At 41.9% G+C, this 67,117-nt stretch overlaps 1 protein-coding gene across 2 annotated transcripts; it reads right to left on the reverse strand.

Moving 5' to 3' along the window:
• Positions 1–25,761: 25,761 nt before the first annotated feature.
• LOC139370565 (DET1 partner of COP1 E3 ubiquitin ligase) lies at positions 25,762–50,547 on the reverse strand. Of its 2 annotated transcripts, XM_071110140.1 has the most exons (7): positions 50,338–50,539; positions 49,806–49,949; positions 47,680–48,470; positions 47,191–47,544; positions 31,055–31,245; positions 30,646–30,837; positions 25,762–29,689 (listed from the first exon to the last, which is right to left on the reverse strand). In XM_071110140.1, exons 3-7 carry the CDS (start codon positions 48,406–48,408, stop codon positions 29,500–29,502), a joined length of 1,656 nt encoding a protein of 551 aa, XP_070966241.1. In that variant the 5' UTR covers positions 48,409–48,470; positions 49,806–49,949; positions 50,338–50,539; the 3' UTR covers positions 25,762–29,499. The 2 variants fall into 2 exon arrangements, with proteins under 2 accessions (XP_070966241.1, XP_070966249.1); XM_071110148.1 differs by lacking the exon at positions 49,806–49,949 and having other exon boundaries at positions 50,338–50,547.
• Between the last annotated feature and the right edge of the window lie 16,570 nt (positions 50,548–67,117).

Here is a 67,117-nt window from a genome sequence, read left to right on the forward strand (position 1 = left end):
GTTGTCCACATCACTAACAAACTATCATGGTCCAAGCACACCAAGGCAGTTGTGAAGAGGGCACGACAATGTCTATTCCCCCTCAGGAGACAAAAAAATATTTGACATGGGTCCTCAGATCCTCAAAAGGTTCTACAGCTGCACCATCGAGAGCATCACAGCCTGGTATTGAAACTTCTCGGCCTCCAACCGCAAGGCACTACAGAGGGTAGTGTGTATGGCCCAGTACATCACTGGGGCCAAGCTTCTTGCCATCCAGGACCTCCATAACAGGCGGTGTCAGAGGAAGGCTCTAGAAATTGCCTAAGACACCAGCCACCCTAGTCATAGACTGTTCTCTCTGCTACAACATGGCAAGCGGTACCGGAGTGCCAAGTCTCGATCCAAAAGGCTTCTTAACAACTTCTACCCATAAGACTCCTGAACAGCTAATCAAATGGCTTCTTAACAACTTCTACCCATAAGACTCCAGAACAGCTAATCAAAAGGCTTCTTAACAACTTCTACCCATAAGACTCCTGAACAGCTAATCAAATGGCTTCTTAACAACTTCTACCCATAAGACTCCTGAACAGCTAATCAAATGGCTTCTTAACAACTTCTACCCATAAGACTCCTGAACAGCTAATCAAATGGCTTCTTAACAACTTCTACCCATAAGACTCCTGAACAGCTAATCAAAAGGCGTCTTAACAACTTCCACCCATAAGACTCCTGAACAGCTAATCAAATGGCTTCCGGGCTGTTTGCTTTGACACCCCCACCCCCATTTTTACACTGCTGCTACTCTCTGTTTATTATCTATGCAGTCATTTTACCTCTACCTACTTGTACTGTACATATTACCTCAATTACCTTAACTAACCTGTGTCCCCGCACATTGACTCTTTACCGGTACCCCCAGTATATAGCCTCGCTACTGTTATTTTATTGTTGCTCATTAATTATTTGTTATTTTTCTATTTGTTTTTGTTTTACTTCAGTTTATTTTAGTAAATACTTTCTTAAGACTTACTTTTCTTTAAAACTGCATTGTTGGTTATTGGCTTGTAAGTAAGTAAGATGACAAAACCTGTGACAAATACAATTAGATTCTGACATACTCTTATTTTCCATGTGTTCTTTTATAGCAGAGAATCACAGGAAACACTTGACAGTGGATGCAGTGTGCTATATTCTTTGACTGACAATCTACTGGAAAAATATAGAAAACATGTCACCTCTGTATTGGTCCACTTAACTCTGCAACAAATTGCAGTCATGATATTTACTTCAAAACATACAGTGGTGTTGTGGCTGAATATCAGTCTTTTGTTCCCAGATTGCAGGCAGCACTACCAATCCTGTGACTATCCCTCGGCTTCGGTGGGTTACAACTCCCCATACAATCTCCCAGATCATGTGGCTTCTATCTCCTTCCAGGCTGGAATCCCTCACCACCCAATCTAACCACACATTTCATCTTCCGTTTACCCATCTACTGTGGACCTCTATCATATGGAGGGCCCAGGCTATCAAACAAACACATTGCAACTGTCTGCAACAGTATCACGTTGACAGTGGGAGTAGCAGCAAAAAATAAAATAGGCTTGGTTTGTTGCCCAGTTATCCTGATAAAAAAAATGGTGGTTCAGTGCATTTTTTGTTGTTTGTTCGGTACAGTACATTTTTTGTTGTCCTGTGGTTCAGTACTCTGAAAATGCAGTTACATTCACCATTATATTCCTTCTGCGAAAACCCACAAGACAGATAAACAGATGTAGGATCTTAATTTGAGCCAGTTTGCTACAGCAGGAAAATAGTCTTGAGGCAACAGGAAATGGGAATTATAATGTGGATTATAATTCATGTACATTTTTGTAGGGGTTGATACATTTTTTGAAAGAGAAAATCCAGTCTTAAATTACAAACTTTAGATGCATTTTTTAAACCTCAAATACACCACACGTTTTACATTTTTCAAATTAAGATCCTTCATCTGTACACTTATATTATACAGGAAGATGTATCCAATGGGATTGCAGATCGCAACGCTAAAGTGGAAGATTCTACCAACCCTTATGCTATGGAGCGTGTGATAACACCACAGTTTAGAGAGGGAGATAAAACAGTCAATCTGTGCAGTGGCTATTTTGGGCAGCACATGTTTATGGTCAACGATTCTGGAGACAAATTGTGTGGGATGTGATGCTAACAAAGCGAATATTTTGGTGCTCCTCCATGAGGAGAGGAGGGGAGTAATCCGACAGGTGGACCAGAGGAAGGGCCTGCTGTGCTGCTATGGATGGGAGATGAACACTAGAGGCTTTCCCTGATAAAAGCCTGTCTGCCATCCTCACATAAAGAAAGGGGTTATACAAGCAGAGATTTTACAGGGGGAAAGCAGGGTAAATCCAAGGATTGTGATTTGCTAATGGGGCAATTACTTTCACAGATCTGTCATGAATATTATCAATTCATGTTGGTGGTAGGATTATGGTGTGATAATACCATAGTTGAGATCATCATGCTGGCGTACTTGTCTTATTATAGTGTGGTGACATAGTTTAATGGCTAATGTCAATGGATGCCAGATTGGGGTCCCATAATCCTATGACAAGCATCATAAGCGCCACTTTATTACACAATACACCACATTGCTTTCATACTATCCAATCTTATCAAGTCCTTTGGTGTATGTCAAAAATTCAACTGCCAATCTGCCTCTATTCCAGTGTAATGACCGTGTTTGCCATGGGAGGTGCATGACAGTCACTGTTTTAATAGAACCTCAGAGGGAGAAGACAATTATCTTGACAATACTCAGTCAGTTCTGCTGATCCGTTCATTTCCAGGCCCATCCCTGACCCAGCAGTCTTCCGTCCTAACCTCTGCAGCTGGGATAGTGTGTGGTCCATCACTCTAAGATAGCAGACTGCCAAACCGAGAAAATAAGCTAAAAATAACCGTGGCAACGAGACAGAGTGGGCCGAGACCTCTGACAGGAATCGCAGTCAACAACAGTCTGTCAAAGGCAATGAAATTGTCAGCTCACAAAGGGCTTCCTACAGGGAAGCGGATCAGGAATAGAAAAGGTGCTCAATATTGACATACGGAGCAAGAGACTGAAAAACCCCAAACAGTTGGAGGCAGTCAAGGATGATCTTCCTCATGCAAACCCTGAAACTCTCTCACCTGTCTGTCTTTGAAGACAGAAGGATTCAGCCATGGCCCAAGCTCACCAGAAGCAGGCAGGCGGAGTGAGTGGACCATTAATTATGTAACAGGGTGTGTAACTATTTCCAGAGTGTACATTTAGCCTGGTTCTCCTATTAGCTGATAGCAACCATGTACATAGCAAACAAAAAGTATGTTGGTTGGTTGTTGTGGCAGCCCAAACTCAAAAGCCTGGAACAATTGTTCATCCAAGCCTGATCAAATCTAAGAGGTTTGAGTGAGAATGTAAATACGTTCCACACATACTGTACACCTAACACAAACAAACAACGCTTAGAATATATTAGCTGAAGACAATGGTGTCAGCATGGAGAGGGACATTGATTCTCAGTGGGGGATGTTACACTTAATTGATTTTAATCTTTGGCTATAGTTCCTTACTTGATCATTCTTAATGTTGCTTATTCTCAGACTCTGGTCAAGTACAGAGGGCAGCTACAGAATGTCTTCAGATCAGCATCTATCTTCTGCCATCCAGTGGCACAGTGCAGTATTACCACATCTCCCAAGTGTAAAACAACCAGATTGTAAAAAAGAAAATGCATGTTTTTACAGTTTCTCTGTCGCGTACATGCACTTTTTTTTGGAACATTGTCCACAAGACACAGAATTCTGTGGCCTTCTGCAAAATAGAGAAAGGCGGCCGTGGGAGAGAAAATATCTGTAGAATTCAAAAAGTACTCGCACTCAAAACCCAAGGAGGCCGATATGCAAAAACAATATAAGTAATTTAATACATTCTCAAAATAATACAAAAAGTGAAAGCGCCAGGTTCTAATAAAAAAGAAACAAGGCATACGTTTGGGCCTTATGCTTTCATCAGTGCTGTACAAACAAATCAAGAAGACACGTACTTAAAACACCTGCTGTGCTTAACAGCCGCACCAGGTGCACGCAGATAGTTCATTAGAAACTGGCGAATAGGGAGTCAATGCATATTAACAAGGAATATATAGATGACTATCAAACATTTATAATTAATATGTCACATATAATTGGGAAGAGAACAGTCTGGGCTACGTAGCAATACCAGAAGCCATAGATATGAAATACTCAAGTAGGCTAAAAAGCTCAGAGAGTGGCGGGGACTGCTAGTGTGTGTACACAACACTACAAGAAATATACAATGTCCAATTCCTCATTAAGCCATTGGGGATGTAGAGTTTTTAAGTAGAAGATCCATTGGGCTTTGCACTGGAGAAGGCTCTCATCCGTATTTTGGGAATCTGCAGCTTGAAAGAACTCGGTCAATGGCAGAGAATTTAAGATCAGTCACAGCATGATTAGCCTCATGAAAATGTCTGGTGATTTTAGGTCATTTCTTCGGGTAGTACTGCAATGCTCGTTGATGCCTCAAAATGTAGTTGCCTTCTCAAAACATAAATACATTCATCAAAACTATATTATGCATTCACAATTAATTGAAAGAACCTGAAAAAAATGCAAAGGCAACGATACTTGTCTCTTGAGTTGCATCCAAGCAGACCAATCAGAACGTTTGCCTGTCTTTTAAACATCCAGTAGATCAATGCATCATTTTTTGCAAAAATTGGAAGCACAACTATCCAACGGCTCACGATTATGGGCAATAACTATTTTTATACCTATAAAAAAATAAGCACATTGTGTGCAGGATTCATTCATCGGTATCCCAATCCAATTCCATGTATTCAATACAAAAGCTGGTTTGCTCATAGTTTTGTACACATTCCATTGTTACAAAGAAACACAATCCGCAATAGAAATAAGGAACACAACTGATATGAATGTATAGGCCTGAATCCACACCCAAGCAAAGCTCTATAATGAAAGATCACAATGTTGAGGATGATGACTGAGGAGTAACTGAGAAGTAATGAACTGGGCTCACCATGTCATAGATAATTGTGTAATATTAGGTTGTGACATTGATCAATGAGATTAGCCTACAACATATATTCGCCAACTCCAAAAGTTAGTTGAATTTCCAATGTGTTATCACTATGCTTTCAACCATGTAAAAAGCACAACCAAAATCCAATGGAAAAACATTGGGCTGGATTCAATCGGAATCGCGAGGTATGGCGGAAGATCCGTGTTAAAATGTAAAGGTCATTTTCCGATTGAGCAGAAATACAGTCCTTTCATAAAGTATTCAGACCCATTGACTTTTTCCACATTTTGTTACGTTACAGACTTATTTTATAATGATTCAATCAGATTTGTTTCTCATCAATCGACACACAAAACCCCTTAAAAACGAAGCAAAACTGTTTTTCAGAAATGTTTGCTAATTTATAATATTTTTTAAACAGAAATAGCTTATTTACATCAGTCAAAAGGTTTGGATACACCTACTCATTCAAGGGTTTATCATTAATTTTACTATTTAATTTACTATTACAATAATAGTCAAAACTATGAAATAACATATGGAATCATGTAGTAACCAAAAAAAGTTTTAAATAAATCTAAATAAATGTTATATTTTAGATTCTTCAAAGTAGCGACCCTTTGCCTAGATAACAGCTTTGCACACTCTTGGCATTCTCTCAACCAGCTTCATGAGGTAGTCAGTCGCCTGTTAATTTGTGAAAGTTCTTCCATTCTTAATGTGTTTGAGCCAATCAGTTGAGTAGTGACAATGTAAGGGTGGTATATAGAGGATTTGGTAAAATACCAAGTCCATATTATAGCAAGAACAGCTTGGACACTGCATCTCAGTGCTAAAGGTATCACTACAAACACCCTGATTCGAATCCAGGCTATATCATAACCGGCCGTGGTTGATAGTCCCATAGGGAAGCGCACAATTGGTCCAGCGTAGTCCGGGTTTTGCCGGTGTAGGCCGTCATTATAAATAAGAATTTATTCTTAACTGACTTGCCTAGTTAAATGAAGGTTAAATAAAAAAAATAAAACAATAAGCAAAGAGAAACGACAGTCCATCATTACTTTAAGACATGAACTTTGAACGTTTATTCAAATGCAGGTGCAGAAACCATCAAGCTCTATGATGAAACTGGCTCGCATGAGGACTGCCAAAGGAATGGTAGACCCAGAGTTATCTCTGCTGCAGAGGATAAGTTCATTAGAGTTACCAGCCTCAGAAATTGCAGCCCAAATAAATGCTTCACAGAGTTCAAGTAACAGACACATCTCAGCATCAACTGTTCAGAAGAGACTGTGTGAATCAGACCTTCATGGTTGAATTGCTGCAAAGAAACCACTACTAAAGGACACCAATAAGAACAAGAGACTTGCTTGGGCCAAGAAACACAAGCAATGGACATTAGACCGGTGGAAATCTTTCCTTTGGTCTGATGAGTCCAAATTTGAGAATTTTGGTTCCAACCACCATGTCTTTGTGAGACGCAGAGTAGGTGAACGGAGAAGGTGCGATGGTGTGATGCTGAATGATGCTGGTGACACTGTCTGTGATATATTAAGAATTCAAGGCACACTTAACCAGCATGGCTACTACACAATTCTGCTGTAATACACCATCCCATCTGGTTTGCACTCAGTTTGACTATCATTTGTTTTTCAACAGGACATTGACTCAACACACCTCCAGGCTGTGTAAGGGCTATTTGACCAAGAAAGAGAGTGATGGAGTGCTGCATCAGATGACCTGGCCTCCACAATCACCCGGTGTCAACCCAATTGAAATGGTTTGGGATGAGTTGGACCGCAGAGTGAAGGAAAAGCAACCAACAAGTGCTCAGCATATGTTGGAACTGTCACGCCTGCTCCCGCTCCCCCCGGCGCCCAAAGGCGCCAGGCAACCCAGCATTACGAACTCCTGCCACCATCAGTACGCACACCTGCTTGCCCCCCGTCACGCGCATCAGCGATTATTGGACTGACGTGGACTCAATCACCTGTTTATGTCAGGTATATTTGTCAGTTCCCCAGCTCCGTTCCCCCGCTGCTGCATTAATGTTTGTTTGTCGTTGTTAAACATGTGCTGACACTGTTCCTGTCTTGTTACCTGTCTGTTCCGCATTAAAAACTCCCCATATCTGCTTCTCATCTCCGGCTTCGGTCCTTTCAGAAACTCCTTCGAGACTTTTGGAAAAGCATTCCAGTTAATGCTGGTTGAGAGAATGACAAGCACGTGCAAAGCTGTCACCAAGGCATTCTACTTTGAAGAATCGAAAATCAAAAATATATTTTGATTTGTTTAAAACTTTTTTAGTTACTACATGATTCCATATGTGTTACTTCATAGTTGTGATGTCTTCACTATTATTCTAAAATGTAGTAAATAGTAAAAATAACGAAAAAACCTTGAATTAGTGCATGTGTCCACAATTTTGACTGGCACTGTATGTATTTATTCATTCACAACTAGGATGGGTAACTCTTTCTTTTAAGGGTCCGTAATAAATAATATATAAAGCATTTATAAATTGTGTGTTCACCATTTATTAATCATTACACCCACATTAATAAACCATTTACTAATTGTTAGTAAAGTATTTTTGCTGTCCCTAATCTAAAGTGAGTGCTATTTATACTTTATAAATATTTTATAAATGTTTTGAGTGACCAGTTCAATTTCTCACAAAAACACGGGCAGTGTGGTCCCCTGGTACCAGTGCTGAGGGAAAGGATGCTAGTCTTAGCAGAGACAGATCAGAGGTGAGTGTAGTAGAGGTAGGAAGAAAACAGAGAGACAGGTGTACGTCCAGTTCCTTAATATGTTGGCAGTTGGCTCTATATGTAATAGTAATTCACACACACACACAAGACAGACAAGACAGACAAGACAGACAGACAGACAGACAGACAGACAGACAGACAGACAGACAGACAGAGAGACAGACAGACAGACAGACAGACAGACAGACAGACGGACACAGAGTGACAGCAGAGACAGACTGCACAACATGGAGGCAACAGAGGCACAGTTAGAGTAGTGAATTGTAACTCCAGTGGTGTTTTTACATGCTGTATAAGCTGGTTAAAATACTTAGTTAAAAAAGGAGGAGCACTATGTTTTACCGGTCACTGTTTTACCAGGCTGGTGTGGCTGAAATGACGGGGATTCATTTTTGTCCCAGTCCGCCCTTGAAACCATGGTAGATAAGACGCTCTATCTTTCTGTGTGTGTGTTTGTGTGTGTGTGTGTGTGTGTGTGTGTGTGTGTGTGTGTGTGTGTGTGTGTGTGTGTGTGTGTGTGTGTGTGTGTGTGTGTGTGTGTGATATTATTTACTGGAAAATGTCATGAGAGACTTACCATATCATGCTTACTAGTGATGGGTGCAAAAATTGATAGTTACATATCATTATATTATTTTGGACAATATTATATCTATACTTTAACTCCAAGTATCGATTTGTAAAAAATACAAAATACTTTTTGTATTTATTTGCTAGGTAGCGTTATCTTGCGCTCGTCAGCTGTACCGGTGCTAAAACGTTATTTTTCACCCTATAGCTTCTTCTCCGACTTATTTTTAAATAGTGAGCCAACATGTTTTCAGCACTTTAATTTCCATGACTGATCAAAACTAATTTTGTCATGCTCTCTCTTGTCTCTCTTCAGCAGACATACAGTATAGTGGACAATATGTTTGGAACATCAAATTGCAATAAAATTGCAGTATCGAATTACAATACATATACAAATTTGAGAATCGCAATACATACAGTGAGGAGAACAAGTATTTGATAACCTGCAAAATCGGCCGTGTCTCCTACTTACAAAGCATGTAGAGGTCTGTCATTTTTATCATAGTTTTTATCATATCATATATCATCTCTGTGAGAGACGGAATCTAAAACAAAAATCCAGAAAATCACATTGTATGATTTTTAAGTAATTCATTCGCATTTTATTGCATGACATAAGTATTTGATCACCTACCAACCAGTAAGAATTCCAGCTCTCACAGACCTGTTAGTTTTTCTTTAAGAAGCCCTCCTGTTCTCCACTCATTACCTGTATTAACTGCACCTGTTTGAACTTGTTACCGGTATAAAAGACACCTGTCCACACACTCAATCAAACAGACCCCAACCTCTCCACAATGGCCAAGACCAGAGAGATGTGTAAGGACATCAGAGATAAAATTGTAGACATGCACAAGGCTGGGATGGGCTACAGTACAATAGGCAAGCAGCTTGGTGAGAAGGCAACAACTGTTGGTGCAATTATTAGAAAATCGAAGAAGTTCAAGATGACGGTCAATCACCCTCGGTCTGGGGCTCCATGCAAGATCTCACCTCATGGGGCATCAATGATCATGAGGAAGGTGAGGGATCAGCCCAGAACTACACGGCAGGACCTGGTCAATGACCTGAAGAGAGCTGGGACCACAGTCTCAAAGAAAACCATTAGTAACGCACTACGCCGTCATGGATTAAAATCCTGCAGCGCACGCAAGGTCCCCCTGCTCAAGCCAGCGCATGTCTAGGCCCGTCTGAAGTTTGTCAATGACCATCTGGATGATCCAGAGGAGGAATGGGAAAAGGTCATGTGGTCTGATGAGACAAAAATAGAGCTTTTTGGTCTAAACTCTACTCGCCGTGTTTGGAGGAAGAAGAAGGATGAGTACAACCCCAAGAACACCATCCCAACCGTGAAGCATGGAGGAGGAAACAGAATTCTTTGGGGATGCTTTTCTGCAAAGGGGACAGGACGACTGCACCGTATTGAGGGGAGGATGGATGGGGCCATGTATCGCGAGATCTTGGCCAACAACCTCCTTCCCTCAGTAAGAGCATTGAAGATGGGTTGTGGCTGGGTCTTCCAGCATGACAACGACCCGAAACACACAGCCAGGGCAACTAAGGACTGGCTCCGTAAGAAGCATCTCAAGGTCCTGGAGTGGCCTAGCCAGTCTCCAGACCTGAACCCAGTAGAAAATCTTTGGAGGGAGCTGAAAGTCTGTATTGCCAAGCGAAAGCCCCGAAACCTGAAGGATCTGGAGAAGGTCTGTATGGATAAGTGGGCCAAAATCCCTGCTGCAGTGTGTGCAAACCTGGTCAAGAACTACAGGAAACAAAGGTTTCTGCACAAAATATTAAGTTCTGCTTTTCTGATGTATCAAATACAGTGCCTTGCGAAAGTATTCGGCCCCCTTGAACTTTGCGACCTTTTGCCACATTTCAGGCTTCAAACATAAAGATATAAAACTGTATTTTTTTGTGAAGAATCAACAACAAGTGGGACACAATCATGAAGTGGAACGACATTTATTGGATATTTCAAACTTTTTTAACAAATCAAAAACTGAAAAATTGGGCGTGCGAAATTATTCAGCCCCTTTACTTTCAGTGCAGCAAACTCTCTCCAGAAGTTCAGTGAGGATCTCTGAATGATCCAATGTTGACCTAAATGACTAATGATGATAAATACAATCCACCTGTGTGTAATCAAGTCTCCGTATAAATGCACCTGCACTGTGATAGTCTCAGAGGTCCGTTAAAAGCGCAGGGAGCATCATGAAGAACAAGGAACACACCAGGCAGGTCCGAGATACTGTTGTGAAGAAGTTTAAAGCCGGATTTGGATACAAAAAGATTTCCCAAGCTTTAAACATCCCAAGGGGCACTGTGCAAGCGATAATATTGAAATGGAAGGAGTATCAGACCACTGCAAATCTACCAAGACCTGGCCGTCCCTCTAAACTTTCAGCTCATACAAGGAGAAGACTGATCAGAGATGCAGCCAAGAGGCCCATGATCACTCTGGATGAACTGCAGAGATCTACAGCTGAGGTGGGAGACTCTGTCCATAGGACAACAATCAGTCGTATATTGCACAAATCTGGCCTTTATGGAAGAGTGGCAAGAAGAAAGCCATTTCTTAAAGATATCCATAAAAAGTGTTGGTTAAAGTTTGCCACAAGCCACCTGGGAGACACACCAAACATGTGGAAGAAGGTGCTCTGGTCAGATGAAACCAAAATTGAACTTTTTGGCAACAATGCAAAACGTTATGTTTGGCGTAAAAGCAACACAGCTGAACACACCATCCCCACCGTCAAACATGGTGGTGGCAGCATCATGGTTTGGGCCTGCTTTTCTTCAGCAGGGACAGGGAAGATGGTTAAAATTGATGGGAAGATGGATGGAGCCAAATACAGGACCATTCTGGAAGAAAACCTGATTGAGTCTGCAAAAGACCTGAGACTGGGACGGAGATTTGTCTTCCAACAAGACAATGATCCAAAACATAAAGCAAAATCTACAATGGAATGGTTAAAAAATAAACATATCCAGGTGTTAGAATGGCCAAGTCAAAGTCCAGACTTGAATCCAATCGAGAATCTGTGGAAAGAACTGAAAACTGCTGTTCACAAATGCTCTCCATCCAACCTCACTGAGCTCGAGCTGTTTTGCAAGGAGGAATGGGAAAACATTTCAGTCTCTCGATGTGCAAAACTGATAGAGACATACCCCAAGCGACTTACAGCTGTAATCGCAGCAAAAGGTGGCGCTACAAAGTATTAACTTAAGGGGGCTGAATAATTTTGCACGCCCAATTTTTCAGTTTTTGATTTGTTAAAAAAGTTTGAAATATCCAATAAATGTCGTTCCACTTCATGATTGTGTCCCACTTGTTGTTGATTCTTCACAAAAAAATACAGTTTTATATCTTTATGTTTGAAGCCTGAAATGTGGCAAAAGGTCGCAAAGTTCAAGGGGGCCGAATACTTTCGCAAGGCACTGTACTTACGTCATGCAATAAAATGCAAATTAATTACTTAAAAATCATACAATGTGATTTTCTGGATTTTTGTTTTAGATTCCGTCTCTCACAGTTGAAGTGTACCTGTGATAAAAACTACAGACCTCTACATGCTTTGTAAGTAGGAAAACCTGCAAAATCGGCAGTGAATCAAACACTTCTTCTCCCCACTGTACATAAGTATCATGGTAATATCGTATCGTGAAGTTCCTGGTAATTCCCAGCCCTAATGTGTGTTGTTTGCTACTGTCTGTGTGTCAGGATCATGAAGGATTTTAGGTGGTTGTCCATGAGCAGCTACAGTATATCTGGTCTGTGAGGATGAAGGATGGAACATTTGATTATGTGAACAATTACAAGGTGTCATCTAATAATGACAATCATTCAAGACAAGTTGATAGACACAGGTAGTCCTCGGTATCAAATCTATTCAGAGATCATGTAGGAGGAGTGTGAACAACTAGGCTGTGCTGTGCTCTCTGGCATGCTGGTCCTCACCTTTTTACTGTCATGTTCACAGTTATGTTCGCTTCACTGCTGGCTTGATTGGCAGATTCCAGGTGATGCTGGAATCTGCACAAATAATTTAAATGAAACCATTTCTCTTGAAGGAGACTTTCTTGTGGAGTAACAGGTAGAGAGGACTAATGAAAGGGTGGGGAATGAGGCACATCTTTAGCAACATCTGTCTATGGCACCAAAAAGAGACAAAGCAACTTTACTGTGATGTAAATACAGTGTTACAGAGTAGAGCTAGTATAGGGATAAAGCATCTGCTCTTGCAGTAGTCATCATATAGGGTTGTATTACTGCTAGTTTGGAAGCTGCCTTCACGTATGTGGTGTGCATGCTTTTTATGTATGATTGGCTGCCCCTAGTGGTTTGATTCTGTAATAAAAATAGAATCGTAACACTATGTTGATAATAATAGTTGCCTAATGATAATACCTCGTGAGAGCCTATGTGAGAAAAATACAAAAACTTGATACAGACAGTTCTAAAATTAGAGCTAAGATGGATGTCCTGTCTCAATGACACTGGAGCATATAAATAAAATGCTCAATATATTCCCTGTCACTGAATTCCTTCAACAGTTGTGCTTTAGGCTAGGTTAGATGAACTCTCGTCTGGCTGCAGATGTGTTTGTTTGTCATTCACTTTCATGCTGCGACACATGTTTGGCATGATAACAAACACACCCAGAGGTGTTGGCTAAAACACAAACAAACCTGCTACCAGTCCAGGATATGTGTGTTGAAAATAAAACTGAGACCTTGATGTGTCTGGTTCCTTGAGGGGCTGTTATTGGTTTGTAATTATATATTGAACATTGGATTTAGTATGCTAAAGCTTCCCCCACATTACTGCAAATCGTCATTCCCTTTCGTTCTCCATTAACAACGGTGTTTCATTAGGATTCCACAAGGTGGCAACATCATCCCAGCACTGACAATCTTTATACAATTCGATATCTGTGTTGAACCGCGGCTAGTTCTGAACCTCTGGTAGAGGTCGACAGGGTTTTTTGGGGTAGGCTAATACCCTTGGCACCCTCATGGTCTAAATGCTTATTGATACAGACAACGGAACACGTCCGTTCACCCATAATGGCGTGACCACGTCCTGTGGAGAGAAGCGATACCCCCCGTCCAGAGCTGTCAATATCAATCTCTCTGTGCTGATTGTTCTGCAGTGTGCTGCTCTCTCTTAGGTATGTTTATGCTCCCAGTTAGAATAGCTTTACTGAATACCTCTGATCCTGTCTCTCTCCATCGGTGCCGTTGTCTGCATCCCCATCGGCAACCTATTCTCTTCTTCGTGCACTACTTTTGACCAGGGCACGGCAACCTATTCCCTGTATAGTGCACTACTTCTGACCCATAGGGTTCTGGTCAAAAGTAGTGCACTATATAGGGAATAAGACACCATATGGGAGGCAGCCATTCATTAGAGAAGATTCATGGCTCACCAGATGATGCTGAATTATTCTGCTGGCTCACTGGTTGCATTCAAGTGTTGTTTTTTTTGTGTTGTGTTTCTCATTTTCTCTGTCTTTCATTCTAACCATTTTCCCTCTATCCTTATGTCTATCCTTTACTCCGTAACTCAAATATGCAGCACTCAAACAAAGTTAATGTCGATTGATTAGTTCTGTAATCTATTCTTTGGATTTCACAAACACGTCACATGTTACACTTATTGAGAAATCACAAATCAGACTGTTGCAGTATTTTCTGGAACAAAAGATGTTCATTATAGCCAACAGTGCCTTCAGAAGGTATTTTTACTCCCCCTGACGTTTTCAACATTTTGTTGTGTTACAGCCTGAATTTAAATTGGATTTAAGTTGGATTTCCGGTCACTGGCCTACACACAATACCCCATAATTATGTTTTTTGAAATGTTTACAAAATAATACAAAATTAAAAGCTGAAATGTCTGGCGTCAATGAGTATTCAACCCCTTTGTTATGGCAAACCTAAATACATTCAGGAATAAAAATGTGATTAACAAGTCACATAATAAGTTGCATGGACTAACTCTGTGTGCAATAACAGTGTGTAACATGATTTTTGAATGACTACCCCATCTCTCTACCCCACACATACAATTATCTGTAAGGTCCCTTCAGTCGAGTAGTGAATTTCAAGCACAGATTCAACCATAAAATCAGGAAGATTGTCCAATACCTCACAAAGAAGGGCACCTATTGGGAGAGAGTTTAAAAAAAAAGCAGATATTGAATATCCCTTTGAGCATGGCGAAGTTATTAATTACGCTTTGGATGGTGTATCAATACACCCAATCACAACAAAGATACAGGCGTCCTTCCTAACACAATTGCCAGAGAGGTATGAAACCGCTCAGTGATTTCACCATGAGAACAATGGTGATTTTAAAACAGTTACAGAGTTGAATTGCTGTGATAGGAGAAAACTGAAGATGGATCAACAACATTGTTGTTACTCCACAATATTAACCTAAATGACAGAGGGAACAGAAGGAAGTATTCCAAAACATGCATCCTGTCTGCAACAAGGCACTAAAGTACTATTGCAACAAATGTGGAAAAGAAAATAACTTTTTTGTCCTCAATACAAAGCATTATATTTGGGGCAAATCCTAAACAACACATCACTGAGTACCACTCTCAAGCATGGTGGTGGCTGCATCATATTGTCGGTATGCTCATCATCGGCAAGGCCTAGGGTGTTTTACTAGGATACAAATAAACAGAATAGAGCATCCTAGAAGAAAACCTGGTTCAGTCGGCTTTCCAACAGACACTGGGAGACAAATTCACCTGTCAGCAGGTCGATAACCTAAAACTCAAGGCCAAATAGTAGACTGGAGCTGCTTACCAAGACAACATTGAATGTTCCTGAGAGGCACAGTTACAGTTTTGACGTAAATCATCTTGAAAATCCATGGCAAGACTTGAAAATGGCTGTCTAGCAATGATCAACAACCATCTTGACAGAGCTTGAAGAGTTTAGAAAAACATAATCGGCAAATATTGTACAGGTGTGCAAAGCTCTTAGAGACTTACGCAAATAGACTGACAAATGTAATCACTGCCAAAGGTGATTCTAACATGTACTGACTCTGGGGGTTGAATACTTATCTAATCAAGATATACTGTATATATGAGTGTTTTATTTTTCATCATCTTAAAAAAATGTCTTCCACTTTGACATTACAGAGTATTCTGTGTAGATCATTGAAAAGAAAATGAAATCCATTTTAATCCCAATTTGTAACACAACAAAATGTGGAAGGGGTGTGGATACTTTCTGAAGGCACTGTATCTGCAGACAGGACTGACAATTGAATTAGTCAATAAAAGTAATTTGTTTCAGTTGAGTAAATCTCTTTTCCTGTTCTGAAGTACAGTACACGTACTGTATCATCGAATTTGAGTATTGCCTACATGTGAATGTTACGACTTGTTGCCATGTAGGGGATGGCATTTAGGTAGCTTATGCAAATCCTTTTTCTTATATTTATAGTGCAGACGTGCTACTGAGTTTGCTGCCTTGTGGCGGACTTACACCAGAAACCACCCGCTGAGGCCAAATCAGGTGTGTGGCTATGACGGAAATGAAGTCAACGCTGGTTACACAATGAGGCTTGTAGGCCTACGTCTCCTTCGCCATGTGGGGCTGTGTGGGGGGGGGGGGGGGGGGGGGGGGGGTCTCTGAGGACCTGTGGGAGTGTGTTTCCCACCACCCTCAATTTACAGACAGCTGGAAATTCTGATAAGACATGACAACCCGGGGGATGGCAAACCCAAGTCAAATATTTGCTGTCAATATTTAGTCTTGTTCGTCTTTCCACCAAAAACTCATTTAATAGAGTGTATTTTAGTTTTATAGTCAGAACCATCAACCCACTGTGGTGCTCAAATGAAATGAACTGCTACTCTCAATCTATTTTGACAGTCTCTGAAAACTAATAAGCTGGCTGATATTAAATGTTAGCACAGTATTCAAGAAATGCGCAACAAGAGCGGTGTGGAGGTAGAATGATTGATGCTTTGTGGGGGGGGTGAGTACATTGTATTGAGTAGATTGAATTATCTTTCCAACTTGCACTATGATACATTGCACACTTGTTATTGTAATAAGAACAGTAGCACATTATAATGTAGTGCTACAGGATCTAATTACTGTGTTATTGTAATAAGAACAGTAGCATATTATAATGTAGTGCTACAGGATCTAATTACTGTGTCATTGTAATAAGAACAGTAGCACATTATAATGTAGTGCTACAGGATCTAATTACTGTGTTATTGTAATAAGAACAGTAGCACATTATAATGTAGTGCTACAGGATCTAATTACTGTGTTATTGTAATAAGAACAGTAGCACATTATAATGTAGTGCTACAGGATCTAATTACTGTGTTATTGTAATAAGAACAGTAGCACATTATAATGTAGTGCTACAGGATCTAATTACTGTGTTATTGTAATAAGAACAGTAGCACATTATAATGTAGTGCTACAGGTTCTAATTACTGTGTTATTGTAATAAGAACAGTAGCACATTATAATGTAGTGCTACAGGATCTAATTACTGTGTTATTGTAATAAGAACAGTAGCACATTATAATGTAGTGCTACAGGTTCTAATTACTGTGTTATTGTAATAAGAACAGTAGCACATTATAATGTAGTGCTACAGGATCTAATTACTGTGTTATTGTAATAAGAACAGTAGCACATTATAATGTAGTGCTACAGGATCTAATTACTGTGTTATTGTAATAAGAACAGTAGCACATTATAATGTAGTGCTACAGGTTCTAATTACTGTGTTATTGTAATAAGAACAGTAGCACATTATAATGTAGTGCTACAGGTTCTAATTACTGTGTTATTGTAATAAGAACAGTAGCACATTATAATGTAGTGCTACAAGTTATTTTTGCATTGCTGGTCTCTTTCTTTCTACCTGTCTGTTTGTTTAAACTGAGAAACAATACAATCAGTATTCAATGAATATTTTTTTCTGTACATAAAAGGTTCAACTAGAGTACTATTTATGTCACATATTCCTTGTACAGTCCCCAGAACACAACCCTGTAAAAAGGAACTATGTTCTGGAAATGCACTTCACAAACCTTCCTTGTCACTGGCAATATAAAGTGCTTTTAGTTTTCCATCCAAAATATTTTTCCCGGTCACACAAAAAAAGCCTTCTTGCAGCAAAGTGCATCTGAGTAATTCTTGAAGAGGAAGAACCCTTTTTCCAAACTACCACTCCTGTTGATGGATATATTTTGAGGCGTTTTGTTTTTGTACAGTATGTACCCACAAACTCACAGGCAAAGTAGAGTGAGGCCTGATGAAGAGGATGTGTTAGTGTGCCAGTGAGTGTGTAGATGTTGTATAGTTGAAATGTGCTCTCAAAAGACATTTGGTCAATTTTCCCACAGGGTACTGCTTGGTCTCATGTACAGTGCAGGTGAATGAACCACAGTTATAAAGAACATACCAACCCACCATGTCCTAATCTATTCACTCCTCTGGTATGGATGATGTAACATGAGTAAGGTCTCTCGTCCATGCCTGGCATGGGGTCAGGTTGTCTTCATTATCATAGCACTGCTCATGCATGTCTTCCTAATGAGCTCACAGATGGAAGCGATTCCTGTGGCTGAAAGGCCCAGCTACTCTGACTGACTGACACACCCACTGGAGCGGCTTATTGGGGTAGTTAACTCTCTGGTCACTGGTCTACACGAGTAGATACTTGTCTGGCTATCAGAGGTTCTGCATTCTGCCATAGGACAGGTAACAGTTAGTGTGTTTTTCTGTGGTTACAGATGACATTGACCTAAGGAGGAAGGGATGATTGTGATATGCTAGCTTACACATTGTTACAGTGGTGCTATGTAAATGCTTCCATACAGCCGTTAAACATTAGCTAGTGTAAAGCATAGCAGTTCCGTTTTCAACTAACCTGTTCTTAGCGATAGTTTCTTCATTCTCGATTCAGGAGAAAAATGTATCTGATAAATGTCTGTGTCCAGTTGCAGTTGGTTCTCTAAAAGCCAGAGAATTTTCATAAAGATATTAAATCCACATTTTGTATTGAGTGAGAAACGCTTCTTGCATGTGTGTAGATCTTTGTTCTGGTCTCACTGTGTGATGCGCTCTCATCTACGTCTACACCTGGCGGTGGGTGCTTCGCATAGAAACGACTAGTTCCTGCAAAGACATTGGGAAATGCAAGATGTCTGGCAGCTAAAATGACAAAGGAACTCCTCACTCTGCAAAACGTGGATTTAATATCTTACTAAAACATTCTCTGGTTTTTGGAGAACCACCTGTAACTGTAAACTGACATTTATAGGATACACTTTTCTCCCGAATCGAAAATGAAAAAGTAGCACCAAGAACAGGTTAGTTTAAAATGTGCCTGCTATGCTTTACCCTGGCTAATGTGTAACGGCTGTATGGAAGCATTCACATAGCACCGCCATAAAAAGATTTAGCTAGTGATAATCTAGTATCCAGTAATCAATAGTTCTTAATGATCTGTTGTTTACAAGACTCTGGGACCATCTATATAGCATAGTTATGGCAAACTAAACATTTTAACAAATGTGTTACACTCTGTACTAGCACATTGACTGTATCACTGGTGCAGTTCATGTAGGTACATAATGACTTTCTCCATGCAGACTCAGTGTCTACACCTGTGTCTTGCCAGACCAAACCTGTAATGAAGTATAATCTCCTGACATAGCAGCAGACACTCTCAACACCTTCCATCCATCACCTACTCACAACTCACCTTATACAGTATCTGAACTAAAACACAAGATTGTCATATACTGTAGTTATACACCACTTCAGATTAGTGTCTTTCATTTCAATCAAAGTATAATTTCAAATTCATCCAATAAATAATGGCCTTCCATTTTACGTAGCAGACACTTTCTTAAAGGGTTGTACATTTGAGAAGATAATGAAACACTAAATTAAATAATTGAACAAAGGTTGTTGATTAGAAAAGTATAATATCATGTCACTTTCTTTTCAGATCATCTCTGAATGATGATAAAAAGGTTGTTGGGGCTGTTTTGTTAGACTTCAGTGTGGCTTTTTACATTATTGATCAAAGACTGTTGTTGGAAAAACATATCTGTTATGGCTTTACATCTCCTGCTATACTGTGGATAAAGAGATACCTGTCTAACAGAACACAGAGGGTGTTCTTTAATGGAAGCCTCTCCAACATAATCCAGGTAAAATCAGGAAATCCCCAGGGCACCTGTTTAGGCCCCTTACTTTTTAAAATCTTTACTAACAACTTTTGAGCAAAGCCAGTGTGTCTATGTATGCGGATGACTCAACACTATACATGTCAGCTACTACATAGACTGAAATGACTGCAACACTTAACAAAGAGCTGCAGTTAGTTTCAGAATGTGTGGCAAGGAATAAGTTAGTCCTAAATAGTTCAAAAACTAAAAACATTGTATTTGGGACAAATCATTCACTAAACCCTAAACTCAAATAAATCTTGTAATGAATAATGTGGAAATTGAGCAAGTTGAGGAAACTAAACTGCTTGCAGCAACCCTGGATTGTACACTGCCATGGTCAAAACATATTGATACAACAGTAGCTAAGGTGGGGAGAAGTCTATCCCTAATAAAGCGCTGCTCTGCCTTCTTTACAATACTATCAACAAGGAAGGTCCTACAGGCCCTAGTATTGTCACACCTTGACTACTGTTCAGGAGTGTGGTCAGGTGCCACAAAGAGGGACTTTAACGGCTGGCCCTTAAATGTACACAGAGAGCTAACATTAATAATATGCATGTCAATCTCTCCTGGCTCAAAATGGAGGAGAGATTGACTTCATCACTACTTGTTTTTGTAAGATTTGTTGACAAACTGAATGTACCGAGCTGTCAGACACCCATGCATACCCCACAGGACAGAGGTCTCTTCACAATCTCCAAGTCCAGAACAAGATATGGGAGGCACACAGCACTACATGGAACTCTATTCCAAATCAGATAACTGATGCAAGCAGTAGAATCAGATTTTTTTTAACCAGGTAAAAATACACCTTATGGAACAATGGGGACTGTGAAGATACACACACAAAGGTACAGACACACGCATACGCACAAAAGCGCTAGCAAACGCACTCTACACACGCACATTGTAATATTGTTGTATGGTGGTATTATGCATTTTCAATTGTAGATATGTAGAGGGGTAATAATGTTATATGATACTGTTTTATATTTTATTTTATATGTCATTTAAGTGCCTTAATGTGTTTGGACCTCAGGAAGAGTCTAATGGGGATCCCTAATAAATACAAATACAAAACGGAGTTATGGGTAACTGGTGAAAATCAGTGCAGTAGGCTCCCACTGTAATTACATTACAGTCTGAAAATGACCCTGCTAAAACAGGCTCTTTCCGGTTCATATTAGAAGTAGTTGAACAGGTGGCGGTGGCAGACACAGACAGCCTATTTGAAGCCACTGTGACACTGGGTGTAAACTGGGAGCATCTAATCCACTCTCCAACAATGTTCCTGGGGAGCTATACCACAGACAGAAGGAGACAGATATTTCAGCTGATGCATAAATGTGAAGCATCCGGTTGGCGTTTCCACAAGCTACCAAATATGGTGATGAGACGGAGCTCAGTGGCCAGCAGTGGGAGAAGATGGAACGAGATGGATTGTGGCAAACATTCTGCAAATTTTCTCATCGAAGAAACATTTTCTCTCCATACAGTTTTCTGTTTCCAAAACTAGAATCTGTAACAAACAGAGTGGACTGCATTTTGTAGACTTTACCCTTTGCCAAAGGTTGAAAAAATGGCGTTGTTTAGGAGGAGTGCAAAGGCGAATTGAGTTATTGCACACGCGCACTTCACAGAGTAGGCGTTCTCTAACGGAAATATGCAAATCAATGCTAGAATGCACCAATAGGATCTCACTAGCTCGTACTTGGCTCTGCCCACCTCCTTGCTTCTTCTGCCCACTTTGATTAATTTGCTCCCATTGGAAACGACAGGCTTTGATCTATCTGGAGTTAGTTATAAAAACCTATTTGGCTATACTCTTCTATAGGTTTTCACTCTAATCCCAGTTGTAACTAACCTGATTCATTTTATCAACCAGCTAATTATTAGAATCAGTTGTGCTAGTGGAGTGAAAGCCTACAGGATGATAGCTCTCCAGGAAGAGAGCCCTGATCTAATCAATGGTCTCGTGCTCTAGTCATAAACGCAAGAATGGCAACATCATCCTGCCAGTCTCCGATACATGACAAGCAAGCAGCCGATTACTATGAAAACGAGGACACATTTATGATTGTTGCCCTTTCCCAGGATTACATTGGTCACAGCGTTGCCAAGACAACAGCAATTAGCAGGGACTGGGTTACCAGGCAGACAGTGGCTATAACTCTATGCACCTCGTAGCCATAGCAACCAAGGTCAGGCCAACAGCTCGTCTGCTGGCTCCTTAGCTGTGCTACAGAACACACATATTCCACATGAAGGCCTTGCCTGATCATACAGTGTGACTAAACATACAGTAAATAAGCATGGGGTGTTTGAGTCCATTCATTAATAACAAAAACAAGTATTTTTATAGATATTAAATGTTCATGTATTTTTACAAGACCACACCTTTAACCTCTGCCAATAAGACCTACATTAGAATGTAATGCAGTGTGTTTGTCAATGAGATCATCTCCTGCACATTGTTCATACTTACTCATATTTTACTGTCACCCTTTCTTCCAAATGAGTAAATAAATCTCAAATTAAGTGCACCCCCTTACAGAAAAAAGATTGCAGTCAGAGTGCAGTATAACTCCAGTACAAAACAAGACGTAAGGATGGGTTTACTTCCAATGCAAAGAAGGGAAAAACAGCCTACCTTACGCTCCATCACTCAATCCAATGCTAGATTTCACTCTACTGTGAAACCTAATGAGCTCTGACTACAAGAGATTAAAATTATTCTACATGAGGAAATATGACAAATGAATCAACTGGCTTCTGGAACCCCTACCTATCCTCTCATCACCATCACCACTACCCCCTCCCGTCCCCCCCTCCTGTCGCCCATACCCATCCCAGCAGCAGAATCCTCCCCCAGCTGTCCAGCGGGTGTTTGAATGTGTTCAATTAGCCTGTGTAACCAGAGGCAGGGTGAACACTTAATCCCAGAGCACCTGCTGTCTGTTCACAGGTTAACCCCAGAGAGCTGGGCCTCTGACGGGGGCAGGCAGGATATCACTGCGCTTGACCATTTGTGCAGCTGCCCTGGACTTACTCCCACTATCTGATTCTAGATTATTTTAGAGCAGGGTGACAGGCAACCAGCTGGGCATCACCTTTATGACTAATGCATGTATTCTTACATTTGGTTAATAAGATATGTTTCAGGAATGATTTCTTACTGAAGTATGAGCTCGGACATTAAGGAGCACCATGCTATAGGTTTAGAAAGACGTCGAAGCCTACTGTAACGCTCACCTATCTACCAAATACACTGAGTTATTCAGATGTAGGCTTAAATATTTCAGCCCTGACTCAAGCTGAAATCGATCAGTGAATGAACCAATGCACCTGGACACACCTTTGTATTCTGGAATAAAGCCTGGCTGTTACCACAATATGCATTTTTTCCATTTGAGTCCATAGACCATCAACGCAGAGGCATTTAACCTTGAGATGTGCTTAAGTGAGAACAGTACAGAACAACATCTGATGAATGTTAGTGGACATGAATGTCATCACCTCTTTCACTTCACTGATAAATCTGTTGTAGAAAGAAGCCTTCTGTGATAGATGAGCTTGATAAAAAAAATCATCATAAAAAAAGGGGGAAATGGGTGAATAATGCAATCACACATAATCTCTGCCATTTCATGTTCTCAATCAAGTGCCCTGCAAATTTCACTTTTTCCCTGTTGTGAAAAACTGAGCTGATTGCATTTTTTTTTTGTCTTTTTGGTTCCGTTTTTCTGCAGTATCATTATGACTGAATTATATGAGAAAGGAGATACACTACATGGCCAAAAATATGTGGACACCTGCTCATCAAACATCTAATTCCAAAATCATGGGCATTAATATGGAGTTGGTCCCCCCTTTGCTGCTATAACAGCCTCCACTCTTCTGGGAAAAATGTCCACTAGATGTTGGAACATTGCTGCAGGGACTTGCTTCCGTTCAGCCACAACAGCATTAGTGAGGTTGGACATTAATGTTGGGCGATTAGCACTGGCTAATCGCTGAGGTCAGGGCTCTGTGCAGGCCAGTCAAGTTCTTCTGCAACGATCTCGACAAACCATTTCTGTATAGACCTCGCTTTGTGCATGGGGGCATTGTCATGCGTAAACAGGAAAGGGCCTTCCCCAAACTGTTGCCACAAAGTTGTAAATACAAAATTGTCTAGAATGTCATTGTATGCTGTAGCATTAAGATTTCCCTTCACTGGAACTAAGGGGCCTAGTCCGAACCATGAAAAACAGCCCCAGACCATTATTCCTCCTCCACCAAACTTTACAGTTGGCACTAGCATTCAGGCAGGTAGCATTCTCCTTTTACCCGTCAAAGCCAGATTCGTCCCTCGGACTGCTAGAGAGTGAAGCGTGAGAGAACTCATTTCTACTGCTCCAGAGTCCAATGGCAGCGAGCTTCACACCACTCCAGCCAACACTTTGCATTGCTCATGGTGATCTTATTCTTGTGTGTGGCTCCTCGGCCTTGGAACTCGGTAGTGAGTGTCGCAACCAAAGACAGACTATTGGCCGTAGCACTCGGTGGTCCTGTTCTGTGAGCTTGAGTGCCCTACCATTTTGCGGTCGAGCTGTTGTTGCTCCTAGACGTTTCCAATTCACATTTCCAATACAGTTGACCGGAGCTGCTCCAGCATGGCAGAAATGTGACGAACTGACTTGTTGGAAAGGTGGAATCCTATGACGATGCCAGGTTGATAGTCACTGAGCTCTTCAGTACGGGCTTTTCTACTGCTAATGTCTGTCTATGAAGATTGCATGGCTGTGTGCTCGATTTTATACACTTGTCAGCAACATGTGTGGCTAAAATAGCCGAATCCACTCATTTGAAGGGCTGTCCACATACTTTTGATTATGTAGTGTACATGTACACAGACATCCTCCCACTCCCACAGAAAGTTACAGTCAGATCACACCTCTTATTCCACTGCTCAGCCGAGACTGTTCACTCCACATTTCCTACAGGCAGAGAATCCCAAGAATGGCGAATCCAAGAATGCAGCCACCTCACAAGAGATGTTTTTTCCCCGTTTTTTTTTTCATTAACGAGCAAGATATGTTAGGTCAAATTCATACACCTTGGGGAAATTACTAGCATGGTTGCACACTCCCAATGGTGCCAACAGCAACCTGAGATAAAGCAGCACAAAAACTGTACCTAAAAATTGAATTTGTTCTTGGTAATACCATCTGCTGAACTGTAAATAGCATATTAAATGTATTCAATATACGGCTACAGCTATGAGTGCACTACAGTAGTACCCTCCTCTTAAAAGTATTCATACTTGGCTGTGAGCCATCATTGTAAATAAGAATTTGTTCTTAAACTGACTTGCCTAGTTAAATAAAGGTTCAATGTAAAAAATGAAAATAAAAGACTCTACTCTGTCTTGGCACCCCAATGTTGGAATGAGCTTCCGCTGACATTAGGACAGCAGAGTGCGTGCATCTTCTGAAAACATCAAACCCTACCTCTTCACTGAAAATGTCACTTACTATAACTGAGATATTGTGGTTGTCTCACCTAGCTATCTTAAGATGAATGCACGAATTGTAAGTCACTCTGGATAAGTGTCTTCTAAATGATTAAAGCATTTAAAGAAATGTTGACTTTTTGTCTGTGGTATTTTCTAAGAAAAAGGGCATTATACCTGTAGAAGACACATTATTTGGCGTATTTAAATTCTAATATGAACTAGGGTAGCTAACTAAGTGGTATGAATACAACCATCGTCTTAAATGTGTACTTCAAAAAGAGGGAAATACATTACAAATGGGTTAAAGCTAACTTAACATGACGTGGAGCCTCATTTATCAACTGTGCGTACCTGCAAATTATACCCCAAAACATGTGTGCGCCAGTTTTAATGCAAAAGTTGGCATTTATAAAAACTGAACTTGCCGTGAGAATCACCTTCCCGCAAACTTAGACCATGCATACGCAGTTTCTAGTGGTTAAAGTATTGCATTGCAACCAGACAAGTAGCCTAGTATTTTGTGCAAATGGGGGGTATGATGGACATAATAAGAAGATGGAATCATTTGCTGTTAGTTTATTTTTGCATTCTAAAATATACTGAACAAAAAGATAAACGCAACATTTAAAGTGTTGGTCCCACGCTTCATGAGCCATATAAAAGATCCCAGACATTTTCCATACAAACTAAAAGCTTATTTCTCTCAAATGTTGTACACAAATTTGTTTACATTCCCGTTAGTGGGCATTTCTCCTTTGCCAAGATAATCCATCCAACTGACCGGTGTGGCATATCAAGAAGCTGATTAAACAGCATGATTGTTACACAGGTGCACCTTGTGCTGAGGACAATAAGAGGCCACTCTAAAATGTGCAGTTCTGTCACACAACACAATACCACAGATGTCTCAGGTTTTTAGGGAGCGTGCAATTGGGATGCTGACTACAGAATGTCCACCAGAGCTGTTGCCAGAGAACTGAATGTTCATTCCTCTACCATAAGCCAACGTCATTTGAGAGAATTTGGCAGTATGTCCAAACAGCCTCACAACCGCAGACCACATGTAAGCACACCAGCCCAGGATCTCCGCATCTGGCTTCTCACCTGCGGTATCGTCTGAGACCAGCCACCACAACAGCTGATGAAACTGAGGAGTATTTCCATCGGTAATAAAGCCTTTTTGTGGGGGAAAAATAATTATGATTGGCTGGGCCTAGCTCCACAGTGGGTGGTCCTGGCTCCCAAGTGGGTGGGCCACCCATTGCTGCGCCAGCACCCAGTCATGTGAAATCCATATATTAGGGTCTGATTAATTTATTTCATTTGACTAATTTCCTTCTATGAACTGTAATTCAGTATAATCGTTGACATTTTGGCATGTTGCGTTTATATTCTTGTTCAGTATAATTAGAAATAGGCCTCTATTTGCTAGGCTATAATTTATTTAAACCCATGATCATTGCATAATAAATTCATCACCTTTTCTGTGATGGTTTCATACTCACGGGGTAGCCTATATGCCTACATCTAGGACACCATTCGTCCCATCTCTCGTTTAACTGAACCCACTTCACAGTAATATTTCGCTGTATGCCATCCGATCCAGAGCGCAGTTGTTTAACGGTGGAATAGACGAATGTAGGTAGGCTACTTCCTTAGCTTAAGTCTGAATACTCTAATATCATACTTCGCGAGTAGGCAATATTTCATTTATAAACATAATAGCCTACATATTATTTCCATACCATTGCAGAATAAATTCATCACCTTTTCTGGCTATGGGTGCATATTCCCGAAGTAGCCATTGCCTCAACAAATCACCATATGTATCTCTCTTTTAATTGGGCCAATTAGATAGGCTATTATTTCAAGTATTTTGCTTCCTGCATCAGAAAGGAATCGTGGATTAAAACATACAGTAGAATTTAACAGGTGAACAGACAATTTCTATGTTTCGTTGAAGTGTGTATGGCTAGCACTAAGTAGACAATGTTTCAGCATTCGCGGGCAGTGCAGCATATATGTTCGAGAAAAAGTACATGCCAACATTAGGCCCTATTAAATTCAAACGATCGATGTACAGGTCCACAGCAATTTGCAATTGTTTTTGTATTTCAGAAACGTTTTGTCTGTCAGATAGCCTAGGCCTACTGCAAATGTCACTGCAAGTGTCATTCTGCCATCAACTCCAAAAACACTCGATCAACTTAGCCATTGCTATTTCCTTTAGAAACGACTTTGGCCTAATTCCAATACGTCCAAAGTATACAGCAAATAATGGTGTTATTGTCGCTATAAAAAGGCGAATGGTGGGTGTTTTATAGGCCGTTTTAATGCTCGTTCACGCGCGCAGTTTACGAAGGGGTTTGATTTATAACTGGAAACTAACTTTGGGACAACAGCGGGAGTCTTGGTTGGACTCCCTGAAATGTCCATCGTTCTGGTGGTTGGCACAACATGTGAAAGTACTCGCAATGTTCAGTGTTCCACTGCATACTGTCATAAACAAATCAGACACCCCAAGTTCCCAGCTACTATCTAATCAACGCAACATTATCCCACCCCTGGTTAGCGACTATTGGCATATAAAGCTCAACCCAACTTATATCGGCCAATTAATTTCCAGCAATATTGCCCTGTCTTGTCTGTGTTGCGCGCGTTTGTCTATCACCCTGTGTGTAGCCAGTTGATGTGATAACCGTCTTGTGGGTTGACATTAATACTTTCCCCAAAACCGTCAATTAAATGTTATCCGCAGAATAGGCTTACCTGGCAGAAGTATATCACGAGTATGTATATCATTTGTATGTATTATTTGCTATTTGCTAACTTTGCCATGAAATGAGCAGCAGCAGTACAGAACCATTTCCAGACCAGCACACTCCTCATTTGCTAGATGCGTAATTAAAGGGCCAGATGCACAATTAAAGTAGAATTACTTCCAGACCTTAAAAAAAATGGTCTTCAGATGTGATTTAATCATTGACATTGACTCAGAACATCAAATGTCGTTGTTTCTCTATAAACAATTGCAATTTTGAGAGTACATTAAAACAATCTAAAACCAGGAAAAATACAACTCAGAAAACAACTTGAGAAAATATAAAAACAGAATTTGAGGGAAAAAATATTATTTTATAGGGCCCCACTCAGAGTTGTTTATTAACCATTATTTTACCAGGTATATTGACAAAAGAACATGCACTACTTTCTCTTGTACACCAAGGACCTGGGAAGAGTTGCGGGGGAGAGGAGAAGAGAAGAATGTGCTTATTTGAATGCTATAAAAAAATAAATAACTCATGACATGTTAAAAAAAATAATAATAATTTTTAAGTAGCTCTCATGTTAGAATAGGTTGGAGAACCCAGCTCCAGGAACTTTAAAGTGAATTGTGTCAAATAAACATCAGAATCCAAATTTTGTCCAAACCGCACCATATTCCTGCGAAATTAGACAGCGGGCTGCCATTAGACCTTCATGCGAGACTTCCTACCACAAAATCTAACACTGTTTACACAGCAGGAATATGGTGTGGTTTGAACAAAAGTTGTATTCAGATGTTTATTTGATAGCGAGTGACACATTTCACTTTACTTCTGGTAAGTAGAGTTTCTAGAGACTATACATATGGTTTTCTTTACAGGAAACGTAATGTTTTGCTGAAGCCAGCTAAATTGTGTTAGGGTTATTTTCCGTCACCACCCACCAGAACGATGCACAACTCAGGGAGTGCAACCAATATAAAGACTGTGTCTCACAATGTTGTGTCCCAAAGCTAACTGGAAACATACATATATTTTTGTATTTTATATTTTTATATTTATATATATTTTTTATATTTTTCGCAATCTTTTCAGAAATGCCGCACGCAGATATTTAGTGTAGAACGGTTATATAAATGAGGCCCCTGAGCTACAAGGGGGCAATCAGGCTAATAACTAGGTCCACTCCGCAAAGCATATTATGAAAAATAGCTTTTACTGTAGCAAAATATTCATAATAACCTTAAAGAATCACAATCAATGATTAAATCACTTATTGAAATAAAACACAAAATAAAAATACATGTGTAAGAATAAAATTTGACCAAAAACAAAGGTATGTGGTGATATGGAAAAGCAGATTTTGAGAGCAAGCCAAAACATATTTGGTCTTGAAAGGAATCCCCCCCCCAATCCCAAGCTCCCCATTTCAACTTCAACTGGATCCTCCCACAGTCCAGTCTTATTTTGTTCCTCACACTAGGGGGAGAGAAAAAGGCAGAATGGCCGCTGTTTGCTCTACACAGTTCTCCAGGTCTAGTCCACTGCTTTCCTCTCATACACAGACGTGCCGCATATGGAAATTCACCACATACTCAGCGTTGGTCCTCTGTACTGAGATGGCGAACGGCTCAAAGGGGTGGAATGTGAAGGCCACCAGCCGCCGGACGGCATGGTTAATGGGCCGGCCCAGCAGGCCTGCCTGGATCTTGAACTTCAGCAATCCAGAGTCTCGAGCATAAAATCTACAGAGTTAATAAGAAAAACACAGTCTAAGCTTTTTCAAATGCAAGGGATACAATGAGATTTCTATACTTACCCAGTCAGATGAAATAGTGGAAACCATTTTTATGTCTCTGCGTGCAGTCTAAATTAAGTGAGAGATAGTCTTGCGTGCCAATGCTAACTAGCATTAGCGCAATGACAAAGTCTACAGGTATGCTAGATTAAGCATTGGAGAATCCCAGAAATGCAGTCAACACAATAGATTCATTTTTTTTCAGTAACAAGCAAGATATCTTAGTTCTTAGATATTTTCATATTTTTGCATATGCTAGTGTACCTTTAAACTTCCAGTCATTGCGCTAATGCTAGTTAGCATTGGCTAGCGAAACTACCCAACTTTCTTCATACTTCACGCAGAGACAAAAAGGGTATCCACGAGTTCATCCAACTCTGTATAAGTAGAAGGGTTTAATTGCCAGAATCTCGCAGTATCTAAAAAAAAAAAGTCTGTATCTAAGAACACACAGGTATACCAAAAGTTGTCATATAATGTATGAGTTATTGTAGTTTACATTTCCAAACAAATGTAATACTTCCAATAACAAGAGAGTTTACCATAAAACTTCCATTAAACATTAAGTGCCCGGCCTCTTATAATGTCTGGGCATCGTTTCACAGTTTAGCTAATAATATCAATGAATTCTCTTGAATACACGCCTGGTCAAAAAAGTGGAATTACGCATTCACTCATTTTGCCAGTCTGCTTCGGTGGAATCCAAGAGAATCTCTATCTCGCTCTGAATGACTGATATCTTCAACACACACACACACAAGCAAATAAACACCTGTTCTATTAATTGACCGTTTTAGGGTAGAATTGATTGATTAAATGTAATATCTACCAGGGCAAAACACACACATGTTTACTTGACAGACAAACACATTTTAGAAATCAGCATTATCTTGCCAATATTACCGGATGGGGTGGTCTCCACATGTTTTGGGCCGCTCCATCACAGATACCCACTTGTCGTCGTAGCTGAACAGGGAAAGATCCAGGTAGGGACTGCTGCTGTAGGACTGAGCACTAATGGGCAGCTGTCCCAGCAGCCTCCTCACCGCCTCAGTGTGACCGCCATACTTTGCATTAACTATGGTGTCTTTGAACCTGACCAGGAGGGATAAACAGTAGGAATTCACATTGTCAATGGAACAAAAAAAAGGTGTAATTTCATAGTCACTTAGCAGAACAATTCGAAGGAATACTTTTTAGATGCTAATTCCTCTAAATCGGTTCAATTTACTAGCCTTTGGATTGTGCCACACAGTATGGAGTTATTTTCATGTTAGCCCTCTGGTAAGCCTCCCTCCCCGACCAACAATACCTTCTCTGAACCTGCCGTGCAAAGTTGTTGCTGGAGGCTGAGCAGGGGAACTGAACAGCTTCGCTGTGGAGCGAAGCGTTCCGAAACAGGTCACAGAAGTTCTCAAACAGCTCCAGAAGTTTGTCAGAAGTGTTCTCAAAGACCGCCAACACCTCTGTCGACACCATGTTGTACACCACAAAGAATGAGGGCTGAGAGAAGAGCAGGCAGATATGAAGTTAGGAATTAAAAGGATATGCACTTTCGCATTAGCAAGAAATCATATTTGAAATATGGCTGCACTCGGAGACAGAATCAATATTTCAAATCAGAATATGTTTTCTACGCAATAGAGACTGAGCATGAGCCCCGACCTACAGTATAGGAGGAAGGTGGAATCCTATTAACCCGGCTCAGACGCTCGTCGTATGTGGCAGGGCTTGCAGATAGAGGATTACAAAGGGATACCCAGCCATGAGTTGCCCAGCGATGCAGAACTCCCAAACGAGCCAAATGCCTTTTATGCTCGCTTCGAGGAATATAACATTGCCTTGCGTGCAAGCCCAGGTTTGTCCGGATAACTATGTCAACCAGCTCTCCATAGCCAATGTGAGCAAAACGCTTAAACAGATTAACAATCACAGACGGAATACCAGGGTGCGTTCACAAAGCATGCGCAGACCAGCCGGCAAGTGCCTTCAGAGACATTTTCAATCTCTCCTTGTCCCAGTCTGCAATCCCAACATGTTTCAAACTGACCACCATTGTCCCAGTTTCCCAAGTACTCCAAGGTAACCTTCCTAAATGACCATCGCCCTGTAGTACTCACATCTGTGGTTATGAATTGCTTTGAAAAGCTGGTCATGACACACATCAACACCATCATCCCAGACACCCTAGAACCACTCCAATTTGCATACCGCCCCAACAGACCCACAGATGATGCAATCTCAATTGCACTTCAAACTGCCCCTCTCCCACCTGGACAAGAGGGGAAATAACTATGTGAGAATGCTGTTCATAGACTACAGCTCAGCATTCAACACCATAGTCCCATCCAAGCTCTGGGACTGAACCACTCCCTCTGCAACTGGATCCTGGGACCTTATTAATCAATATTGTGTAGAAGCTATTCTAAGACTTCACATGACTGGATAGTGAAGTCTTAGAATAGCTTCTACACAATATTGATTAATAAGGTCCCAGGGCATAGGTCAACCCACTTGGGAGCCCGGCCCAGCCACGGGGGAGCCCGGCCCAGCCAATCAGAATTAGTTTTTCCCCACAAAAGGGCTTTATTACAGACAGAAATACTCCTCAGTCTCATCAGCTGTCAGGGTGATGAGCAAAATTGCACATTTTAAAGTGGCCTTTTATTGTCCCCAGCACAAGGTGCACCTGTGTAATGATCATGCTGTTTAATCAGCTTCTTGTTATGCCACACCTGTCAGGTGGACGGATTACTAACAGAGATGTAAACAAATTGACGGCCTAGGAACAGTGGGTTAACTGCCTGTTCAGGGGCAGAACGACAGATTTGTACCTTGTCAGCTCGGGGATTTGAACTTGCAACCTTTCAGTCCAACACTCTAACCACTAGGCTACCCTGCCGCCCCGATGTCAATGGCATATGTTGCATGAATTCATAAAGGGAATACAATGAAATTGGAAAATTATTTAATGATTACTCACAATTTCACACATATTTTCCCCACTCTACGCTTGACAAGCAGTTCCTTTTCCACCACTTGGCACTGTGCGTGCGCATGGTCAAGGCTGTACGTAAATTTACACACACTCAAGCCAACATTCATATTGATAAATCTCACACTTTGCATGGAAATGATCCCACAAATGGTTTACGCACAGATTTGCGCCTACCCATGATTGATAAATGAGGCTCCCTTGATTTCCAGACGGGCCGGCACCAGGTGGTGAGGGTAGGCAGACAACACCTCCGCCACTCTGACCCTCAACACGGGGGCCCCCTCAGGGGTGTGTACTTAGTAATCAAGTTTGCGGGCCTCCCGGGTGGCGCAGTAGTTAAGGGCGCTGTACTGCAGCGCCAGCTGTGCCATCAGAGTCCCTGGGTTCGCGCCCAGGTTCTGCCGTAACCGGACGCGACCAGGAGGTCCGTGGAGCGACGCACAATTGGCCTAGCGTCGCCCGGGTTAGGGAGGGCTTGGTCGGTAGGGGTGTCCTTGTCTCATCGCGCACCAGCGACTCCTGTGGCGGGCTGGGCGCAGTGTGCGCTAGCCAAGGTGGCCAGGTGCACGGTGTTTCCTCCGGCGCATTGGTGCGGCTGGCTTCCGGGGTTGGATGCGCGCTGTGTTAAGAAGCAGTGCAGCTTGGTTGGGTTGTGTATCGGAGGACGCATGACTTTCAACCTTCGTCTCTCCCGAGCCCGTACGGGAGTTGTAGCGATGAAACAAGATAGTAGCTACTACAACAATTGGATACCACGAAATTGGGGAGAAAAAGGGGTAAAAAAAAAAAAAAAAAGTAATCAAGTTTGCTGAAGACATGACTGTAGTAGGACTGATCACCGACAGCGAGGAGTTAGCCTACAGGGAGGAGGTCAGAAACTTAGCAGTGTGATGCCAGGAAAACAACCTAAACATGAGTAAGACCAAGGAGCTGATTGTGGACTATAGGAGAAAGAGGGTCTCCCCTCTTTCTCCTATAGTCCACGATCAGCTCCTTGGTACGCCCACATCGACAGGGCTGTTGTGGACTGGGTAGAGAGTGTCAAGCAATGTTCACCAAGCGCACATTTTCGCACATTTGAGTGTTTTGAAGATTCACATTTACTGTGAACACAGGCTGTACCCGCTTTAAGTTACAGTTTTACTGTGAACACAGGCTGTACCCGCTTTAAGTTACAGTTTTACTGTGAACACAGGCTGTACCCGCTTTAAGTTACAGTTTTACTGTGAACACAGGCTGTACCCGCTTTAAGTTACAGTTTTACTGTGAACACAGGCTGTACCCGCTTTAAGTTTAAAACTTTACAGTTTTATACGTGGCCAAGTAGGCTACTGTGGCAATTTGATCATCATGTAGGCCTACCATAGTGACCTACCATCAAAAACAATGGAGAAAATGTATCCCATTACATTTTAACATGGAAATAGCTGTTCTATCAATGGACTACATTCCATGAGACTTGTGAAAAAAACATGCAGGGCTTGACATTAACCTGCTTATCCACTTGTCCTTTAGACAAGGAGGTGACTGAAAATGGTGTTGTTTGATGCAAGACACCACTTTACAAAATAAAATGTATTATTATTCCCATACCATTATTACAGAGAATCAGACACATTATGCTCCCCTCTGGCTACTTAGTTTATTCAAGCCTGTCTCAAAATACAACACTGCCCCCTTAACACATAAAAAAAGGTCTTTACCTGACTCACTTTTCAAAGATGTCAAGAAATGTACACACATTTCGTGCTCTTGTAGGAAGCAATCACTCTCCTATTGCTGACAACAAATGATCTATAACTGAGCTAATAACTCACTAACTAGCAAAGGATATGAACAAAATGTGCACACGTGGCTACATGCAGCTGTCGCTTTGATCTCAAAACAAGCGCATCTACTCACGACCACAGCTGTAAAGACAGTCCAGATCAAAGTAAATGGCACAGATCCATATATGGCAATGGTCTATTTGCATATAGGCCTACTGCAGCTCTGATTGGTTATGCTGCACTGGTCTATGTAGAGTACGGTCTGAGTAGTGTGTGTCAATGCAATAGAATCCTATTCCGACATGTTCTGCCTACAACAGCCAGGTGGCTAAATAATCAATTAATGGTACCTGAACTATCAGCACTGACCCTACGCACACTCACTAGACTATATATACACACTCACTAGACTATACATACACACACACTATATACACACTCACTAGACTATATATACACACTACATACACACTCACTAGACTATATATACACACTCACTAAACCATATATATACATATATATATACATATACATACATATATATACATATATATATATATATATATATATATATATATATATATATATATATATATATATGTATACACACACACTCACTAGACTATATATACACACTACATACACACTCACTAGACTATATATACACACGCACTAGACTATATATACACACGCACTAGACTATATATACACACACTATATATACACACTCACTAAACTATATACAGTGGGGAGAACAAGTATTTGATACACTGCCGATTTTGCAGGTTTTCCTACTTACAAAGCATGTAGAGGTCTGTCATTTTTATCATAGGTACACTTCAACTGTGAGATGAACAAAAATCCAGAAAATCACATTGTATGATTTTAAAGTAAATCATTTGCATTTTATTGCATGTTGTTCTCCCCACTGTATACACACTCACTAGACTATATATACACACTACATACACACTCACTAGACTATATACACACACTCACTAAACCATATATATATATATACACACACTCACACACTTACTAGACTATATACAGTGCCTTGCGAAAGTATTCGGCCCCCTTGAACTTTGCGACCTTTTGCCACATTTCAGGCTTCAAACATAAAGATATAAAACTTTATTTTTTTGTGAAGAATCAACAACAAGTGGGACACAATCATGAAGTGGAACGACATTTATTGGATATTTCAAACTTTTTTAACAAATCAAAAACTGAAAAATTGGGCGTGCAAAATTATTCAGCCCCCTTAAGTTAATACTTTGTAGCGCCACCTTTTGCTGCGATTACAGCTGTAAGTCGCTTGGGGTATGTCTCTATCAGTTTTGCACATCGAGAGACTGAATTTTTTTCCCATTCCTCCTTGCAAAACAGCTCGAGCTCAGTGAGGTTGGATGGAGAGCATTTGTAAACAGCAGTTTTCAGTTCTTTCCACAGATTCTCGATTGGATTTAGGTCTGGACTTTGACTTGGCCATTCTAACACCTGGATATGTTTATTTTTTAACCATTCCATTGTAGATTTTGCTTTATGTTTTGGATCATTGTCTTGTTGGAAGACAAATCTCCGTCCCAGTCCTTTTACAGACTCCATCAGGGTTTCTTCCAGAATGGTCCTGTATTTGTCTCCATCTATCTTCCCATCAATTTTAACCATCTTCCCTGTCCCTGCTGAAGAAAAGCAGGCCCAAACCATGATGCTGCCACCACCATGTTTGACGGTGGGGATGGTGTGTTCAGCTGTGTTGCTTTTACGCCAAACATAACGTTTTGCATTGTTGCCAAAAAGTTCAATTTTGGTTTCATCTGACCAGAGCACCTTCTTCCACATGTTTGGTGTGTCTCCCAGGTGGCTTGTGGCAAACTTTAACCAACACTTTTTATGGATATCTTTAAGAAATGGCTTTCTTCTTGCCACTCTTCCATAAAGGCCAGATTTGTGCAATATACGACTGATTGTTGTCCTATGGACAGAGTCTCCCACCTCAGCTGTAGATCTCTGCAGTTCATCCAGAGTGATCATGGGCCTCTTGGCTGCATCTCTGATCAGTCTTCTCCTTGTATGAGCTGAAAGTTTAGAGGGACGGCCAGGTCTTGGTAGATTTGCAGTGGTCTGATACTCCTTCCATTTCAATATTATCGCTTGCACAGTGCCCCTTGGGATGTTTAAAGCTTGGGAAATCTTTTTGTATCCAAATCCAGCTTTAAACTTCTTCACAACAGTATCTCGGACCTGCCTGGTGTGTTCCTTGTTCTTCATGATGCTCTCTGCGCTTTTAACGGACCTCTGAGACTATCACAGTGCAGGTGCATTTATACGGAGACTTGATTACACACAGGTGGATTGTATTTATCATCATTAGTCATTTAGGTCAACATTGGATCATTCAGAGATCCTCACTGAACTTCTGGAGAGAGTTTGCTGCACTGAAAGTAAAGGGGCTGAATAATTTTGCACGCCCAATTTTTCATTTTTTGATTTGTTAAAAAAGTTTGAAATATCCAATAAATGTCGTTCCACTTCATGATTGTGTCCCACTTGTTGTTGATTCTTCACAAAAAAATACAGTTTTATATCTTTATGTTTGAAGCCTGAAATGTGGCAAAAGGTCGCAAAGTTCAAGGGGGCCGAATACTTTCGCAAGGCACTGTATATACACACTATATACTGTATACACACTCTCTAGACTATATATACACATACTATATATACACACTCACTAAACTACACTGCTCAAAAAATAAAGGGAACACTAAAATAACACATCCTAGATCTGAATGAATGAAATATTCTCATAAAATACTTTTTCTTTACATAGTTGAATGTGCTGACAACAAAATCACACAAAAAATTATCAATGGAAATAAAATGTATCAACCCATGGAGGTCTGGATTTGGAGTCACACTCAAAATAAAGTGGAAAACCACACTACAGGCTGGTCCAACTTTGATGTAATGTCCTTAAAACAAGTCAAAATGAGGCTCAGTAGTGTGTGTGGCCTCCACGTGCCTGTATGACCTCCCTACACCGCCTGGGCATGCTCCTGATGAGGTGGCGGATGGTCTCCTGAGGGATCTCCTCCCAGACCTGGACTAAAGCATATGCCAACTCCTGGACAGTCTGTGGTGCAACGTGGCGTTGGTGGATGGAGCGAGACATGATGTCCCAGATGTGCTCAATTGGATTCAGGTCTGGGGAACGGGCGGGCCAGTCCATAGCATCAATGCCTTCCTCTTGCAGGAACTGCTGACACACTCCAGCCACATGAGGTCTAGCATTGTCTTGCATTAGGAGGGGCCAACCGCCAACCCAGGGCCAACCGCACCAGCATATGGTCTCACAAGGGGTCTGAGGATCTCATCTCGGTACCTAATGGCAGTTAGGCTACCTCTGGCGAGCACATGGAGGGCTGTGCGGCCCCCCAAAGAAATGCCACCCCACACCATGACTGACCCACCGCCAAACCGGTCATGCTGGAGGATGTTGCAGGCAGCAGAACGTTCTCCACGGTGTCTCCAGACTGTCACGTGCTCAGTGTGAACCTGCTTTCATCCGTGAAGAGCACAGGGGGCCAGTGGCGAATTTGGCAATCTTGGTGTTCTCTGGCAAATGCCAAATGTCCTGCACGGTGTTGGGCTGTAAGCACAACCCCCACCTGGGGACGTCGGGCCCTCATACCACCCTCATGGAGTCTGTTTCTGACCGTTTGAGCAGACATGCACATTTGTGGCCTGCTGGAGGTCATTTTGCAAGGCTCTGGCAGTGCTCCTCCTGCTCCTCCTTGCACAAAGGCGGGGGTAGCGGTCCTGCTGCTGAGTTGTTGCCCTCCTACGGCCTCCTCCACGTCTCCTGATGTACTGGCCTGTCTCCTGGTAGCGCCTCCATGCTCTGGACACTACGCTGACAGACACAGCAAACCTTCTTGCCACAGCTCGCATTGATGTTCCATCCTGGATGAGCTGCACTACCTGAGCCACTTGTGTGGATTGTAAACTCATGCTACCACTAGAGTGAAAGCACCGCCAGCATTCAAAAGTGACCAAAACATCAGCCAGGAAGCATAGGAACTGAGAAGTGGTCTGTGGTCACCACCTGCAGAACCACTCCTTTATTGGGGGAGTCTTGCTAATTGCCTATAATTTCCACCTGTTGTATATTCCATTTGCACAGCAGCATGTGAAATTTATTGTCAATCAGTGTTGCTTCCTAAGTGGACAGTTTGATTTCACAGAAGTGTGATTGACTTGGAGTTACATTGCGTTGTTTAAGTGTTCCCTTTATTTTTTTGAGCAGACTATTTATACACACACACACTCACTAGACTATATATACACACTCACTAGACTATATATACACACTCACTAGACTATATATACACACTATATATTAGAGGTCGACCGATTAATCGGAATGGCCGATTTCAAGTTTTCATACCAATCAGAAATTGGTATATTTGGGCGCCGATTTGCCGAATTTTTTAAATATATTTTTTATACCTTTATTTAACTAGGCAAGTCAGTTAAGAATACATTCTTATTTTCAATGACATCCTAGGAAGGGTGGGTTAACTGCCTCGTTCAGGGGCAGAACGACAGATTTTCACCTTGTCGGCTCGGGGGATCCAATCTTGCAACCTTACAGTTAACTATTCCAACGCAATATAACGACCTTCCTCTCTCTCGTTGCACTCCACAAGGAGACTGCCTGTTACGCGAATGCAGTAAGCCAAGGTAAGTTGCTAGCTAGCTGTGGCAAAGAAGGGGGTCGAGTGATAAATGGCAGATGTGAGAGCAGAACTAATAAACGGGCTCTGCCCGATCACTAAAATGGCCACCCCGATCAGAACTACAGATCACAAAATGGCCGACTGCCAAAACTACAAGTCCCAGAAGCAAGGGGAACCCTCAGAAGGTGGAACCGACCCACAGATAAAGGGTCAAGAAAAAACAGGAAGAGAGAGCGGGCTGGAAGGATCTATGAACCATAGAGAAAGAGACAATAGATATTGGCTGGATTTACCGTGAATGAGCTGGACTGTTTTGGACTTACCTGTTGGCGTTTGGACCTGGACCTACCGAGAACCCGATTCGTGTACCGAACCCTGCTATCCTTGACCTTGCCTACAGCCTGGGTGGACCAGGACGGAGAAACAAACACACAGGTACTGTCCTGTTCGAAAGAACTTACATTCTGGGGTGAATTGGTGACAGTTTCCCACCTAATTTGTGACAAACGCTCATAACCTTGAAGAGGTTTGCCACACGTGGTGGAGAATGCGGGCAATGGACTAACCATACCGCTGGTTAGGTAGAAGAAAAATGTTCAGTTAGCACTCCAAAGGGGAGTCAGGTTTTTTTTGTGGCTTTGTTTTTTTTAGGACAGTTTCTCAGGAAAATGAGTATGGAGGGAGCCATACAGGCCCTGTTACAAGCAGAGGCCACCCAACAAGAGGCAACTAGAGCTAAAAAAAAAAGCTCATCAGGATGTAATGCGAATGTATCAGGACACGTTACAGGTCCAGCACCACACCAACCAGCTGCTCAGAGAAGAACAAGAGAGAAACACCCGGGAGTTAAGAGAAGGCCTAAAGGGGCTAGTGGGCCAAATTGGGGCTCAATTACCAGCTGCAAATACCCAGATGCGGGCCAATAATTTTCTTCAAAAAATGACAGCACAGGATGATGTGGAAGCATATCTTACCACCTTCGAAAGGACGGCAGAGAGGGCGAAGTGGCCGAAAGAAGAATGGGCAGGGCTTCTGGCACCATACCTGGCAGGGGACGCTCAAAACGTGTATTTCGACCTGGAGTTGAAAGATGTACAGGATTACGATAAACTAAAGGGAGAGCTTCTGACTAGACTGGGAGTGACCGATACGGTAAGAGCACACCGCTTCCACCCGTGGTCCGACCGACCTGGACAACCTCCCCAAACACAGATGTTCGACTTGATTCACCTGGCACGGAAATGGTTGCGACCGGAGACCCGTTCCTCCGCCGAGATCGTCGAGACCATCGTACTCAACCAGTTTCAGCGAGGTCTACCCCAAGAAGTGCGACGATGGGTTGGCCAGAACGAGGTACTTTCCGCCGACCATCTCGTGGGCCTGGTTGAAAGGTATTGTACGGCAGGAACAGCTGAGCAGGCACAGGAGGAAAGATTCCCATTCCCCAGGCCTGGGCGAACCAGCGGACAGGGTAAGACTGTCCCAACAGGTGGAGGGGGAAGAGAGCAGTGTGGGGCAATGAGGAAAGAATCAGAATCGGCCCGAGACACTAAGGAAAAAAACGGAAACCAGGACCGGGGGTCGAGGGGGTCTCCCCCCCGAACCCCTATTATCTGTTACAATTGTAATCGACCAGGACATATTGCAGCCTACTGCCCTATTAAAGAAGAGCCAATGCAATGTAACCTCTGTGAAAAAGAAGATGATATATGGTATGCATGTCCTGTTGTAACCACTGTACTTGAAAGATCAAGAAACAAACATACAGTGCCTTGCGAAAGTATTCGGCCCCCTTGAACTTTGCGACCTTTTGCCACATTTCAGGCTTCAAACATAAAGATATAAAACTGTATTATTTTGTGAAGAATCAACAACAAGTGGGACACAATCATGAAGTGGAACGACATTTATTGGATATTTCAAACTTTTTTAACAAATCAAATACTGAAAAATTGGGCGTGCAAAATTATTCAGCCCCTTTACTTTCAGTGCAGCAAACTCTCTCCAGAAGTTCAGTGAGGATCTCTGAATGATCCAATGTTGACCTAAATGACTAATGATGATAAATACAATCCACCTGTGTGTAATCAAGTCTCCGTATAAATGCACCTGCACTGTGATAGTCTCAGAGGTCCGTTAAAAGCGCAGAGAGTATCATGAAGAACAAGGAACACACCAGGCAGGTCCGAGATACTGTTGTGAAGACGTTTAAAGCCGGATTTGGATACAAAAATATTTCCCAAGCTTTAAACATCCCAAGGAGCACTGTGCAAGCGATAATATTGAAATGGAAGGAGTATCAGAACACTGCAAATCTACCAAGATCTGGCCGTCCCTCTAAACTTTCAGCTCATACAAGGAGAAGACTGATCAGAGATGCAGCCAAGAGGCCCATGATCACTCTGGATGAACTGCAGAGATCTACAGCTGAGGTGGGAGACTCTGTCCATAGGACAACAATCAGTCGTATATTGCACAAATCTGGCATTTATGGAAGAGTGGCAAGAAGAAAGCCATTTCTTAAAGATATCCATAAAAAGTGTTGTTTAAAGTTTGCCACAAGCCACCTGGGAGACACACCAAACATGTGGAAAAAGGTGCTCTGGTCAGATGAAACCAAAATTGAACTTTTTGGCAACAATGCAAGACGTTATGTTTGGCGTAAAAGCAACACAGCTCAACACCCTGAACACACCATCCCCACTGTCAAACATGGTGGTGGCAGCATCATGGTTTGGGCCTGCTTTTCTTCAGCAGGGACAGGGAAGATGGTTAAAATTGATGGGAAGATGGATGGAGCCAAATACAGGACCATTCTGGAAGAAAACCTGATGGAGTCTGCAAAAGACCTGAGACTGGGACAGAGATTTGTCTTCCAACAAGACAATGATCCAAAACATAAAGCAAAATCTACAATGGAATGGTTCAAAAATAAACATATCCAGGTGTTAGAATGGCCAAGGCAAAGTCCAGACCTGAATCCAATCGAGAATCTGTGGAAAGAACTGAAAACTGCTGTTCACAAATGCTCTCCATCCAACCTCACTGAGCTCGAGCTGTTTTGCAAGGAGGAATGGGAAAAAAATTCAGTCTCTCAATGTGCAAAACTGATAGAGACATACCCCAAGCGACTTACAGCTGTAATCGCAGCAAAAGGTGGCGCTACAAAGTATTAACTTAAGGGGGCTGAATCATTTTGCACGCCCAATTTTTCAGTTTTTGATTTGTTAAAAAAGTTTGAAATATTCAATAAATGTCGTTCCACTTCATGATTGTGTCCCACTTGTTGTTGATTCTTCACAAAAAAATACAGTTTTATATCTTTATGTTTGAAGCCTGAAATGTGGCAAAAGGTCGCAAAGTTCAAGGGGGCCGAATACTTTCGCAAGGCACTGTATGTGCAAGGTGAAGGTTGAAGGGAAAGAGGTTGAAGTACTGCTGGATTCTGGCAGTATGCTAACCCTGGTCGTTGCAAACCTAGTGCCAACTTATAAACTGGATGCAAGTCAGGATATCAGTGTTACATGCATTCATGGGGATACCCGTATGTACCCCACAGCCTTAGTGAGCATACAAACAGAGGACGGTCGGCTGGATTATGAGGTCGGCGTGGTCCCAAAGATGCCATAGGATGTAATATTGGGTAGATACTTTCCTAACTTTGCGAAGTTAGGCCAAAAGAATGGCATATTTGAGAAGCCAACAACCCTGACCAAGCAGGAAGAAGCATGGGGTCTTCAACCAAAGCCAAAAAAAGAGGTCTCCCAGGGGCCAACCTCACAGGTGCTAGTAGGGGAGGATGAGGATGAAGTGGCAAACCTTGTTGATAACGAACAGCCCGGTACTAGTGGGGCTGGGGTTGATCTGAATCCAGAGGACGACGATCTAGAGCCAGCAGACCTTGCAGGGTCCTTGACTAATTTCGGGACAGACCAAAACCAGGATCCAACCCTGCAGCAAGCCAGAGTAGAAGTGCAGGTCGTAGATGGTACTCCCATAAATGATGGGATGATGCCTAATAGTTTTCCCCACTTCATTATGAATAAGGGTTTGGTGTACAGAGTATCAAAAATAGGGGTTGATGTGGTTGAACAGTTGTTGGTCCCCACACGGTACCGGAGGACAGTACTGGATCTAGCTCACGGGCACATTCTGGGTGGACACCTTGGTATCGATAAAACCCGAGACCGGATTGTAAGGAGGTTTTACTGGCCAGGAATTCAGGCTGAAGTGGCTCGGCATTGTGGTGAGTGCCCGTAGTGCCAGTTAACATCTCCCCGACCAGCTGTTAGAAGCCCGTTAGTGCCACTCCCCATAATTGAAACGCCATTTGAGAGGATAGCAATGGATATAGTGGGCCCACTACCCAAATCTGCCAGAGGGCACCAATACATTCTGGTCATTCTAGATTATGCCACTCGCTACCCAGAAGCCATTATCCTTCGGACGATGGCTTACAAAAATATCGCTAAGGAATTAGTGCTCTTGTTCACCAGGGTAGGGGTTCCAAAGGAGAACCTTACTGACCAGGGGACCCCCTTTATGTCCTGCCTTCTGGCAGACCTTTGTAAATTGTGGCAGGTGAAACAGTTGAGGACATCGGTTTACCATCCTCAGACGGACGGGCTGGTTGAGAGATTCAACAGGACCCTGAAGTCAATGCTCAGGAAGGTAATCGATAAGGATGGGAAAAACTGGGATTGCATGTTGCCGTATCTGATGTTTGCCATTATAGAGGTTCCTCAAGCCTCGCTGGGGTTTTCTCCCTTTGAGCTGGTATATGGGAGGCACCCCCGGGGAATCTTAGACATCACCTGGGAAACCTGGGAGCACCAATCCACCCGTATACTAGTGTCATAGAGCACGTCACGGCAATGCAAGACAGGATAGCCACAGTCATGCCCATCGTCCGAGAGCACATGAGCCAAGCACAAGAGCACCAGCGGCACAATTATAACCGGCAGGCTACCCTGAGGGAATTTTAACCGGGAGATAAGGTGTTAGTGCTGATCCCCACGGTAGAGTGCAAACTACTAGCCTCATGGAAAGGACCATATGAAGTACTGGAGAGAATAGGAGACGTTAATTATCGGATCCGACAGCCAGGTCGACGGCCCCAGGAACAGATCGATCACATAAACCTGTTAAAAGCATGGAGAGAGAAACACTAATGGTCACATACCCCACACACACCCAGGAGACAGCCGAAGTAAATATTTCACCTACTCTGTCCCCAGCACAAGTACAGGAAATAAAGACCCTGATCGAGAAAAACCGAGATGTGTTTTCAGAGGTACCCGGCCAACCTGAGGTTACGGCTCATGATATTGTTTCCCTACCAGGGAGAAAAGTGAGCATAAGGCCATATCGGGTACCCGAGGCTCGACAGGCCGCGATTAGAGCAGAGACAGAGAAAATGTTGACAGCTGGAGTGATCGAGGAGTCACATAGTGAGAGGTCTAGCCCAATTGTGATGGTCTCCAAGCCCGATGGGTCTTTGCGGTTCTGTAACGACTTTCGGAAGGTAAATGAAATCTCCAAGTTTGATGCCTACCCCATGCCCCGAGTAGATGAACTACTGGAGAAAATTGGTAAAGCTCGGTACATTACGACCCTGGACCTGACAAAAGGGTACTGGCAAATTCTTCTGACCCCCAGGGCCAAAGAAAAGACAGCCTTCGCAACCCCTGACGGTTTGTTTCAATACACAGTCATGCCATTCGGCTTACACGGGGCCCCAGACACCTTTCAACGGCTCATGAACAACCGCACCAAGCATACGCCGCAGCTTATTTAGATGACGTGGGGATCTAAAGCCCAGATTGGGAATCCCACTTACCCTGGATACAGGCGGTGTTAGACGCCCTTAGAAAGGCAGGGCTTATGGCAAACCCTGCCAAGTGTTATGTGGGGTTAGAGGAAACAGAGTATTTGGGATATGCCGTGGGAAGAGGGTTAATCAAACCCCAACGTAAGAAGGTGGAGGCAATTAGAGGATGGCCGAAACCAGTAAATAATAAGCAGGTTCGAGCCTTCCTAGGGCTGACCGGTTACTACCGGAAGTTCATCCCAAGTTATGCCACAGTGGACGCCCCACTCACCGACATGACTAGAGCCAGAGGGCCAAACATGGTCAAATGGGATGAAAGGGCCACCAAAGCATTTAGGACATTACAGGAGACTCTCTGCTGTAATCCAGTGCTGGTGGTACCAGACTTTGAGAGAGAGTTTGTGCTTCAGACGGATGCCTCAGAGGTTGGCGTGGGAGCAGTGCTATCCCAAGAGGTAGAAGGGGTGGAACACCCCATCCTGTTTTTAAGCAGGAAGCTGGAACCTTGGGAAACCAACTACGCAGTCGTTGAGAAAGAGGCGCTGGCAGTAAAGTGGGCTCTAGAAAGCCTGAAATACTACCTGCTGGGGCGCCACTTCACCCTCATCAGTGACCATGCCCCACTCACCTGGATGCATAGGGCTAAAGAGAAGAACGCTTGGGTGATGCGGTAGTTTTTGAGTCTCCAACCGTTTTACTTTGACTTGAAACACAGGAAAATAAGTATTTGGTCACCTACTAACAAGCAAGATTTCTGGCTCTCACAGACCTGTAACTTCTATACAAAGGGTATATAACAAAGTATTGAGATAAACTTCTGTTATTGACCAAATACTTATTTTCCACCATAATTTGCAAATAAATTCATTAAAAATCATACAATGTGATTTTCTGGATTTTTTTTCTCATTTTGTCTGTCATAGTTGAAGTGTACCTATGATGAAAATTACAGGCCTCTCATCTTTTTAAGTGGGAGAACTTGCACAATTGGTGGCTGACTAAATACTTTTTTGCCCCACTGTATATACACACTCACTAGACTATATACACACACTATATACACACTCACTAGACTATATACACACAATCACTAGACTATATATACACACTCACTAGACTATATATACACACTCACTAGACTATATATACACACTATACTATATACACACACTCACTATACTATATACACACACTATACACACACTCACTAGACTATATACACACAATCACTAGACTATATACACACAATCACTAGACTATATATACACAATCACTAGACTATATTTACACAATCACTAGACTATATTACACACAATCACTAGACTATATATACACAATCACTAGAATATATATACACACACACCATGAACACACTCATTCACACACTACATTGACATAACACAAACGCATACCGACAACACACATCACACACACTTTTACACTCATAATTTGCTGCTGCTCTGCTGTTCTTTATTTTACTCTCATCTATCCTGATGCCTAGTCACTTTACCCTGCCTTCATGTACATATCTACCTCAAATACCTTGTACTTCTGCTTATTAATATGGTACTGGTACTTCCTGTATATAGCTCCATTCTTGTGTTTTTATTTTACTCTTCTTGTGTTCGTTTTTTCCCCCTCTGAATCGTTGGGAAGGACTCGTAAGCAAGCCTTTCACAGTAAAGTCTACACCAGTTGTATTAGGCATGTGACAAATAACATTTGCAACCGGAAGGTTGCAAGTTCAAACCCCCGAGCTGACAAGGTACAAATCTGTCGTTCTGCCCCTGAACAGGCAGTTAACCCACTGTTCTTAGGCCGTCATTGAAAATAAGAATTTGTTCTTAACTGACTTGCCTAGTTAAATAAAGGTAAAATAAAAGTAACATTTGATTTTGTTACTAATCAAGAGTCCCTTTATGTAGGATATAGAAGAACTAATTCAATCAATTGCAGACAGTGGATTTCCAGATAGAGGAAACAGTGTAAAGCACTACCATTATACAGGTGGGACAGGCCTAGCTCTGTTATCCCCTGCCTAGCTCTGTTATCCCCTGCCAAAAATAATTTGGTTGCAAATTACCACTAGAGATCCTTAATTAAGTGTACCTGGGAGGGGTCAGTGACTCGCAGGGTGACCACATCCTCGCTGGTGTATTTAATGAAGAGGTGGTGCTCATCCAGCAGCTGCATCTTCCACATCCTCAGCTGTCTCAGCTGGTCAAAGAACTGGAAGAAGCGTCGCTTGGCGGTGGCGCTGCCGTCCTTCTCAGCCCGTCTCCACAGGTAGACTAGTAGTCTGTGCTTCAGGGAGTTGATGGTCTTCTCCTTGTAGAGGCGGGAGAAGCCTGGCTGGCCCTCGGCCCGGGCCTCAGTGTACACCGCAGACAGAGTCAGGAGGTCGTCCTCGTAGCAGAAACGACCGATGGTCCGCACGTCCAGAAACAACCCCTCTGATGTCACCTACAGGATGACATCAGAACTATAAAAACATTCATTTAATTTCAGAAAAACATTCAATCAAGATGGTATAACGTTGTAATCTCACTACCAGGTAAGCATAGGGTACAGAGGATGAGGCAGGCTGAGATTATACACCTGAAAGACATGGATTGTCTGCTGCTGAACAGAAAGAACAGCCAGTATGTTACGGTAGAGGTAGAGTCCCTGGTTGTGCGAGAGGATGATCTTGTCACACCTAAAAGACCTGGTGTCACAAAGCCGGCCAGTGTGCAAGTCAATGACGTGCAGTGAGTAGTCCTCCAGAGGAGAGCGGGGGTTGGGAGTCACAGACTCGTTGTTGCGGTACACCTCAAAGAAGTGTGGAGATGGCTCCTCGGGCACGTAGACCGCTGAGCCCACGATCACATAGCGACAGTCATCAGTGAACAGGCTGCACTCTCGGTTCAGGTGCTCCCCATTGGAGGCCACGTTAGTGACGTGCAGGAGGGAAAAGAAGCGCTCAAAGAGGCGGCCGCGGATGTTGAGGGAGCGCTGGTCATTGCCGTTGGCCAGGGTCTCCCCATCCTGCCCCAGCAGCAGATCCTCCGCTGCATGGCAGCCCTGGTACTCATAGATCTCCAAAGAGGTCTGGTCAGAGGAGAAGGCTATGAAGCAGCGTCCATCTGGGGAGAACTTGCGTAGGAAGCAAGGAGGCTTCTCTACATTTACCACAGTGAAGTTTGGGAAAAGGTTCTGGTGGAAGCAGCGCCCGCGGTACCAGTGGGCTGCAGCCCGGCCAGAGAAGATCCGCCGCCGCTCCAGTCGATGGACCACATTCTGGTTCTGGATGCGCCTGGGTTTCAGAGTCGGGGAATCATCTTCCATTGTTTGATTGTTGCCAACTCCCACCAACTGGTAGCTACATCACAAATCTCTCTGTATGGCAACTAGTTAAAGAAGTAATACAAGACAATTAAATCAATACACAATTAATTTGAAAGTGCAACAGCTTATCAGCATTGTCATATCACACAGGTCATTTCTAGAATAGGTTTCCATTGCAAATCATCTTGTTTTGGTGCAAAATGTTTTGCAATAGTGTCCGACTAATGAATACACCCCTGGGCTGCCCTTAGTTCGATTTAACGCTATGTTTCGTGACAGTTTGTAGTACTGAATGACACATTTCCCCCAAACAGCGTGCACCGTTTTTTAACAGCCTTTGAAGTACATTTGCTCCCATTTGGTGGATGTGGCAAGATGTGGTCATTTGAAATTGCTAAACTCCTGGTCCTTCTGTATAGAACTGTTTCTGTTTAACTAAACTTTGAATATCGTTCTGTCGTACTGAACGCACCCCAGGTGTAATGTTGTTCACTAGCTACAGATTGTATGCCTGATAATGTGATATAACCAAAGATTTGTGGTGTCCATTATTGGCTGTTACAGGAAAGCCCCATACAAACCACCGCCATAGATTTTTATAACTAACCTGTTCTTGGCGATACTTTTTTCACCGAATCGAGAATGAAGTATCTTAGAAATGTCAGTTTCCAATTGCAGGTGGTTCTACAAAAACCATAGACAATTCAGAAAGATATTAAATCCAGGTTTTTATTGGGTGAGATATGTCTCTTGTATGTGTGTAGATATTTATTTTGGTCGCATTGTGACGAGCAGACATTTACTTCTACACATGGCTGTGACGCATAGAAACGACTACACCCTAGTTCCTGCAAAGATGCTGGGAAATGCTCTAGATGTGCAGCAGCTAAGATGGCGAGGAACCTCCTTGCACGGTACAAGACATAGATTTAATATCTTGAGTTATCGCTGTTTTTTTTAAAAAGCTATAGCGGCCATTTATAATAATAATTTGGTGGGTGCTTATATTTATCCAACTACACATGTACAAGTGTGTATTATACACGTGTGAATTGGAAATGTGTTTTTGCATATCCCAACTCTCCTTGAGACACCCTTGGAGTGGGGTCACAGCCAGGGTCTGCCATTGTCAATGGCAACTTTGGAGCAATTAGGGTGTGTTGCTCAAGGACACATCGACAAATGTATCACATTGTCAGTGAGGAGATTCGAACTAGGAACCGTTTGGTTACTGGCCTAACATTCTAACACACTAGGCTACCTGAGACCGAGTAATGGTCACCAAAAATATTTGGTTATATCACATTATCTAGCGTACAATCTGTAGCTAGTCATTCACTAGCCCAAAAACGAACTCCGACTGGGAAAATCGTTTTGATCCAACTCGACTTTCCAACCTGAAGTCTGTCTTCATGATTTTGATCTCGTTTTTTTCCGAGTTCCCAGTTGTGTTGAACGCGTCAGTAGAAGGTGTGTATTTCATGCCGAACCCCGACCTTGAGATGCCTCTACATCACGATTTCAATGGTAGAGTTGAACCACTAGAAAGAGCTAGGTTTACTCCTGAAATAACAAAATATATAACTTTTCCAAAACGAACTGTCCAAAATAATGACCCGAATTTACGTGTTTCACTATAACCAAACCTAAAACATCTCATGTTTGATTAAAAACGTTTTGAAATGCATAGTTATAAATATAATGACTAGAACGGACGAATCATTTATTTGAATGGGTAAACCCGTTCAATTCATTATATTTCTTTGCATTTAATCCTACCCGTTGGGCGAAACGTTACATACAAACTAACGTTAACTAAACAGTCAGAACTTGCTCGCTTGTGTTCGGGAAGCTAAACATTATTTTATTTGGAGTCATAGGCCGTTACAGAGCCAGCGGAGTTCATTTTCTAACAACAACGTTACTCACCTGTTGCTTGCTGTGAATTTGTCAAGCCAGTAACGTTATGCTATCTAGCCACAAAAACGATCAGATTATCAAATGCGGGAATAACGTTTGTTAGTTAGTCTTGGGGCAGGCAATAAAATGCGATTATGTGGCAAGCTTGGAACATTTGTTCTGAACAGGAATCGTGTTTTCGCAACACTGCTTCATGTTGTTAGCATTAGATAGATAACTAGATAACAAGCTAAGAGAGAGACACAAACAGCAAGAGATGCATCCTCTACGGTGGAACTGTTCCTCAATTCTCACAGCGCCATGGCAAACTCAGGGTGAAAATAGTATCGCATCACGTAGACGCCACACTTGACCAAAGGGGAGACTCAAAGGAAACTGACCTGCACAACGACTAATCAAAATCCAAAACGTACTTTATCCCTAACCTTAACCAAACCCTTAACCCTGACCCTAACCTAATATTCACAAATTCTGAAATTAAATATGGGTTTGCAGGTCAGGTGTCTGTATTAAAAATATGAACTGGTAGTAAGCCTGTAGCTATTTCATGAAACAACCTCACTCACATATTCCTGATTAATTATGTTTAGGAGTTTTCCTTGCCATGTGACCTGATCAATGACCTGATCAACGTTTTTCTTGGTCTTGGTGCATTCCTGTCCATACTAATAGGTCAAATCTTCTGAACCCATTATAAAGTAGTGTACAGGGAGAAATTAATTATTAAATTGTCCACGAAGCCCAAAAATGCATCTCGTTCTTAAGACTCCAATATTGGACAGAAGAAGCAGAATGAAGGACAACAGAAGAAAGCCCTCATGCCTTGCCTTGAGAGCATGATAATGGACCTATGTGTAATTATCCTTAACCCACGTGCCTCGTAGATTACAAGTCGTTCATTTCCATTAAGAGTGTGCGGTGAACACAGAAAGATAGTGCTAAAAACAGTGGCAAGAAAAATGAAATGGTCCACTTTTCAAAGTACTGCAGTTTTTACCATGTAATGCGATGTATGTAGGCCTTCTGTAGTATTTCTTTGAATAGCCAATAATAATAGCTGGTGCTCTACTACTCAGAGGGGATGTGTGTAGCCCATCAATAACTTCTTCAGGGAGAGTATCCTCTCCCACACTTTTCTTTTGAGTTTTTGTTTATCAACTCATTCATTTCTAATATCCCATACCCCTATCACCTCAGCTTTTAGCAGCTGTTTGCAAAGTATGATTTGGGTTGAGAAAAGGACATGGCAGAAGGGGTATTCAAACGCTCTTGGGCGACTCTGAAGGAATACAGGGATAGAGCATACATATGTAGGATCTTAATTTGAGCCAGTTTGCTACAGCAGGAAAATTATCCTGCAACAAACGGAAATGTGAATTATTATGAGGATTATAATTAATGGCCATTTTTGTAGGGATTGATATGTTTGTTGTTAGAGCAAATAAAGACTCTAATTGGAAATTACAAACTTTATAAGCCTTTTTAAAACTCAAATACACTACGCGTTTGCATTTCCTGCTGGGCAGAAAAATTCCTATCAACAAAAGACTGATCAAATTAAGATCCTACATCTGTAGAGCCATTTGCTTCCTTCATACACTTCACAGACACGTGTAGGCTGTAATTCTGTGAGCGGACTAGGATAAGGACGAGAGACCTCAAGCGACCATTTCAGAACTTTGTGTTTACCAGCTAATGGAAAATAATCATATATAAAATAAATGTAGACCTGTAGAAGCATATAGTAGGCTAGTACTTTTGAAGGAAAATTACATGTGTTGATAGTTAATAATTGTACATTTCTTGTGTCAATTATTCCCTCTAAATAACATATTTGCACAATTCCTCTTGAAGCTGAAATAGTAGTTTGAAAAGGTTGCTCTTAGTACAAAGAACAGGCAGACATGCATTGTTTTGCCATTTTTGTATTCCTATGTCACTAAAAGGTTGTATTTGACATTTTGGAAAAGCTTTTAACTTTACGAGGCACAGTAAATTCACCGGCATTATAGAATGCTTTCTGCGTAACTCTACCCACCTGAACTTTTCAAGTCTTTGTGAATTTCTGCTTTTCAGAGAAGTTACGGAGTCCTCGTATGTTAATTTCAATGCATCAGCTTTCAGTAGTTTAACATGCAAATAAATTAAGTAAAAGAGAATGTTACAAACTACATCAGTTACTTGGCATGCACACAGACAATCAGTTCCAATAGTGCAACTCTCTATTAATTTCATATAGGAGAGCATTACTTGGTTTTCAAAGGAAACACATTTTGTTGGGTGTCTGTCATTATTGGACGATCATTAATAATATGGAATGGAAAGCCTGCAGAATTTTCTTATGGAACAATTTGGTGTCGGGATAGTTGATAGTATTCATTGTTACATACTATTATCTATTTACAGTAGATACAGTATTTGATTATTTGGAATACAGTTATAAAATATGTATAATGAAATGGAATTCCAAATGTAATTTGTATGTGGTCACGTGTCCATGACATTTTTATATTTCTGAATTTCATTTCACCTACTTACAAAAGTACTTTCAGAACCTGCAGCTTCAATTTAACATTTTGTGTTTGATTGATTCGTGAATGAAACTGCATCACAGGACATATTTATATTTCTGAATGTTTTTCTGAACCCCATTTCCCGGCTGAACATGGTGTTTAGCCCCCCAAGCTCCATCCCTGTTCTCGTATAATGGGGAACCCTGCCGCTCAACATTCCACATTTTCAATTTTCTTCAAGTATGGCATGATTTTAAAGGCTGGTTTACCACAGAATCTCTCAATGATGAATTAATAATGTATTCAAAGTAAAGAGGAAGAGAAGGAGCACAGCCATAGAGGATGTAGTCATGCCTTACTTGGCACATTTATATGTGTGTTTGTGATTAGTATCATGTGTTTGCTCATATGATTCATGCTGTAATTAAGCAATTTGACCCGAGGGGGTGTGGTATATGGCCAATATTCCACGGCTAAGGGCTGTTTTTATGCATGACGCAACGCAGAGTGTCTGGATACAGCCCTTAGCTGTGGTATATTGGCCATATACCACAAACCCGGAGGTGCCATATTGCTATTATAAATTGGTTACCAATGTAATTAGAACAGTAAAAAGAAATGTTTTGTCATACCTGTGGTATATGGTCTTTCAGCCAATCAGCATTCAGGGCTCGAACCACCCAGTTTCTAATCTCAAACATGAAACTCTTTAGAGTGCTATTATATCCATTTAAAAGACTTTCCTGTTTTTTTTATAGTTATACTTCTATCATTGATTTTCACTTTTACATCTTCCTATTATTACGCTTTTAAGAAGCACATAAGGACTGTTTGCAGTGAAGAACACTGCAAACAGTGTTCTACACTGTTTGCAGCATTCACCACAACAGGCGAATGCCAATAGTTTTCTAACAAGCCATGGAGTTCAGCTCAGCTGGGGATGGATGAGAAGTTGGGGGAAGAAATTAGCCTTAAAAGGAGGCAGTGAGAGGTCAAGCAATAGTGCCTGGCTCTGGCTGAGCTACCCTCTTACCTCTCCTGGAAAGCTAAGCGGGCCTCAGTGAGGGACGTAACCGTTGCGCATGTCCGTGCCGCAACTTCTCCGTCGATGTAGAGGGTGGCAATTTTTGCCCTTTCTGAATACGGCTGAGGGAAGAGTGATGGGCACTTTTCTGTTACTACTTCTCTGCTGAGTGTAGGCTTGAAGACGCATTAGTTCAACTGGAACTTGTCCGTCTATTGCACACTTCCATTCCGACCCCAGCAAGAGTTGCAGCTCTGACCCCAGCAAGATGTGACTATCCTGATTGTTTGCACTCTTTCCCTTTTTCTTTAAAAGTCCTGCTGTCTAAAAGTCTAGCAGTAGGCCCTGCTTTGCCAGAAAAATGATCCCTTGTTTGTAAGTATTAACCCGAGTCGAGGTCATTATCTGATGAGCGCAGTTACCTGGAAAAGAGACACCTTGTGTCAGGTGTTCAGGGCTTCTTGGTGGGTCAGGGGTATGGATGAACAGATGCTCCGTCTCACTGAACACAATGAATTACTTATAGGCCGCTTAGGCAAACAAGGAATTGCTCTGCGCAGGTTTGCATAACACTGATATGGACATCTGCTAGTGCAACTTTTGAACTTGGCTGCTCTTTAGCGATAGGTAACCAAACTCTTATCAGTTGTGCTGTAGTGCTGTACAGCTGATTAAAACCATTAAATGAAGACTAACCCCCTTTGAATAAAAACAACATCCCAACAACCCCAAATTGACCCCCATGTCTTACTAAACCTTGTTAAATGGATATTATCCCTGGCGTGAAGACATTGCTATATTAAAACCATATTGTCAAACATGTTGTATCCTCTTAACAGGAGCCCTGAAACCACACAGCACTCTGTGCCTGAAGTATTGGTTGTTATATTTCATTATGTAAGAGGCATACGCATTCCACTCAGAATGATATGACCTTGTATCTGTAAGGGAAAACCACAAACACTAGTGTCTAATGGTCTATTGACTAGACAGAAAACAGAGGGTTCTACATGGAACCCAAAAGCGATCTACCTGAAACCAAAAAGGGTTCTACCTGGAACCAATGGGGACCGCCGAAAAAACATTTTTTACTTTTTTCTTAGAGTGTACAGACACTTACAGACAGAGGTATTTTTCCAGTATCCCTATATACAGCTAACTGCCCTGATACTTAAAGATGTAATTGTTCTGTAGCTCTGTAAAATGGCCCAGCCTTGTGAATCACACACAATAGAGCCATTGTGAGGTTTCAGTGGGGCCTCAAATACATGTCAGAATAAAAAACGGTCTTTACTTGCATTTCAAAGGAAACATTTGTCAAGATACAGTATGCACACACACCTCCATGAATAAACACCATCACATGCACGCGCACACACACACACACACACACACACACACACACACACACACACACACACACACACACACACACACACACACACACACACACACACATGGAGACACACACAGAGACACAAATAGAATGAATCAAGCATTTCAATCATTTTTGAGTCTGGGAAAAGAGCACAATAGTTCTCAGCACAATGGGGTAGCACATTTGTGTCTGAAAATACACCTGTTGTACATTTTTTTCTTCAAAATCATGGACAGCTACAATGGCGGATTCTGCTTTTGCAGCTGACATCTGCTAAGTTGGTCAAATCCACATAAAGTCAAATCTAACAACATTTTTCAATTTCTTTGTTGAGCATAGACAGCAATTTAGTCCCACTTATTATTGCAGTGAAGGAGATGGTGCTGACTGGGAAAGGCTCTTTTTATGAAGGATTCTTACTTAGAAAGAGACATATAAAATGTATTGGGGGGATGGGAGGGTTGTTGGTGATAAAAATACAAGGCATTCAAATAGCAAATGACATGCTAGGTTATAGCATTGTTAAAGGTGTTTAGTTGCATCTGTTTCTCTCGGGTAGCTTTTGTATTGAATGTATAGACAATGGCTATGTTGTATTTTCTGCTAATTGAATCACTGAGTAGAACAGCATCTGGTGTCATGGAAATCAGAACAGTCATGAGTATTCATGGTAGAAACCTCAAATACAACAGATAATGCATACAAATCCGTGTATATCCTATTTCCCTCTGTTGCTATAATAGGAGCTCGATTTTCTCTGTCTGTTCTTTAGATCTGTTTATTGTACATGTAGAAACCATTTCCGAACAGAATGTGGCAGCATATGCTTATTTGGTTTCTGTAGTTGACTCTTTTCACCTGTAGGTTATTTTTGCACGATATTATTGTCAAATGTATTTGAAGCCTATCATCTCGTTCTGAAATACATCCTCTACAGGACTTTTGTTATGAAAGGGGGATTTTTATGTCTTTCCTCCAATCGTTGACGTCACGCTCGTGAAATTGACAGGCCACCTGGGGAAGAGTCGGGATTTAAAGAGATACGTCCGTCGCATAAACTGGAGGTTGTGTTACCGCACATGGCACAAAGATTCACTGTCAATACATTCGGTTCCAGTTCCAGTTCCATCGGTGGCGCGGACAACATCTGCAAGGTATACCTTAGGTCTTTCTCTGATCGACTCTTGTTGTTTTATGTTGGTTGAATAGTAACATAATGAACGAGGTATGGATGTGAAGAAACAAAAGTATGTAAGGAGGGTAGTGTCTTCTTTTGCCTATATATCATGTTTTGCAAACAACAAGCGTGCGCTGATTTTGATTGACAAAGAAAAAAAGAAGCATTGCCACTATTATAAGCTTGGCATCGAGAAGGATTTCCTTCTATCTAATGAAGTTGAGACTTGAGAGGGTGAGCTGAAATACATAGAAAATAGATTAAGTATATGCCTATTTGTTACTCACTGTACGCTATCATGGGCTAATGTGCCTCTGTTGAGTTGATCATTTGACTATTTCAGAAATGTGACTTTCATATTGATTCCTTTTTTCATACTCTACCACACTTTCAGATATTACGGGGGACGAGGGGCGAGACCACAAGAGATCAAGCCCGATGGGATGGTGCTCACATCAACAGGTAGAACTCAGCGAGCACAACTTGTTTTCATTATTTGTGAAGGTGGCTATAGCATAAACTGGAGCTTTATATTTTCGCATGAGAAATGGGCAATGTGAATAATAACCTATTGTAAGATTATTAGTAGCCTAGCCTACGATATCCGTTAAACTCTCCATAAAAAAATGTGATCAATATGATCATTTTGTTTCTGTTTTACAACGTGAGATTGTTCTGGTTTCTCTCTGACAGTTAGAATGAGAATACTAAAGGCTTGGGAATAGGTTCTATTGATTATAGGAAAGCCCCCGCAAAGAAAGATAATTTCCCTGTCGTGTTTACATAATGGCTATAATTAGTTTTGAAGAGCTCTTTATTACAGTTGTCCCTGACAAATCCAATATCAGCCAGTTGGCTACATCTTCATATTTTTTTGTGATGGACAATCTTGTCCCAGGTTGCCTTTTATTCAGGGAATCCTACAATACTTTTGTTTCAGGGTGACTAATGTATCTTTCTATTGTATATCTTTTAGGCCTACTATAGACGAATATACTGTATGAACACATGCTCCCGTGCAGCCTCGACCATCAAGCTATAGCCACTTCAGTTTGATGGTTTAAATAATGATTCATTGTAATTTTTTTGCAGTTGATAAGTAAATGAGTATAATGTCATGTCACAGGGAAGTTGTGAACTCCTTTTGCCATGATCATTGCCAAGTAAGCTACGCGTTGATGATCTCTGGAAGCTTAAAAAATAAGTTGTTTTTGAAAGACCAAAACAAGTAAATTACTTTATAATAGTGCGCCTTGGAAATAAAGAAAATATAATGAACATTTACTCACATTTCCAGAAAATATAGGCCTATTACACAAAAAAAGCACTTGCTTGTCTATTTAGCTTGAAGCAACTTGTTAAAAACATGTTCGCTAACCATTTCAGCACCACCGGGGTGGACAGCTCCAATGTGGTGTAGGCTGTAGAGCAGGAAACGTTCCTGCTCGTGGCTAGTCATTTTCAGCACTGCGGTTTAGTCCTAATAGTCAGGGCCATTTTAGACGAAAGGAATATATATTTTGTACAATATTTTTTTTTGCCTAAGCGCAATAAAATGTTTCAATTCACTTGTTAGGCATACATGTTTTAGACTACCAATTAGGTTACAGTGTAGGTCGTCCTAATTGTAACATCCTGCATTTATTAGATGAGGAGGTTGTTTAAAATGACTTCATATTTAGAGATGATCCTTATATCTTACTGCTCTATACAATTTGAGCATCGAATAGCCGTATTTCAGCGCTCATAGACTTCTGCACGGTGTCTATGTTGAACACACTGGCTTGCAGGTTGTCTGTAAAGCGTCATGATAACACATTTACGTGGCGAAACACTCCCCATAACGGTGCCACAAAGGGTGTGCTACATATGCAGTCTGTACACAGGAAATACAGTAATTTACAGCAGGTGTTAAAACAAGACAGTTTGTGCATTGATCCAATTAATACAATTAGATGCAGCTTGGTTAAGACAAAATAATGTCCAACGAGTGCACGCAGGGATAACGGAGAAGTCTGCAGTTGCTATCTCTAGGGGAAAACACCTGTCTGAATTCCCTGATGTGTGAACCCCACACATGCCTTAAATAAAACCAAACCTCCACACCTACAAACACACCCAGTCATTATCTGTTTCAACAGATTGTTTGAGACTGTAGGCGTATGTCTTTACAGCAAACAAATGCATTTCATATCAAATAAATCCAATTGTATTGTACAATGGCAACCATCTTCTGTTTGCTAAAGATACCCAGGGGGTAAGTATTTACCCATTCCCCTTTCTCTTAGCACACATAGATAGCTCGCTGCCTTCTTTGTAGCACATTTGACTTATAATGGCTTCCCTTTGTGGAATGATTGGCCATCATGTCCATTGTTTTGGATCATAAATACTTTAAAGGAATACTAGGTAATGTTCTAAATTAATATGTGTGGAGACCTTCAGACAGGAGCTCACCATGCTGTGGTGTTTTATCCCAAAGAGGGCAATCTGCTGTTTTTAAGGTGTACCTTCACACAAACCTCCCCTCCACCTTCCATTTTTGCAGCTTTTAAGGGAAAATAAACAATGAATAGCGCCATAGGGACATTTTAGAGTGACATCAAAACACAGCAGAATCTGTGTAAAGCGGGAGCCATTTGTCACTGTGTTTGAAGTGCAATCACAATCAGCACGCATGGCAGTGACAGTGCTGTTCTCCCCTCAGCATCGATGCCCCATGGAGCAGCAAGGAAGGCTGAGACCACTGTTTGATCTGGCCTTTTCACTGGGGTCTGAAGAATGAACTTTTTTCTCAGCACAACACAGAATGAACCGGGGTGACCAGGTGCACCCAAGCAGCATAGAGAGAACAGAGAGAGAGAGAGAGCAGTAGAGAGAGAGAGCGAGCGAGAGAGAATAACCAGGCTGAACATGAACATAGGGGCTTCTCCAGAGTTCTTACAAACAGATGGCATTGAGACTGATCAGTTTTGTGTCTGAGGTATGTTAATGTGATAATAAGATACGGAGTACTCGCATCAGTTAGGCTGAGCGACTCTGTCGATAAAGACATCACATGAGTCATTGCATGCTCAAAAGCAAGCATGTTTGTCCGACACGTTTTGCATGTAAATGATTTATCCTGACACAAAGTGACATCTAAAGTGCCCTGTTTACACCCCGTATAAATGTGTGAAATGGGTTAACATTGCCTTTGTTTCTTTCTGAAGACAATTCTCAGAGACAGATCTCAAGGGTTCTGGCTGACAGGGTCTGTTTTTCTCCAACAGAGTGAGTGTTCATGGAAATGTAAAATTTAATTATGGATCTGGAAGTGAGTCAGAGGAACATTTTCTTTGCAGAAAGACACAGATTGTAATATTTGCATGTTGCATACGTGTGGATTCAGCTTGGTCTCGGCAATAAGTTACCGTTGAGGCTCCAAGATGTTCATGTGATATATTGATAGAATTGCAACAGATTTGCAAACAAGAATTTCAGTTCTGGATCTGTCACTTAGTTGTATTACTTTACAAAAAATGTGAATCGACTGAACAATTAAATTCCCCGCTTATTTTTCAAGGTCTCGGTTGTGTGAAGTGACATGCCGAGCATTGCCTTCTTCTCCACTGGTCTATTGTAAGTACATTCATCTATATATCTGTATGTGGCAATGTAATTTTTCTATCACCTCTATTTGTGTCAGAGAGTTTCTGTGGATGATTAGCGTGTCTCTGTGTGAAGCTTGTAAACCCAGCTCATTCACTGGAACTCTATTCAACCTCAATTTAGATTTGATTGCTTTGGTTACCGCTACTTTCAATGAGTGTTCCTAAAGATATGACAGGTGTTATCCTACAGATGCGTTCTCCTTCTCTGGTTGCTACGAATCTTTGTTCTGAGTGGCACACAGGTGCACAACCCGGTTGGAGAAGCCGGCTGGAATACAAAAAGCCTTACAATGTCCTGGTGTACGAGCTACACATCAAACCAAAAGGCAGTCAGTGGGAGGTAGGGGGATGGGGGGGCGAGGTAGGGGATGATGAAGGATGGGCAATCTCAGACAAGGGTAGAAACTCAACATCAGAGATGGACCCAGCGAGTGGCCTTAAGTCACAAAGCCCGTCAGGCACATACCTCTCCACCACAGCTAGACCACCTTTCCCCCACCACTGCCACAGCCAGAGCTCCCCCACTGCTAGCCTCGTCTCCAACATGTATCCACAGGAAAGCGCCATAGCATGGGGTCACTGAACTCTCCCTATGCAATCCTTTTACCCATGAGTGGTGATCACAGCCATGATCACATGCTGCTGACCCATTGGCTCTGACAGAACACAATAGTGTTCAGTGTTCTATCAGTCTATCCATTCTAGCTCTCTGCTTCCTTTGTCATTTTTAGAGTAGCAATCATTTTGTGAAACTTCCACGAAAATAGGCTACAACTGCGTTGATGACAGCAGTGCGTCTAGGGGGAGAAGCAACGAGCTGTTGTAACCTGCTCATCCAGGTTGGCTAAATGTGCTTGATGTCATTTTAAAGCCATGATTGACATGTCCAGTTTATATGTACTGTTTTTCTATTGTATTGAACTGTACGCATGGTGGGAATGCTGATTCTATTCCAGAGTAGTTGGCATGAGGACTTGTACATGGCATCTTACAGTGTAGAGAAAATTGGATGAATTGATTTGGCACCAGCCAGAGTAGGCTATATGCTTCTGAGCTTTTGCCTGGGTGCCTGTGTTTTTCTCCTTCAGCCACTTCTTTGTTGCTGCCTTGGTTAGAAAGCAGTATTGTCATTTGATGTTGACTTGAAACCACCTCTGACATGAAAATACAGAGTAAATGTTGTGAGTAAACCCAAAATGCAATTTTCCTTTATCTCTGATTGATTGAATTGGGTCCTTAGCTTTCTGCGTTGCTGATGAGGATGCCATACTCAAAGCAGGCAGAGTGCACCTGTACAGCATCTAAAAGGCAAATGGCTTGTCATCATATGAAATATGGTGCACTAGGCTTTGGTAAAGACACATGCTTACTGTACTTGAGAATTTTTTTGTCACTTTGACAGATGCAGAGGGGAGCAGAACACATTTCCCACCCCCACATCCTTCCAATTTCAGCAATGAAAAATGAAAGCCCATTTCCCACAGGGCTCCTAGGAAAGAGCAAGCACAGGTAATTAAGTGGAGCTACGCTCAGCCCCTTGTCAAGGCAATTACCACAAATCATATGCTCTTACTGGCTCTAATTACAGTGGATCTGTCTGTCCGCCTTTCCTGGCAGCCTCACTCTCCTCATAGCATTTTTACAACAATAGCAATTATGCCATGTACCATTTACATGTGTAACTTCTATGGTCAAAATAGATGTTGCTTGTAGGGGCTTACCGCAAGTCAATTGTCCTACAAGAGAAGGGGGTTGAGGGAGGGGGGGGGGGGGGGGGGGGAATAGATGTATTCATTCAAAATAAATATTGAATAAAGATGTACCATCTAGTATTTTAAGACCATTTTTACTTATCTGTGTCAGCTGTTGCAGTGTGACAGTATTTATTTATTTAACACTCTATTTTGCCCTGGTTGATTCCACTTGTACTCAGATGCACACAATTTAAGCTAATTAAAGTAAATTGCAGGCCATGGATAATGTGCATCCCAAGCCTCTGTCTGCAGTGGAGTACATGGCAGTTAACATGATAGTCTTAACCCGTGACCAATGGCCCAGGAGATGTCTGTGCCGTGCAGTAGCCCCGTCTGGCCCTGCTTACATCCCCCAATGGCCATCCTAGTTAGCCCTGCTAACACAGAATCAATGAGGGGAGGGCTGGAGAGAAAGGGAGGCAGTCACCCCTGTGCCTCTAAGTAGCATGCTTAACTGTTCAGTCAGTGGCTTGGGAGAGATGTTCAGCTAATGAATTTAAGGGGTGAATGAACAGCCTTTTAAGGTGCACGCACCATGCTCTCTGAAAGAACATAGTCATTTGATGAGACAATAATTGAATTATAAATTGAGGGCATGGAAGGTGTGGGCCACCTTAAGGTTTATGGATAGGCTCACAGAAGAGTTATCGGGTTACATGGATCATCATTTGTTCGCACAGTGTAGAACAGGACTATGAGTGTACACTTTTTTTGGAATAAGGTTTTTGCGTTACAGTACCCCCAACTTTTTTTCCAACCATGGTGCTTACCAAAATGTAATGGAAGGATGAGTGTACAACATTCGAGCTGCAAGCTCTACTCCCATTACACTGTATTCATATTTTTTTCCTGGACAAACCTGTTCATCTTCAGTTATATTTAACCTGTAGCAGGCTTATCAAACCAGCAAGAGTTTTAATGCCAAAGGTCCATCTTTATTTTGAGACTTGTCCTCGTGCTCTATGTGTTTGCCACTTGGCCTCCAGAGAAAACATGGTATCAGATTAGCCGAGTGAGAAGCCAATTAAACAAATGATCTGTGTTCCGCTGCCCAGCATGGTTTGCTTCTGAACGTCTGTGTTCACAGTTATAGAGACAGAAAGATGTATTTGCGCAATGTAGGAAGCAAAATCTACATTTAACTGTAGCTGTAGAATCCCAATCAGATCTTTATCCCCACCAAAAAATGTATGATAGCCAATGATGTAATTATTGTACGGTATTATAATAGAGTTTACATTTGGGCATTTGTCCAATATTGGGAATTATAGTCTGTTAAAAGGTATTTTTTTCACTTAATTATATTTAGGAGACTGGCAGGGGCACCATAATTGAACATTGGTCCTAATTCAACTGGCAGAGGAGCAGAATGTGATGCTGCTTCACTCCCATTGGCTGGCCATGGAGCTCCATTCTGCACGCTGTGTCTCCTCATTCTAATTGTAAAGAAGGAAAGGCGTCCATCCTCAGCTAGAGAGCATAATTGAACTAGCTTTAATAATACATCACTATTCAATACCAAGCCTATTATTTTCAGTGGAGTGGAGATATAAAAGAACTGCATTTTCACCTCCCCCTTTTCCCGGGAATCTTGAGTAAATGTATAAGTGCATGCAGAGACAGGTTCTGCCACTCAGAGTAAGAGTCGGTGGTATTCATGTGAACAGCGATGCCCATTATATCCAATATAGTTTTTAATGGGGAAAACCATAGTTAATGCGAGCTAATATCCCTTATAAAGCGTGAGTCTGAAAGTAATACATCACCTCTCTGTTCTGTTCGGTAAGTCAGTGTCAGTGATGACCTAAAGCCACTAATGAAGCTTTCCTTCTGAGCCTAGCATTGGCCTGTCACTCTCCGTTCAATGCCCTACCCAGTACAATGCTGCCCAATTGTTGCCTTCTCTTTGTGCGTGTTAAGCCAAGCAGATCCTTATATAAAATGAATGGGCAATGTAACTTTAACTTGTGACGGCTCCACCATCTCAAAGCACTTGTCGGTCTTGTCATTGTTACAGCAGGCAGGTGATTTTGATAGGGTAATTGTAAGTGAGAAATCCAAAATAAACACATGTAGAAAGTATGTTATAAAAATCGGCTATATTCGTCATGAAAATAGTATTTCCCCATTTCAAAAAGTCTATCAAAATCATCTGCCTGCTGTTACAATGACAATATTGGCATGTGTTTGGAGGTGGTAGAGTCGTCACAAGTCATGTTGAGGTTTACCATCTACAGTTCTAAACACTCACTGGTGCCCATCAAGGTTCATGGTGTTGTTTCAGAACAGAGTGGTAGTGAGAAGTGGTAGGCACGTGCACACTAAATACTGGCATGAGGCTGAACAGGTTTGGGTTTGGTAAGCTTTGATAGGGTTCTGGGCCCCATACACCTAGGACAGAGCTGAATGTCCCAGAGCCTTCCAGTGTGAGCGAGAAGCATTGAGGTCTGTAATACCTCTCCACTGAGCAAAAACGCAAAGCACTCCCAGATCCACTGGGTTATTTCATCCCCTTCAAATGTCACCAGCCTTTGTTGAGCGCACTAAAAGGTCTCAGTGTGTGTGTGTGTGTGTGTGTGTGTGTGTGTGTGTGTGTGTGTGTGTGTGTCCGTGTGTGTGTGCGCGCATGTGTCCGTGTGTGTGTGTGCGCATGTGTCCGTGTGTGTGTGTGTGTGTGTGTGTGTGTGTGTGTGTGTGTGTGTGTACGTGCTTGCTTGCGTGCGTGTGTGTGTGCACGTACCTACCTGTACCTACCCAGTACACAGCACCACTCTCCTTATGCTCTAAGTCTGCTTGTAATGATTCAGAATCAGAGCATTTGTTGCTGCTATTCCAGTCTTGTCCACCCTGTACGTATGCAGATAAGTAGAGGAGCCAGCCAGGGACAGACAGACAGGAACAGACAGTGATCACCAGCTTGCTGAAGCCTCTGCTCTACTATCTCCAAAATCCCTCGTTTCCACGGACTCGTCACTTCATTAGCTACCTGATGGAATGCCCGGGCCTGTTCATGCTGTGCTGTACTTCATCATCTCTTGTGACATCACGCCGCTCAGACGTGACCGAATTCCTGGCATTAACACAAAAATGCTAGGATCAACAGTGTTAAGTATCCTACAAGGACAATTCTGGCAAATGATGCATTTCTTTCCTACTTCTTTTCCATCCGCCACAAGGAGATGTGCGGTGTACTCTGAAAGCCTTGTAGTGTAGGTACACACACACACACACACACACACAACCAAAACAAATAGAAATGGCCTCATTCATGAGATTATGCTAACGCAAAGCACACATCAAAAGGATGTGTGAAAGGTAAGATATAATCTGATTTGTGATTCATAGCACATCATCACTCAATGTATCACCATCGTCTTTGGCATCAATGAAAAATGCCTCATAAAATACATAGCTCTCTGAATGTGTCCTTTATTCACAATTCCATTTTCTTTTCTCCCCCTTCTCTGAGCCCAAGTATACCGCCCTGTATTGGCTGAGCTTTAGGAAACCAATAGATGCACTTTTACTTTTATTCATTTTCTCTCTTTTATTAAAACTGGGAGCTTGTCCCTTAAATCAACTGTGTCTTTCAATTTTAGTGGACTTTTAGAGGCTGGGGATATGAGGACAGGTGATAGCCTTTCGAAATGAAAGGGGGTGGATTTCGATGTGTGTGATATGTGCTGTGTGTGGAATGGGCACATAGGCTACAGGTTTTACCACATTATTAACAGCTGCAGAGGGGGATCCATGTGTACACAACAGATGTACTGTTTTTCTTAGTTTATTTGCTTTATACGTATGTAAACAGGTTTATGTACCAACACAAATCTCTTTATAACATCAATATATAAAATCCAATTATTATGGTTTTGCACGCTATCTCCATTATTTGATCAATTGTAAAATAGAAATGGAATATTGAAGAATAAATATGCTGTGCAGTAGCCTGGCTTTATGATTGTAAATGGGGAAAATGTTCAGGTGAATAACGATATGTTTATCATTTGTCATTACCCTACTCTATGCTTGCAGGAGAATGTGCACTTTGGTCCTGGACGCTGTGGAAGACTAGTGATTTTGTTGTTGTAAATTTAGCTCTCTGACAACAAGTCACGGTCTACCTCAGTGACCAGGTCCCACACACCATTATTTAAACAGCTTTTAGTTCAGTCACTGCACAAGATGAAATTTTAGTCCACCCACAACGCTTTTAGTTTCCTATTCATCAGACAGCACATTTGGAGTGAGCCCTACGGACCTTCAGTTCAGAACGTAGAGTGCACTCATAGTTTATTGTTGTTTGCAGGCTGCAACAAACCTTTAAATCATTGTTTATTGTTTGTGAATTACAGCAGTTTTGTTTGTGTTGCAGCCAAATAAAATGTGTAAACAATAAATGCTAGCAAGAACTATGGTGTCAAATCGTACTATGGTGTCAAATGTTCTTCTGAACCTGAAGATGTCACTGCATTTTCCAATCCAGTCAGTGAGATCCTAACGCTGTCTAAGACGGTAAGTCCAGACAGTGAGATCCTAACGCTGTCTAAGACGGTAAGTCCAGACAGTGAGATCCTAACGCTGTCTAAGACGGTAAGTCCAGCCAGTGAGATCCTAACGCTGTCTAAGACGGTAAGTCCAGTCAGTGAGATCCTAACGCTGTCTAAGACGGTAAGTCCAGACAGTGAGATCCTAACGCTGTCTAAGACGGTAAGTCCAGCCAGTGAGATCCTAACGCTGTCTAAGACGGTAAGTCCAGTCAGTGAGATCCTAACGCTGTCTAAGACGGTAAGTCCAGTCAGTGAGATCCTAAAGCTGTCTAAGACGGTAAGTCCAGTCAGTGAGATCCTAACGCTGTCTAAGACGGTAAGTCCAGACAGTGAGATCCTAACGCTGTCTAAGACGGTAAGTCCAGTCAGTGAGATCCTAACGCTGTCTAAGACGGTAAGTCCAGTCAGTGAGATCCTAACGCTGTCTAAGACGGTAAGTCCAGTCAGTGAGATCCTAACGCTGTCTAAGACGGTAAGTCCAGACAGTGAGATCCTAATGCTGTCTAAGACGGTAAGTCCAGACAGTGAGATCCTAACGCTGTTTAAGACGGTAAGTCCAGTCAGTGAGATCCTAACGCGGTCTAAGACGGTAAGTCCAGAAAGTGTGAACAATTCTACACTCTTCTCTCACTCATGAAAGTGTACCTAAACGTATACTAATTATTTCCCTAATTTAACGGAGCACAAACTACCCGGAAAGGAATGTGGGGTATACAAGTGTACAAGGGATGTAGATAATT

Source organism: Oncorhynchus clarkii, chromosome 2 (genome assembly GCF_045791955.1).
Source record: "Oncorhynchus clarkii lewisi isolate Uvic-CL-2024 chromosome 2, UVic_Ocla_1.0, whole genome shotgun sequence".
Lineage (NCBI taxonomy): Eukaryota > Metazoa > Chordata > Actinopteri > Salmoniformes > Salmonidae > Oncorhynchus > Oncorhynchus clarkii.

Coding starts and splice junctions, on each gene's coding strand:
- LOC139370565 (XM_071110148.1), bottom strand. CDS start 48,408: ATGGAAGATGATTCCCCGACTCTGAAACCCAGGCGCATCCAGAACCAG. Junction 31,246..47,190: donor GAGTCACTGACCCCTCCCAG/GTACACTTAATT, acceptor CTCTTCTCTCAG/CCCTCATTCTTTGTGGTGTA. Junction 29,690..30,645: donor TGTGGAGACCACCCCATCCG/GTAATATTGGCA, acceptor TTAACTCTGTAG/ATTTTATGCTCGAGACTCTG.